Source organism: Oncorhynchus tshawytscha, unplaced genomic scaffold (assembly GCF_018296145.1).
Source record: "Oncorhynchus tshawytscha isolate Ot180627B unplaced genomic scaffold, Otsh_v2.0 Un_contig_501_pilon_pilon, whole genome shotgun sequence".
Lineage (NCBI taxonomy): Eukaryota > Metazoa > Chordata > Actinopteri > Salmoniformes > Salmonidae > Oncorhynchus > Oncorhynchus tshawytscha.
The window spans coordinates 72090-143391 of record NW_024609338.1 but is presented as its reverse complement, the minus strand read 5'-3'; the positions used below and the strand labels follow the sequence as shown (position 1 = coordinate 143391).

The 71302-nt window shown below is 38.2% G+C and overlaps 3 protein-coding genes and 1 long non-coding RNA gene across 4 annotated transcripts; 3 read left to right on the top strand and 1 right to left on the bottom strand.

Moving 5' to 3' along the window:
- Positions 1 to 41075: 41075 nt before the first annotated feature.
- LOC112230433 (gastrula zinc finger protein XlCGF17.1-like) lies at positions 41076 to 43709 on the bottom strand. The gene is made up of 2 exons (XM_024396740.2): positions 43663 to 43709; positions 41076 to 42503 (listed from the first exon to the last, which is right to left on the bottom strand). The coding sequence occupies exons 1-2, from the start codon at positions 43707 to 43709 to the stop codon at positions 41375 to 41377; spliced, it is 1176 nt and encodes a 391-aa protein (XP_024252508.2). The 3' UTR covers positions 41076 to 41374.
- Positions 43710 to 52141: 8432 nt separating this feature from the next.
- Positions 52142 to 54249, top strand: LOC121844627 (coiled-coil domain-containing glutamate-rich protein 1-like). Its single transcript, XM_042314912.1, has 2 exons — positions 52142 to 52816; positions 54188 to 54249. The coding sequence occupies exons 1-2, from the start codon at positions 52399 to 52401 to the stop codon at positions 54190 to 54192; spliced, it is 423 nt and encodes a 140-aa protein (XP_042170846.1). The 5' UTR covers positions 52142 to 52398; the 3' UTR covers positions 54193 to 54249.
- A 5877-nt stretch (positions 54250 to 60126) lies between these two features.
- On the top strand, positions 60127 to 67076 carry LOC121838777 (gastrula zinc finger protein xFG20-1-like). The gene is made up of 2 exons (XM_042314913.1): positions 60127 to 60593; positions 66557 to 67076. The coding sequence occupies exons 1-2, from the start codon at positions 60236 to 60238 to the stop codon at positions 66778 to 66780; spliced, it is 582 nt and encodes a 193-aa protein (XP_042170847.1). The 5' UTR covers positions 60127 to 60235; the 3' UTR covers positions 66781 to 67076.
- Positions 67077 to 70512: 3436 nt separating this feature from the next.
- Positions 70513 to 71136, top strand: LOC121844624. Its single transcript, XR_006082069.1, has 2 exons — positions 70513 to 70594; positions 70707 to 71136. It is a non-coding gene; the product is annotated as an uncharacterized LOC121844624 (long non-coding RNA).
- Positions 71137 to 71302: the final 166 nt, after the last annotated feature.

Here is a 71302-nt window from a genome sequence, read left to right as displayed (position 1 = left end):
CAGTAGATCTCGCTGGTCTGTCATGATATAATAGAGACTGTAGATCTAGCTGGTCTGTCATAATATAGTAGAGACAGTAGATCTAGCTGGTCTGTCATAATATAATAGAGACAGTAGATCTAGCTGGTCTGTCATAATATAATAGGGACAGTAGTTCTAGCTGGTCTGTCATAATATAATAGAGACAGTAGATCTAGCTGGTCTGTCATAATATAATAGAGACAGTAGATCTACCTGGTGCTGGTCCGTCATAATATAATGGAAACAGTAGATCTAGCTGGTCTGTCATAATACAATAGAGACAGTAGATCTAGCTTGTCTGTGATAATATAATATAGACAGTAGATCTAGCTGGTCTGTCATAATATAGTAGAGACAGTAGATCTAGCTCGTCTGTCATAATATAATAGGGACAGTAGATCTCGCTGGTCTGTCATGATATAATAGAGACTGTAGATCTAGCTGGTCTGTCATAATATAATAGAGACAGTAGATCTAGCTGGTCTGTCATAATATAATTGAGACAGTAGATCTAGCTGGTCTATCATAATATAATAGGGACATTAGATCTTGCTGGTCTGTCATAATATAATAGATACAGTAGATCTAGCTGTTCTGTCATAATATAATAGAGACAGTAGATCTAGCTGGTCTGTCATAATATAATTGAGACAGTAGATCTAGCTGGTCTATCATCATATAATAGGGACATTAGGTCTTGCTGGTCTGTCATAATATAATAGATACAGTAGATCTAGCTGTTCTGTCATAATATAATAGAGACAGTAGATCTATCTGGTCTGTCATAATGAAGAAGAGACAGTAGAACTAGCTTGTCTGTCATAATATAATAGAGACAGTAGATCTAGCTGGTCTGTCATAATATAATAGATACAGTAGATCTAGCTGGTCTGTCATAATATAATAAAGACAGTAGATCTAGCTGGTCTGTCATAATATAGTAGAGACAGTAGATCTAGCTGGTCTGTCATAATATAGTAGATAGAGACAGTAGATCTAGCTGGTCTGTCATAATATAATAGGAAACAGTAGATCTAGCTGGTCTGTCATAATATAGTAGAGACAGTAGATCTAGCTGGTCTGTCATAATATAATAGAGTCAGTAGATCTAGCTGGTCTGTCATAATATAATAGAGACAGTAGATCTAGCTGGTCTGTCATAATATAATAGAGACAGTAGATCTAGCTGGTCTGTCATAATATAATATAGACAGTAGATCTAGCTGGTCTGTCATAATATAATAGAGACAGTAGATCTAGCTGGTCTGTCATAATATAATAAAGTAGATCTAGTGATCTAGCTGGTCTGTCATAATATAATAGAGACAGTAGATCTAGCTGGTCTGTCATAATATAATAGAGACAGTAGATCTAGCTGGTCTGTCATAATATAGTAGAGACAGTAGTAGATCTAGCTGGTCTGTCATAATATAATAAGTAGATCTAGCTGGTCTGTCAGATCTAGCTGGTCTGTCATAATATAGTAGAGACAGTAGATCTAGCTGGTATGTCATAATATAATAGGGACAGTAGTTCTAGCTGGTCTTTCATAATATAGTAGAGACAGTAGATCTAGCTGGTCTGTCATAATATAATAGAGACAGTAGATCTACCTGGTCTGTCATAATATATTAAAGACAGTAGATCTAGCTGGTCTGTCATAATATAGTAGAGACAGTATCTCTAGCTGGTCTGTCATAATATAATAGAGACAGTAGATCTACCTGTTCTGTCATAATATAATAGGGACAGTAGATCTAGCTGGTCTGTCATGATATAATAGAGACTGTAGATCTAGCTGGTCTGTCATAATATAATAGAGACAGTAGATCTAGCTGGTCTGTCATAATATAATATAGAAAGTGGATCTAGCTGGTCTGTCATAATATAGTAGAGACAGTAGATCTAGCTAGTCTGTCATAATATAATAGGGACAGTAGATCTAGCTGGTCTGTCATAATATAGAAGAGACAGTAGATCTAGCTGGTCTGTCATAATATAATAGGGACAGTAGTAGATCTCGCTGCTGTCATGATATAATAGAGACTGTAGATCTAGCTGGTCTGTCATAATATAATAGAGACAGTAGATCTAGCTGGTCTGTCATAATATAATAGAGACAGTAGATCTAGCTGGTCTATCATAATATAATAGGGACATTAGGTCTTGCTGGTCTGTCATAATATAATAGATACAGTAGATCTAGCTGTTCTGTCATAATATAATAGAGACAGTAGATCTAGCTGGTCTGTCATAATATAATAGAGACAGTAGATCTAGCTGGTCTGTCATAATATAATAGATACAGTAGATCTAGCTGGTCTGTCATAATATAATAGAGAGTAGATCTAGCTGTCTGTCATAATATAATAGAGAGAGATCTATCTGGTCTGTCATAATGAAGAAGAGACAGTAGATCTAGCTGGTCTGTCATAATATAATGGAAACAGTAGATCTAGCTGGTCTGTCATAATATAGTAGAGACAGTAGATCTAGCTGGTCTGTCATAATATAATAGAGACAGTAGATCTAGCTGGTCTGTCATAATATAATAGAGACAGTAGATCTAGCTGGTCTGTCATAATATAATAGAGACAGTAGATCTAGCTGGTCTGTCATAATATAATAGAGACAGTAGATCTAGCTGGTCTGTCATAATATAATATAGAAAGTAGTAGATCTAGCTGGTCTGTCATAATATAATAGATACAGTAGATCTAGCTGGTCTGTCATAATATAATAGAAGACAGTAGATCTAGCTGGTCTGTCATAATATAATAGAGACAGTAGATCTAGCTGGTCTGTCATAATATAATAGAAACAGTAGATCTAGCTGGTCTGTCATAATATAATAGAGACAGTAGATCTAGCTGGTCTGTCATAATATAATAGCAGTAGATCTAGCTGGTCTGTCATAATATAATAAAGACAGTAGATCTAGCTGGTCTGTCATAATATAGTAGAGACAGTAGATCTAGCTGGTCTGTCATAATATAATAGGGACAGTAGTTCTAGCTGGTCTTTCATAATATAGTAGAGACAGTAGATCTAGCTGGTCTGTCATAATATAATAGAGACAGTAGATCTACCTGGTCTGTCATAATATATTAAAGACAGTAGATCTAGCTGGTCTGTCATAATATAGTAGAGACAGTATCTCTAGCTGGTCTGTCATAATATAATAGAGACAGTAGATCTACCTGTTCTGTCATATTATAATAGGGACAGTAGATCTAGCTGGTCTGTCATGATATAATAGAGACTGTAGATCTAGCTGGTCTGTCATAATATAATAGAGACAGTAGATCTAGCTGGTCTGTCATAATATAATATAGATCTAGCTGGTCTGTCATAATATAATAGAAAGTAGATCTAGCTGGTCTGTCATAATATAATAGTAGAGACAGTAGATCTAGCTGGTCTGTCATAATATAATAGAGACAGTAGATCTAGCTGGTCTGTCATAATATAATAGAGACAGTAGATCTAGCTGGTCTGTCATAATATAATAGGGACAGTAGATCTAGCTGGTCTGTCATAATATAATAGAGACAGTAGATCTAGCTGGTCTGTCATAATATAATAGAGACAGTAGATCTAGCTGGTCTGTCATAATATAATAGAGACAGTAGATCAGTAGATCTAGCTGGTCTATCATAATATAATAGGGACATTAGATCTTGCTGGTCTGTCATAATATAATAGAGACAGTAGATCTAGCTGTTCTGTCATAATATAATAGAGACAGTAGATCTAGCTGGTCTGTCATAATATAATCGAGGACATTAGGTCTTGCTGGTCTGTCATAATATAATAGATACAGTAGATCTAGCTGTTCTGTCATAATATAATAGAGACAGTAGATCTAGCTGGTCTGTCATAATAAGAAGAGACAGTAGATCTAGCTGGTCTGTCATAATATAATAGAGACAGTAGATCTAGCTGGTCTGTCATAATATAATAGAGACAGTAGATCTAGCTGGTCTGTCATAATATAATAGAGACAGTAGATCTAGCTGGTCTGTCATAATATAATAGAGACAGTAGATCTAGCTGGTCTGTCATAATATAATAGAGACAGTAGATCTAGCTGGTCTGTCATAATATAATAGAGACAGTAGGTCTGTCATAATATAATAGAGACTAGATCTAGCTGGTCTGTCATAATATAATAGAGACAGTAGATCTAGCTGGTCTGTCATAATATAATAGAAACAGTAGATCTAGCTGGTCTGTCATAATATAATAGAGACAGTAGATCTAGCTGGTCTGTCATAATATAATAGAGACAGTAGATCTAGCTGGTCTGTCATAATATAATAGAGACAGTAGATCTAGCTGGTCTGTCATAATATAATAGAGACAGTAGATCTAGCTGGTCTGTCATAATATAATAGAGACAGTAGATCTAGCTGGTCTGTCATAATATAGATAGAGACAGTAGATCTAGCTGGTCTGTCATAATATAATAGAGACAGTAGATCTAGCTGGTCTGTCATAATATAATAGAGACAGTAGATCTAGCTGGTCTGTCATAATATAATAGTAGAGCAGTAGATCTAGCTGGTCTGTCATAATATAATAGAGACAGTAGATCTAGCTGGTCTGTCATAATATAATAGAGACAGTAGATCTAGCTGGTCTGTCATAATATAATAGGACAGTAGATCTAGCTGGTCTGTCATAATATAGAAGAGACAGTAGATCTAGCTGGTCTGTCATAATATAATAGAGACAGTAGATCTAGCTGGTCTGTCATAATATAATAGAGACAGTAGATCTAGCTGGTCTGTCATAATATAATAGAGTAGATCTAGTAGATCTAGCTGGTCTGTCATAATATAATAGAGACAGTAGATCTAGCTGGTCTGTCATAATATAATAGAGACAGTAGATCTAGCTGGTCTGTCATAATATAATAGAGACAGTAGATCTAGCTGGTCTGTCATAATATAATAGAGACAGTAGATCTAGCTGGTCTGTCATAATATAATAGAGACAGTAGATCTAGCTGGTCTGTCATAATATAATAGAGACAGTAGATCTAGCTGGTCTGTCATAATATAATAGAGACAGTAGATCTAGCTGGTCTGTCATAATATAATAGAGACAGTAGATCTAGCTGGTCTGTCATAATATAATAGAGACAGTAGATCTAGCTGGTCTGTCATAATATAATAGAGACAGTAGATCTAGCTGGTCTGTCATAATATAATAGAGACAGTAGATCTATCTGGTCTGTCATAATGAAGAAGAGACAGTAGAACTAGCTTGTCTGTCATAATATAATAGAGACAGTAGATCTAGCTGGTCTGTCATAATATAATAGATACAGTAGATCTAGCTGGTCTGTCATAATATAATAAAGACAGTAGATCTAGCTGGTCTGTCATAATATAGTAGAGACTGTAGATCTAGCTGGTCTGTCATAATATAGTAGAGACAGTAGATCTAGCTGGTCTGTCATAATATAATAAGGACAGTAGATCTAGCTGGTCTGTCAAAATGTAGAAGAGACAGTAGATCTAGCTGGTCTGTCATAATATAATGGAAACAGTAGATCTAGCTGGTCTGTCATAATATAATAGAGACAGTAGATCTAGCTGGTCTGTCATAATATAATAGAGACAGTAGATCTAGCTGGTTTGTCATAATATAATAGAGACAGTATATCTAGCTGGTTTTTCATAATATAATATAAACAGTAGATCTAGCTGGTCTGTCATAATATAATAGAGACAGTAGATCTAGCTGGTCTGTAACAATATAATAGAGACAGTAGATCTAGCTGGTCTGTCATAATATAATAGGCACAGTAGATCTAGCTGGTCTGTTATATATAATAGAGACAGTATATCTAGCTGGTTTGTCATAATATAATAGAAACAGTAGATCTAACTAGTCTGTCATAATATAATAGGGACAGTAGATCTAGCTGGTCTGTTATAATATAATAGAGACAGTAGATCTAGCTGGTCTGTCATAATATAATAGAGATCAGTAGATCTAGCTGGTCTGTCATAATATATTAAAGACAGTAGATCTAGCTGGTCTGTCATAATATAGTAGAGACAGTATCTCTAGCTGGTCTGTCATAATATAATAGAGACAGTAGATCTAGCTGGTCTGTCATAATATAATAGAGACAGTAGATCTAGCTGGTCTGTCATAATATAATAGAAACAGTAGATCTAGCTGGTCTGTCATAATATAATAGAGACAGTAGATCTAGCTGGTCTGTCATAATATAATAGAGACAGTAGATCTAGCTGGTCTGTCATAATATAGTAGAGACAGTAGATCTAGCTGGCTGGTCTGTCATAATATAATAGGGACAGTAGATCTAGCTGGTCTGTCATAATATAATAGAGACAGTAGATCTATCTGGTCTGTCATAATATAATAGAGACAGTAGATCTAGCTGGTCTGTCATAATATAATAGAGACAGTAGATCTAGCTGGTCTGTCATAATATAATAGATACAGTAGATCTAGCTGGTCTGTCATAATATAATGGGACAGTAAATCTCGCTGGTCTGTCATAATATAATAGAGACTGTAGATCTAGCTGGTCTGTCATAATATAATAGAGACAGTAGATCTAGCTGGTCTGTCATAATATAATGAGACAGTAGATCTAGCTGGTCTGTCATAATATAATAGAGACAGTAGATCTAGCTGGTCTGTCATAATATAATGGAAACAGTAGATCTAGCTGGTCTGTCATAATATAGTATAGACACAGTAGATCTAGCTGGTCTGTCATAATATAATAGAGACAGTAGATCTAGCTGGTCTGTCATAATATAATAGAGACAGTAGATCTAGCTGGTCTGTCATAATATAATAGAAACAGTAGATCTAGCTGGTCTGTCATAATATAATAGAGACAGTAGATCTAGCTGGTCTGTCATAATATAATAGAGACAGTAGATCTAGCTGGTCTGTCATAATATAATAAGAGACAGTAGATCTAGCTGGTCTGTCATAATATAATGGAAACAGTAGATCTAGCTGGTCTGTCATAATATAATAGAGACAGTAGATCTAGCTGGTCTGTCATAATATAATAGAGACAGTAGATCTAGCTGGTCTGTCATAATATAATAGAGACAGTAGATCTAGCTGGTCTGTCATAATATAATAGAGACAGTAGATCTAGCTGGTCTGTCATAATATAGTAGAGACAGTAGATCTAGCTGGTCTGTCATAATATAATAGAGACAGTAGATCTAGCTGGTCTGTCATAATATAATAGAGACAGTAGATCTAGCTGGTCTGTCATAATATAATAGAGACAGTAGATCTAGCTGGTCTGTCATAATATAATAGAGACAGTAGATCTAGCTGGTCTGTCATAATATAATAGAGACAGTAGATCTAGCTGGTCTGTCATAATATAATAGAGACAGTAGATCTAGCTGGTCTGTCATAATATAATAGAGACAGTAGATCTAGCTGGTCTGTCATAATATAATAGAGACAGTAGATCTAGCTGGTCTGTCATAATATAATAGAGACAGTAGATCTAGCTGGTCTGTCATAATATAATAGAGACAGTAGATCTAGCTGGTCTGTCATAATATAATAGAGACAGTAGATCTAGCTGGTCTGTCATAATATAATAGAGACAGTAGATCTAGCTGGTCTGTCATAATATAATAGAGACAGTAGATCTAGCTGGTCTGTCATAATATAATAGAGACAGTAGATCTAGCTGGTCTGTCATAATATAATAGATAACAGTAGATCTAGCTGGTCTGTCATAATATAATAGAGACAGTAGATCTAGCTGGTCTGTCATAATATAATAGAGACAGTAGATCTAGCTGGTCTGTCATAATATAATAGAGACAGTAGATCTAGCTGGTCTGTCATAATATAATAGAGACAGTAGATCTAGCTGGTCTGTCATAATATAATAGAGACAGTAGATCTAGCTGGTCTGTCATAATATAATAGAGACAGTAGATCTAGCTGGTCTGTCATAATATAATAGAGACAGTAGATCTAGCTGGTCTGTCATAATATAATAGAAACAGTAGATCTAGCTGGTCTGTCATAATATAATAGAGACAGTAGATCTAGCTGGTCTGTCATAATATAATAGAGACAGTAGATCTAGCTGGTCTGTCATAATATAATAGAGACAGTAGATCTAGCTGGTCTGTCATAATATAATAGAAACAGTAGATCTAGCTGGTCTGTCATAATATAATAGAGACAGTAGATCTAGCTGGTCTGTCATAATATAATAGAGACAGTAGATCTAGCTGGTCTGTCATAATATAATAGAGACAGTAGATCTAGCTGGTCTGTCATAATATAATAGAGACAGTAGATCTAGCTGGTCTGTCATAATATAATAGAGACAGTAGATCTAGCTGGTCTGTCATAATATAATAGAGACAGTAGATCTAGCTGGTCTGTCATAATATAATAGAAGACAGTAGATCTAGCTGGTCTGTCATAATATAATAGAGACAGTAGATCTAGCTGGTCTGTCATAATATAATAGAGACAGTAGATCTAGCTGGTCTGTCATAATATAATAGAGACAGTAGATCTAGCTGGTCTGTCATAATATAATAGAGACAGTAGATCTAGCTGGTCTGTCATAATATAATAGAGACAGTAGATCTAGCTGGTCTGTCATAATATAATAGAGACAGTAGATCTAGCTGGTCTGTCATAATATAATAGAGACAGTAGATCTAGCTGGTCTGTCATAATATAATAGAGACAGTAGATCTAGCTGGTCTGTCATAATATAATAGAGACAGTAGATCTAGCTGGTCTGTCATAATATAATAGAGACAGTAGATCTAGCTGGTCTGTCATAATATAATAGAGACAGTAGATCTAGCTGGTCTGTCATAATATAATAGAGACAGTAGATCTAGCTGGTCTGTCATAATATAATAGAGACAGTAGATCTAGCTGGTCTGTCATAATATAATAGAGACAGTAGATCTAGCTGGTCTGTCATAATATAATAGAGACAGTAGATCTAGCTGGTCTGTCATAATATAATAGAGACAGTAGATCTAGCTGGTCTGTCATAATATAGTAGAGACAGTAGATCTAGCTGGCCTGTCATAATATAATAGAGACAGTAGATCTAGCTGGTCTGTCATAATATAATAGAGACAGTAGATCTAGCTGGTCTGTCATAATATAATGGAAACAGTAGATCTAGCTGGTCTGTCATAATATAGTAGAGACAGTAGATCTAGCTGGTCTGTCATAATATAATAGAGACAGTAGATCTAGCTGGTCTGTCATAATATAATAGAGACAGTAGATCTAGCTAGTCTGTCATAATATAATAGAGACAGTAGATCTAGCTGGTCTGTCATAATATAATAGAGACAGTAGATCTAGCTGGTCTGTCATATTATAATAGAGACTGTAGATCTAGCTGGTCTGTCATAATATAATAGAGCCAGTAGATCTAGCTGGTCTGTCATAATTTAATAGATACAGTAGATCTAGCTGGTCTGTCATAATATAATAAAGACAGTAGATCTAGCTGGTCTGTCATAATACAATAGAGACAGTAGCTCTAGCTGGTCTGTCATAATACAATAGAGACAGTAGATCTAGCTGCTCTGTCATAATATAATAGAGACAGTAGATCTAGCTGGTCATTCATAATACAATAGAGACAGTAGATCTAGCTGGTCTGTCATAATATAATAGAGACAGTAGATCTAGCTGGTCTGTCATAATATAGTAGAGACAGTAGATCTAGCTGGTCTGTCATAATATAATAGAGACAGTAGATCTAGCTGGTCTGTCATAATATAATAGAGACAGTAGATCTAGCTGGTCTGTCATAATATAATAAAGACAGTAGATCTAGCTGGTCTGTCATAATATAGTAGAGACAGTAGATCTAGCTGGTCTGTCATAATATAATAGGGACAGTAGATCTAGCTGGTCTGTCATAATATAAAGAGACAGTAGATCTAGCTGGTCTGTCATAATATAATAGGGACAGTAGATCTAGCTGGTCTGTCATAATATAGAAGAGACAGTAGATCTAGCTGGTCTGTCATAATATAATGGAAACAGTAGATCTAGCTGGTCTGTCATAATATAATAGAGTCAGTAGATCTATCTGGTCTGTCATAATATAATAGAGACAGTAGATCTAGCTTGTCTGTGATAATATAATATAGACAGTAGATCTAGCTGGTCTGTCATAATGTAGAAGAGACAGTAGATCTAGCTGGTCTGTCATAATATAATGGAAACAGTAGATCTAGCTGGTCTGTCATATTATAATAGGGACAGTAGATCTCGCTGGTCTGTCATGATATAATAGAGACTGTAGATCTAGCTGGTCTGTCATAATATAATAGAGACAGTAGATCTACCTGGTCTGTCATAATATAATATAGAAAGTAGATCTAGCTGGTCTGTCATAATATAATAGAGACAGTAGATCTAGCTGGTCTATCATAATATAATAGGGACATTAGGTCTTGCTGGTCTGTCATAATATAGAGACAGTAGATCTAGCTGGTCTGTCATAATATAGTAGAGACAGTAGATCTAGCTGGTCTGTCATAATATAATAGAGACAGTAGATCTAGCTGGTCTGTCATAATATAGAAGAGACAGTAGATCTAGCTGGTCTGTCATAATATAATGGAAACAGTAGATCTAGCTGGTCTGTCATAATATAATAGAGTCAGTAGATCTATCTGGTCTGTCATAATATAATAGAGACAGTAGATCTAGCTTGTCTGATAATATAATATAGACAGTAGATCTAGCTGGTCTGTCATAATGTAGAAGAGACAGTAGATCTAGCTGGTCTGTCATAATATAATGGAAACAGTAGATCTAGCTGGTCTGTCATATTATAATAGGGACAGGAGATCTCGCTGGTCTGTCATGATATAATAGAGACTGTAGAACTAGCTGGTCTGTCATAATATAATAGAGACAGTAGATCTACCTGGTCTGTCATAATATAATATAGAAAGTAGATCTAGCTGGTCTGTCATAATATAATAGAGACAGTAGCACTAACTGGTCTATCATAATATAATAGGGACATTAGGTCTTGCTGGTCTGTCATAATATAATAGATACAGTAGATCTAGCTGGTCTGTCATAATATAATAAAGACAGTAGATCTAGCTGGTCTGTCATAATATAATAGAGACAGTAGCTCTAGCTGGTCTGTCATAATATAATGGAAACAGTAGATCTAGCTGGTCTGTCATAATATAGTAGAGACAGTAGATCTAGCTGGTCTGTCATAATATAATAAAGACAGTAGATCTAGCTGGTCTGTCATAATATAGTAGAGACAGTAGATCTAGCTGGTCTGTCATAATATAATAGGGACAGTAGTTCTAGCTGGTCTGTCATAATATAATAGAGACAGTAGATCTAGCTGGTCTGTCATAATATAATAGAGACAGTAGATCTACCTGGTCTGTCATAATATAATAAAGACAGTAGATCTAGCTGGTCTGTCATAATATAGTAGAGACAGTAGATCTAGCTGGTCTGTCATAATATAATAGAGACAGTAGATCTACCTGGTCTGTCATAATATAATAGAGACAGTAGATCTGGCTTGTCTGTCATAATATAATGGAAACAGTAGATCTAGCTGGTCTGTCATAATATAATAGAGACAGTAGATCTAGCTGGTCTGTCATAATATAATAGAGACAGTAGATCTAGCTGGTCTGTCATAATATAGTAGAGACAGTAGATCTAGCTGGTCTGTCATAATATAATAGGAGACAGTAGATCTAGCTGGTCTGTCATAATATAATAGAGACAGTAGATCTAGCTGGTCTGTCATAATATAATAGAGACAGTAGATCTAGCTGGTCTGTCATAATATAATAGAGACAGTAGATCTAGCTGGTCTGTCATAATATAATAGAGACAGTAGATCTAGCTGGTCTGTCATAATATAATAGAGACAGTAGATCTAGCTGGTCTGTCATAATATAATAGAGACAGTAGATCTAGCTGGTCTGTCATAATATAATAGAGACAGTAGATCTAGCTGGTCTGTCATAATATAATAGAGACAGTAGATCTAGCTGGTCTGTCATAATATAATAGAGACAGTAGATCTAGCTGGTCTGTCATAATATAATAGAGACAGTAGATCTAGCTGGTCTGTCATAATATAATAGAGACAGTAGATCTAGCTGGTCTGTCATAATATAGAGACAGTAGATCTAGAGACAGTAGATCTAGCTGGTCTGTCATAATATAATAGGAAACAGTAGATCTAGCTGGTCTGTCATAATATAATAGAGACAGTAGATCTAGCTGGTCTGTCATAATATAATAGAGACAGTAGATCTAGCTGGTCTGTCATAATATAATAGAGACAGTAGATCTAGCTGGTCTGTCATAATATAATAGAGACAGTAGATCTAGCTGGTCTGTCATAATATAGTAGAGACAGTAGATCTAGCTGGTCTGTCATAATATAATAGAGACAGTAGATCTAGCTGGTCTGTCATAATATAATAGAGACAGTAGATCTAGCTGGTCTGTCATAATATAATAGAGACAGTAGATCTAGCTGGTCTGTCATAATATAATAGAGACAGTAGATCTAGCTGGTCTGTCATAATATAATAGAGACAGTAGATCTAGCTGGTCTGTCATAATATAATGGAAACAGTAGATCTAGCTGGTCTGTCATAATATAATAGAGACAGTAGATCTAGCTGGTCTGTCATAATATAATAGAGACAGTAGATCTAGCTGGTCTGTCATAATATAATAGAGACAGTAGATCTAGCTGGTCTGTCATAATATAATAGAGACAGTAGATCTAGCTGGTCTGTCATAATATAATAGAGACAGTAGATCTAGCTGGTCTGTCATAATATAATAAGAGACAGTAGATCTAGCTGGTCTGTCATAATATAATAGAGACAGTAGATCTAGCTGGTCTGTCATAATATAATAGAGACAGTAGATCTAGCTGGTCTGTCATAATATAATAGAGACAGTAGATCTAGCTGGTCTGTCATAATATAATAGAGACAGTAGATCTAGCTGGTCTGTCATAATATAATAGAGACAGTAGATCTAGCTGGTCTGTCATAATATAATAGAGACAGTAGATCTAGCTGGTCTGTCATAATATAATACAGACAGTTGATCTAGCTGGTCTGTCATAATATAATAGAGACAGTAGATCTAGCTGGTCTGTCATAATATAATAGAGACAGTAGATCTAGCTGGTCTGTCATAATATAATAGAGACAGTAGATCTAGCTGGTCTGTCATAATATAATAGGAAAAGTAGATCTAGCTGGTCTGTCATAGTACAATAGAGACAGTAGATCTAGCTGGTCTGTCATAATATAATAGAGACAGTAGATCTAGCTGGTCTGTCATAATATAATAGAGACAGTAGATCTAGCTGGTCTGTCATAATATAATAGAGACAGTAGATCTAGCTGGTCTGTCATAATATAATAGAGACAGTAGATCTAGCTGGTCTGTCATAATATAATAGAGACAGTAGATCTAGCTGGTCTGTCATAATATAATAGAGACAGTAGATCTAGCTGGTCTGTCATAATATAGTAGAGACAGTAGATCTAGCTGGTCTGTCATAATATAATAGAGACAGTAGATCTAGCTGGTCTGTCATAATATAATAGAGACAGTAGATCTAGCTGGTCTGTCATAATATAATAGAGACAGTAGATCTAGCTGGTCTGTCATAATATAATAGAGACAGTAGATCTAGCTGGTCTGTCAGACAGTAGATCTAGCTGGTCTGTCATAATATAATAGAAACAGTAGATCTAGCTGGTCTGTCATAATATAATAGAGACAGTAGATCTAGCTGGTCTGTCATAATATAATAGAGACAGTAGATCTAGCTGGTCTGTCATAATATAATAGAGACAGTAGATCTAGCTGGTCTGTCATAATACAATATAGACAGTAGATCTAGCTGGTCTGTCATAATATAATAGGAACAGTAGATCTAGCTGGTCTGTCATAATATAATAGGAACAGTAGATCTAGCTGGTCTGTCATAATATAATAGAGACAGTAGATCTAGCTGGTCTGTCATAATATAATAGAGACAGTAGATCTAGCTGGTCTGTCATAATATAATAGAGACAGTAGATCTAGCTGGTCTGTCATAATATAATAGAGACAGTAGATCTAGCTGGTCTGTCATAATATAATAGAGACAGTAGATCTAGCTGGTCTGTCATAATATAATAGAGACAGTAGATCTAGCTGGTCTGTCATAATATAATAGAGACAGTAGATCTAGCTGGTCTGTCATAATATAATAGAGACAGTAGATCTAGCTGGTCTGTCATAATATAATAGAGACAGTAGATCTAGCTGGTCTGTCATAATATAATAGAGACAGTAGATCTAGCTGGTCTGTCATAATATAATAGAGACAGTAGATCTAGCTGGTCTGTCATAATATAATAGAGACAGTAGATCTAGCTGGTCTGTCATAATATAATATAGACAGTAGATCTAGCTGGTCTGTCATAATGTAGAAGAGACAGTAGATCTAGCTGGTCTGTCATAATATAATGGAAACAGTAGATCTAGCTGGTCTGTCATATTATAATAGGGACAGTAGATCTCGCTGGTCTGTCATGATATAATAGAGACAGTAGATCTAGCTGGTCTGTCATAATATAATAGAGACAGTAGATCTAGCTGGTCTGTCATAATATAATATAGACAGTAGATCTAGCTGGTCTGTCATAATATAATAGAGACAGTAGATCTAGCTGGTCTGTCATAATATAATAGGGACAGTAGATCTAGCTGGTCTGTCATAATATAATAGAGACAGTAGATCTAGCTGGTCTGTCATAATATAATAGAGACAGTAGATCTAGCTGGTCTGTCATAATATAATAGAGACAGTAGATCTAGCTGGTCTGTCATAATATAATAGAGACAGTAGATCTAGCTGGTCTGTCATAATATAATAGAGACAGTAGATCTAGCTGGTCTGTCATAATATAATAGAGACAGTAGATCTAGCTGGTCTGTCATAATATAATAGAGACAGTAGATCTAGCTGGTCTGTCATAATATAATAGAGACAGTAGATCTAGCTGGTCTGTCATAATATAATAGAGACAGTAGATCTAGCTGGTCTGTCATAATATAATAGAGACAGTAGATCTAGCTGGTCTGTCATAATATAATAGAGACAGTAGATCTAGCTGGTCTGTCATAATATAATAGAGACAGTAGATCTAGCTGGTCTGTCATAATATAATAGAGACAGTAGATCTAGCTGGTCTGTCATAATATAATAGAGACAGTAGATCTAGCTGGTCTGTCATAATATAATAGAGACAGTAGATCTAGCTGGTCTGTCATAATATAATAGAGACAGTAGATCTAGCTGGTCTGTCATAATATAATAGAGACAGTAGATCTAGCTGGTCTGTCATAATATAATAGAGACAGTAGATCTAGCTGGTCTGTCATAATATAATAGAGACAGTAGATCTAGCTGGTCTGTCATAATATAATAGAGACAGTAGATCTAGCTGGTCTGTCATAATATAATAGAGACAGTAGATCTAGCTGGTCTGTCATAATATAATAGAGACAGTAGATCTAGCTGGTCTGTCATAATATAATAGAGACAGTAGATCTAGCTGGTCTGTCATAATATAATAGAGACAGTAGATCTAGCTGGTCTGTCATAATATAATAGAGACAGTAGATCTAGCTGGTCTGTCATAATATAATGGAAACAGTAGATCTAGCTGGTCTGTCATAATATAATAGAGACAGTAGATCTAGCTGGTCTGTCATAATATAATAGAGACAGTAGATCTAGCTGGTCTGTCATAATATAATAGAGACAGTAGATCTAGCTGGTCTGTCATAATATAATAGAGACAGTAGATCTAGCTGGTCTGTCATAATATAATAGAGACAGTAGATCTAGCTGGTCTGTCATAATATAATAGAGACAGTAGATCTAGCTGGTCTGTCATAATATAATAGAGACAGTAGATCTAGCTGGTCTGTCATAATATAATAGAGACAGTAGATCTAGCTGGTCTGTCATAATATAATAGAGACAGTAGATCTAGCTGGTCTGTCATAATATAATAGAGACAGTAGATCTAGCTGGTCTGTCATAATATAATAGAAACAGTAGATCTAGCTGGTCTGTCATAATATAATAGAGACAGTAGATCTAGCTGGTCTGTCATAATATAATAGAGACAGTAGATCTAGCTGGTCTGTCATAATATAATAGAGACAGTAGATCTAGCTGGTCTGTCATAATATAATAGAGACAGTAGATCTAGCTGGTCTGTCATAATATAATAGAGACAGTAGATCTAGCTGGTCTGTCATAATATAATAGAGACAGTAGATCTAGCTGGTCTGTCATAATATAATAGAGACAGTAGATCTAGCTGGTCTGTCATAATATAATAGAGACAGTAGATCTAGCTGGTCTGTCATAATATAATAGAGACAGTAGATCTAGCTGGTCTGTCATAATATAATAGAGACAGTAGATCTAGCTGGTCTGTCATAATATAATAGAGACAGTAGATCTAGCTGGTCTGTCATAATATAATAGAGACAGTAGATCTAGCTGGTCTGTCATAATATAATAGAGACAGTAGATCTAGCTGGTCTGTCATAATATAATAGAGACAGTAGATCTAGCTGGTCTGTCATAATATAATCTAGCTGGTCTGTCATAATATAGTAGAGTAGATCTAGCTGGTCTGTCATAATATAATAGAGACAGTAGATCTAGCTGGTCTGTCATAATATAATAGAGACAGTAGATCTAGCTGGTCTGTCATAATATAATAGAGACAGTAGATCTAGCTGGTCTGTCATAATATAATAGAGACAGTAGATCTAGCTGGTCTGTCATAATATAATAGAGACAGTAGATCTAGCTGGTCTGTCATAATATAATAGAGACAGTAGATCTAGCTGGTCTGTCATAATATAATAGAGACAGTAGATCTAGCTGGTCTGTCATAATATAATAGAGACAGTAGATCTAGCTGGTCTGTCATAATATAATAGAGACAGTAGATCTAGCTGGTCTGTCATAATATAATAGAGACAGTAGATCTAGCTGGTCTGTCATAATATAATAGAAACAGTAGATCTAGCTGGTCTGTCATAATATAATAGAGACAGTAGATCTAGCTGGTCTGTCATAATATAATAGAGACAGTAGATCTAGCTGGTCTGTCATAATATAATAGAGACAGTAGATCTAGCTGGTCTGTCATAATATAATAGAGACAGTAGATCTAGCTGGTCTGTCATAATATAATAGAGACAGTAGATCTAGCTGGTCTGTCATAATATAATAGAGACAGTAGATCTAGCTGGTCTGTCATAATATAATAGAGACAGTAGATCTAGCTGGTCTGTCATAATATAATAGAGACAGTAGATCTAGCTGGTCTGTCATAATATAATAGAGACAGTAGATCTAGCTGGTCTGTCATAATATAATAGAGACAGTAGATCTAGCTGGTCTGTCATAATATAATAGAGACAGTAGATCTAGCTGGTCTGTCATAATATAATAGAGACAGTAGATCTAGCTGGTCTGTCATAATATAATAGAGACAGTAGATCTAGCTGGTCTGTCATAATATAATAGAGAGAGTAGATCTAGCTGGTCTGTCATAATATAATAGAGACAGTAGATCTAGCTGGTCTGTCATAATATAATAGAGACAGTAGATCTAGCTGGTCTGTAATAATATAATAGAGACAGTAGATCTAGTTGGGTTCACATAATACAATAGAAAAGGAGATATAGCTGGTCTAACATAATATAATAGAGACAGTAGATTTAGCTGGTCTGTCATAATATAATAAAGACAGTAGATCTAGCTGGTCGGTCATAATATAATAGAGACAGTAGATCTAGCTGGTCTGTCATAATATAATAGAGACAGTAGATCTAGCTGGTCTGTCATAATATAATAGAGACAGTAGATCTAGCTGGTCTGTCATAATATAATAGAGACAGTAGATCTAGCTGGTCTGTCATAATATAATAGAGACAGTAGATCTAGCTGGTCTGTCATAATATAATAGAGACAGTAGATCTAGCTGGTCTGTCATAATATAATAGAGACAGTAGATCTAGCTGGTCTGTCATAATATAATAGAGACAGTAGATCTAGCTGGTCTGTCATAATATAATAGAGACAGTAGATCTAGCTGGTCTGTCATAATATAATAGAGACAGTAGATCTAGCTGGTCTGTCATAATATAATAGAGACAGTAGATCTAGCTGGTCTGTCATAATATAATAGAGACAGTAGATCTAGCTGGTCTGTCATAATATAATAGAGACAGTAGATCTAGCTGGTCTGTCATAATATAATAGAGACAGTAGATCTAGCTGGTCTGTCATAATATAATAGAGACAGTAGATCTAGCTGGTCTGTCATAATATAATAGAGACAGTAGATCTAGCTGGTCTGTCATAATATAATAGAGACAGTAGATCTAGCTGGTCTGTCATAATATAATAGAGACAGTAGATCTAGCTGGTCTGTCATAATATAATAGAGACAGTAGATCTAGCTGGTCTGTCATAATATAATAGAGACAGTAGATCTAGCTGGTCTGTCATAATATAATAGAGACAGTAGATCTAGCTGGTCTGTCATAATATAATAGAGACAGTAGATCTAGCTGGTCTGTCATAATATAATAGAGACAGTAGATCTAGCTGGTCTGTCATAATATAATAGAGACAGTAGATCTAGCTGGTCTGTCATAATATAATAGAGACAGTAGATCTAGCTGGTCTGTCATAATATAATAGAGACAGTAGATCTAGCTGGTCTGTCATAATATAATAGAGACAGTAGATCTAGCTGGTCTGTCATAATATAATAGAGACAGTAGATCTAGCTGGTCTGTCATAATATAATGGAAACAGTAGATCTAGCTGGTCTGTCATAATATAATAGAGACAGTAGATCTAGCTGGTCTGTCATAATATAATAGAGACAGTAGATCTAGCTGGTCTGTCATAATATAGTAGAGACAGTAGATCTAGCTGGTCTGTCATAATATAATAGAGACAGTAGATCTAGCTGGTCTGTCATAATATAATAGAGACAGTAGATCTAGCTGGTCTGTCATAATATAATAGGGACAGTAGATCTAGCTGGTCTGTCATAATATAATAGAGACAGTAGATCTAGCTGGTCTGTCATAATATAATAGAGACAGTAGATCTAGCTGGTCTGTCATAATATAATAGAGACAGTAGATCTAGCTGGTCTGTCATAATATAATGGAAACAGTAGATCTAGCTGGTCTGTCATAATATAATAGAGACAGTAGATCTAGCTGGTCTGTCATAATATAATAGGGACAGTAGATCTAGCTGGTCTGTCATAATATAATAGAGACAGTAGATCTAGCTGGTCTGTCATAATATAATAGAGACAGTAGATCTAGCTGGTCTGTCATAATATAGCTGGTCTGTCATAATAGACAGTAGATCTAGCTGGTCTGTCATAATATAATAGAGACAGTAGATCTAGCTGGTCTGTCATAATATAATAGAAACAGTAGATCTAGCTGGTCTGTCATAATATAGTAGAGACAGTAGATCTAGCTGGTCTGTCATAATATAATAGAGACAGTAGATCTATCTGGTCTGTCATAATATAATAGAGACAGTAGATCTAGCTGGTCTGTCATAATATAATAGAGACAGTAGATCTAGCTGGTCTGTCATAATATAGAAGAGACAGTAGATCTAGCTGGTCTGTCATAATATAATGGAAACAGTAGATCTAGCTGGTCTGTCATAATATAATAGAGACAGTAGATCTAGCTGGTCTGTCATAATATAATAGAGACAGTAGATCTAGCTGGTCTGTCATAATATAATAGAGACAGTAGATCTAGCTGGTCTGTCATAATATAATAGAGACAGTAGATCTAGCTGGTCTGTCATAATATAATAGAGACAGTAGATCTAGCTGGTCTGTCATAATATAATAGAGACAGTAGATCTAGCTGGGTCTGTCATAATATAATAGAGACAGTAGATCTAGCTGGTCTGTCATAATATAATATAATAGACAGTAGATCTAGCTGGTCTGTCATAATATAATAGAGACAGTAGATCTAGCTGGTCTGTCATAATATAATAGAGACAGTAGATCTAGCTGGTCTGTCATAATATAATAGAGACAGTAGATCTAGCTGGTCTGTCATAATATAATAGAGACAGTAGATCTAGCTGGTCTGTCATAATATAATAGAAACAGTAGATCTAGCTGGTCTGTCATAATATAATAGACAGTAGAGTCATAATATAATCTAGTATAATATAATAGAGACAGTAGATCTAGCTGGTCTGTCATAATATAATAGAGACAGTAGATCTAGCTGGTCTGTCATAATATAATAGAGACAGTAGATCTAGCTGGTCTGTCATAATATAATAGAGACAGTAGATCTAGCTGGTCTGTCATAATATAATAGAGACAGTAGATCTAGCTGGTCTGTCATAATATAATAGAGACAGTAGATCTAGCTGGTCTGTCATAATATAATAGAGACAGTAGATCTAGCTGGTCTGTCATAATATAATAGAGACAGTAGATCTAGCTGGTCTGTCATAATATAATAGAGACAGTAGATCTAGCTGGTCTGTCATAATATAATAGAGACAGTAGATCTAGCTTGTCTGTGATAATATAATATAGACAGTAGATCTAGCTGGTCTGTCATAATGTGGTCTGTCAAATAGACAGTAGATCTAGCTGGTCTGTCATAATATAATGGAAACAGTAGATCTAGCTGGTCTGTCATAATATAATAGGGACAGTAGATCTAGCTGGTCTGTCATATATAATAGAGACTGTAGATCTAGCTGGTCTGTCATAATATAATAGAGACAGTAGATCTAGCTGGTCTGTCATAATATAATAGAGACAGTAGATCTAGCTGGTCTGTCATAATATAATAGAGACAGTAGATCTAGCTGGTCTGTCATAATATAATAGAGACAGTAGGTCTGTCATGCTGGTCTGTCATAATATAATAGAGACAGTAGATCTAGCTGGTCTGTCATAATATAATAAAGACAGTAGATCTAGCTGGTCTGTCATAATATAATAGAGACAGTAGATCTAGCTGGTCTGTCATAATATAATAGAGACAGTAGATCTAGCTGGTCTGTCATAATATAATAAGAGACAGTAGATCTAGCTGGTCTGTCATAATATAATAGAGACAGTAGATCTAGCTGGTCTGTCATAATATAATAGAGACAGTAGATCTAGCTGGTCTGTCATAATATAATAGAGACAGTAGATCTAGCTGGTCTGTCATAATATAATAGAGACAGTAGATCTAGCTGGTCTGTCATAATATAATAGAGACAGTAGATCTAGCTGGTCTGTCATAATATAATAGAGACAGTAGATCTAGCTGGTCTGTCATAATATAATAGAGACAGTAGATCTAGCTGGTCTGTCATAATATAATAGAGACAGTAGATCTAGCTGGTCTGTCATAATATAATAGGGAGACAGTAGATCTAGCTGGTCTGTCATAATATAATAGAGACAGTAGATCTAGCTGGTCTGTCATAATATAATAGAGACAGTAGGTCTGTCATAATATAATAGAGACAGTAGATCTAGCTGGTCTGTCATAATATAATAGAGACAGTAGATCTAGCTGGTCTGTCATAATATAATAGACAGACAGTAGAATATAATAGGGACATCTAGCTGGTCTGTCATAATATAATAGAGACAGTAGATCTAGCTGGTCTGTCATAATATAATAGAGACAGTAGATCTAGCTGGTCTGTCATAATATAATAGAGACAGTAGATCTAGCTGGTCTGTCATAATATAATAGAGACAGTAGATCTAGCTGGTCTGTCATAATATAATAGAGACAGTAGATCTAGCTGGTCTGTCATAATATAATAGAGACAGTAGATCTAGCTGGTCTGTCATAATATAGCTAGAGACAGTAGATCTAGCTGGTCTGTCATAATATAATAGAGACAGTAGATCTAGCTGGTCTGTCATAATATAATAGAGACAGTAGATCTAGCTGGTCTGTCATAATATAATAGAGACAGTAGATCTAGCTGGTCTGTCATAATATAATAGAGACAGTAGATCTAGCTGGTCTGTCATAATATAATATAGTAGAGGTCTGTCATAATATAATAGAGACAGTAGATCTAGCTGGTCTGTCATAATATAATAGGGACAGTAGATCTAGCTGGTCTGTCATAATATAATAGAGACAGTAGATCTAGCTGGTCTGTCATAATATAATAGAGACAGTAGATCTAGCTGGTCTGTCATAATATAATAGAGTAGATCTAGCTGGTCTGTCAGTAGATCTAGCTGGTCTGTCATAATATAATGGAAACAGACAGATCTAGCTGGTCTGTCATAATATAATAGAGACAGTAGATCTAGCTGGTCTGTCATAATATAATAGGGACAGTAGATCTAGCTGGTCTGTCATAATATAATAGGGACAGTAGATCTAGCTGGTCTGTCATAATATAATAGAGACAGTAGATCTAGCTGGTCTGTCATAATATAATAGAGACAGTAGATCTAGCTGGTCTGTCATAATATAGAAGAGACAGTAGATCTAGATCTGGTCTGTCATAATATAATGGAAACAGTAGATCTAGCTGGTCTGTCATAATATAATAGAGACAGTAGATCTAGCTGGTCTGTCATAATATAATAGAGACAGTAGATCTAGCTGGTCTGTCATAATATAGAAGAGACAGTAGATCTAGCTGGTCTGTCATAATATAATGGAAACAGTAGATCTAGCTGGTCTGTCATAATATAATAGGGACAGTAGATCTAGCTGGTCTGTCATAATATAATAGAGACAGTAGATCTAGCTGGTCTGTCATAATATAATAGAGACAGTAGATCTAGCTGGTCTGTCATAATATAATAGGGACAGTAGATCTAGCTGGTCTGTCATAATATAATAGAGACAGTAGATCTAGCTGGTCTGTCATAATATAATATAAGACAGTAGATCTAGCTGGTCTGTCATAATATAATAGAGACAGTAGATCTAGCTGGTCTGTCATAATATAATAGAGACAGTAGATCTAGCTGGTCTGTCATAATATAATAGAGTAGATCTAGCTGGTCTGTCATAATATAATAGAGACAGTAGATCTAGCTGGTCTGTCATAATATAATAGAGACAGTAGATCTAGCTGGTCTGTCATAATATAATAGAGACAGTAGATCTAGCTGGTCTGTCATAATATATAGAGACAGTAGATCTAGCTGGTCTGTCATAATATAATAGAGACAGTAGATCTAGCTGGTCTGTCATAATATAATAGAGACAGTAGATCTAGCTGGTCTGTCATAATATAATAGAGACAGTAGATCTAGCTGGTCTGTCATAATATAATAGAGACAGTAGATCTAGCTGGTCTGTCATAATATAATAGAGACAGTAGATCTAGCTGGTCTGTCATAATATAATAGAGACAGTAGATCTAGCTGGTCTGTCATAATATAATAGAGACAGTAGATCTAGCTGGTCTGTCATAATATAATAGGGACAGTAGATCTAGCTGGTCTGTCATAATATAATAGAGACAGTAGATCTAGCTGGTCTGTCATAATATAATAGAGACAGTAGATCTAGCTGGTCTGTCATAATATAATAGAGACAGTAGATCTAGCTGGTCTGTCATAATATAGACAGTAGATCTAGCTGGTCTGTCATAGATAATAGAAGACAGTAGATCTAGCTGGTCTGTCATAATATAATGGAAACAGTAGATCTAGCTGGTCTGTCATAATATAATAGGGACAGGAGATCTAGCTGGTCTGTCATAATATAATAGAGACAGTAGATCTAGCTGGTCTGTCATAATATAATAGTGCCAGTAGATCTAGCTGGTCTGTCATAATTTAATAGAGACAGTAGCTCTAGCTGGTCTGTCATAATATAATAGAGACAGTAGATCTAGCTGGTCTGTCATAATATAATAGGGACAGTAGATCTAGCTGGTCAGTCATAATATAATAGAGACAGTAGATCTAGCTGGTCTGTCATAACATAATAAAGACAGTAGATCTAGCTGGTCTGTCATAATATAATAGAGACAGTAGATCTAGCAGGTTTGTCATAATATAATAGAGACAGTAGATCTAGCTGGTCTGTCATAATATAATAGAGACAGTAGATCTAGCTGGTCTGTCATAATATAATAGAGACAGTAGATCTAGCTGGTCTGTCATAATATAATAGAGACAGTAGATCTAGCTGGTCTGTCATAATATAATAGAGACAGTAGATCTAGCTGGTCTGTCATAATATAATAGAGACAGTAGATCTAGCTGGTCTGTCATAATATAATATAATATAGACAGTAGATCTAGCTGGTCTGTCATAATATAATAGAGACAGTAGATCTAGCTGGTCTGTCATAATATAATAGAGACAGTAGATCTAGCTGGTCTGTCATAATATAATAGAGACAGTAGATCTAGCTGGTCTGTCATAATATAATAGAGACAGTAGATCTAGCTGGTCTGTCATAATATAATAGAGACAGTAGATCTAGCTGGTCTGTCATAATATAATAGAGACAGTAGATCTAGCTGGTCTGTCATAATATAATAGAGACAGTAGATCTAGCTGGTCTGTCATAATATAATAGAGACAGTAGATCTAGCTGGTCTGTCATAATATAATAGGGAGACAGTAGATCTAGCTGGTCTGTCATAATATAATAGAGACAGTAGATCTAGCTGGTCTGTCATAATATAATAGAGACAGTAGATCTATTCTGGTCTGTCATAATATAATAGAGACAGTAGATCTAGCTGGTCTGTCATAATATAATGGAAACAGTAGATCTAGCTGGTCTGTCATAATATAATAGAGACAGTAGATCTAGCTGGTCTGTCATAATATAGAAGAGACAGTAGATCTAGCTGGTCTGTCATAATATAATGGAAACAGTAGATCTAGCTGGTCTGTCATAATATAATAGGGACAGTAGATCTAGCTGCTCTGTCTGTCATGATATAATAGAGACTGTAGATCTAGCTGGTCTGTCATAATATAATAGACAGTAGATCTAGCTGGTCTGTCATAATATAATAGGGACAGTAGATCTAGCTGGTCTGTCATAATATAATAGATACAGTAGATCTAGCTGGTCTGTCATAATATAATAAAGACAGTAGATCTAGCTGGTCTGTCAGAATATAATAGAGACAGTAGATCTAGCTGGTCTGTCATAATATAATGGAAACAGTAGATCTAGCTGGTCTGTCATAATATAGTAGAGACAGTAGATCTAGCTGGTCTGTCATAATATAATAAAGACAGTAGATCTAGCTGGTCTGTCATAATATAGTAGAGACAGTAGATCTAGCTGGTCTGTCATAATATAATAGGGACAGTAGTTCTAGCTGGTCTGTCATAATATAGTAGAGACAGTAGATCTAGCTGGTCTGTCATAATATAATAGAGACAGTAGATCTAGCTGGTCTGTCATAATATAATAAAGACAGTAGATCTAGCTGGTCTGTCATAATATAATAGAGACAGTAGATCTAGCTGGTCTGTCATAATATAATAGAGACAGTAGATCTAGCTGGTCTGTCATAATATAATAGAGACAGTAGATCTGGCTGGTCTGTCATAATATAATGGAAACAGTAGATCTAGCTGGTCTGTCATAATATAGTAGAGACAGTAGATCTAGCTGGTCTGTCATAATATAATAGAGACAGTAGATCTAGCTGGTCTGTCATAATATAGTAGAGACAGTAGATCTAGCTGGTCTCTCATAATGTAGTAGAGACAGTATATCTAGCTGGTCTGTCATAATATAGTAGAGAGAGTAGATCTAGCTGGTCTGTCATAATATAGTAGAGACAGTAGATGTAGCTGGTCTGTCATAATATAATGGAAACAGTAGATCTAGCTGGTCTGTCATAATATAATAGAGACAGTAGATCTAGCTGGTCTGTCATAATATAATATAGACAGTAGATCTAGCTGGTCTGTCATAATATAGAAGAGAAAGTAGATCTAGCTGGTCTGTCATAATATAATGGAAACAGTAGATCTAGCTGGTCTGTCACAATATAATAGATACAGTAGATCTAGCTGGTCTGTCATAATATAATAGAGACAGTAGATCTAGCTGGTCTGTCATAATATATTAGAAACAGTAGATCTAGCTGGTCTGTCATTATATAATAGATACAGTAGATCTATCTGGTCTGTCATAATATAATAGAGACAGTAGATCTAGCTTGTCTGTGATAATATAATAGAGACAGTAGATCTAGCTGGTCTGTCATAATATAATAGGGACAGTAGATCTAGCTGGTCTGTCATAATGTAGAAGAGACAGTAGATTTAGCTGGTCTGTCATAATATAATGGAAACAGCAGATCTAGCTGGTCTGTCATAATGTAGAAGAGACAGTAGATCTAGCTGGTCTGTCATAATATAATAGAGACAGTAGATCTAGCTGGTCTGTCATAATATAATAGAGACAGTAGATCTAGCTGGTCTGTCATAATATAATAGAGACAGTAGATCTAGCTGGTCTGTCATAATATAATAGTAGATCTAGCTGGTAGATCTAGCTGGTCTGTCATAATATAATAGAGACAGTAGATCTAGCTGGTCTGTCATAATATAATAGAGACAGTAGATCTAGCTGGTCTGTCATAATATAATAGAGACAGTAGATCTAGCTGGTCTGTCATAATATAATAGAGTAGATCTAGGTCTGTCATCTAGCTGGTCTGTCATAATATAATAGAGACAGTAGATCTAGCTGGTCTGTCATAATATAGTAGAGACAGTAGATCTAGCTGGTCTGTCATAATATAATAGGGACAGTAGATCTAGCTGGTCTGTCATAATATAATAGAGACAGTAGATCTAGCTGGTCTGTCATAATATAATAGAGACAGTAGATCTAGCTGGTCTGTCATAATATAATAGAGACAGTAGATCTAGCTGGTCTGTCATAATATAATAGAGACAGTAGATCTAGCTGGTCTGTCATAATATAATAGAGACAGTAGATCTAGCTGGTCTGTCATAATATAATAGAGACAGTAGATCTAGCTGGTCTGTCATAATATAATAGAGACAGTAGATCTAGCTGGTCTGTCATAATATAATAGAGACAGTAGATCTAGCTGGTCTGTCATAATATAATAGAGACAGTAGATCTAGCTGGTCTGTCATAATATAGTAGAGACAGTAGATCTAGCTGGTCTGTCATAATATAATAGGGACAGTAGATCTAGCTGGTCTGTCATAATATAATAGAGACAGTAGATCTAGCTAGTCTGTCATAATATAATAGCTAGATCTAGCTGGTCTGTCATAATATAATAGAGACAGTAGATCTAGCTGGTCTGTCATAATATAATAGAGACAGTAGATCTAGCTGGTCTGTCATAATATAATAGAGACAGTAGATCTAGCTGGTCTGTCATATATATAATAGAGACAGTAGATCTAGCTGGTCTGTCATAATATAATAGAGACAGTAGATCTAGCTGGTCTGTCATAATATAATAGAGACAGTAGATCTAGCTGGTCTGTCATAATATAATAGAGACAGTAGATCTAGCTGGTCTGTCATAATATAATAGAGACAGTAGATCTAGCTGGTCTGTCATAATATAATAGAGACAGTAGATCTAGCTGGTCTGTCATAATATAATAGAGACAGTAGATCTAGCTGGTCTGTCATAATATAATATAGACAGTAGATCTAGCTGGTCTGTCATAATATAATAGAGACAGTAGATCTAGCTGGTCTGTCATAATATAATAGAAACAGTAGATCTAGCTGGTCTGTCATAATATAGTAGAGACAGTAGATCTAGCTGGTCTGTCATAATATAATAGAGACAGTAGATCTAGCTGGTCTGTCATAATATAATAGAGACAGTAGATCTAGCTGGTCTGTCATAATATAATAGAGACAGTAGATCTAGCTGGTCTGTCATAATATAAAGAGACAGTAGATCTAGCTGGTCTGTCATAATATAGTCTAGCTGGTCTGTCATAATATAATAGATCTAGCTGTAGATCTAGCTGGTCTGTCATAATATAATAGGGACAGTAGATCTAGCTGGTCTGTCATAATATAATAGAGACAGTAGATCTAGCTGGTCTGTCATAATATAATAGAGACAGTAGATCTAGCTGGTCTGTCATAATATAATAGAGACAGTAGATCTAGCTGGTCTGTCATAATATAATAGAGACAGTAGATCTAGCTGGTCTGTCATAATATAATAGAGACAGTAGATCTAGCTGGTCTGTCATAATATAATAGAGATCTAGCTGACAGTAGATCTAGCTGGTCTGTCATAATATAATAGAGACAGTAGATCTAGCTGGTCTGTCATAATATAATAGAGACAGTAGATCTAGCTGGTCTGTCATAATATAATAGAGACAGTAGATCTAGCTGGTCTGTCATAATATAATAGAGACAGTAGATCTAGCTGGTCTGTCATAATATAATAGAGACAGTAGATCTAGCTGGTCTGTCATAATATAATAGAGACAGTAGATCTAGCTGGTCTGTCATAATATAATGGAAACAGTAGATCTAGCTGGTCTGTCATAATATAATAGAGGACAGTAGATCTAGCTGGTCTGTCATAATATAATAGAGACAGTAGATCTAGCTGGTCTGTCATAATATAATAGAGACAGTAGATCTAGCTGGTCTGTCATAATATAATAGAGACAGTAGATCTAGCTGGTCTGTCATAATATAATAGAGACAGTAGATCTAGCTGGTCTGTCATAATATAATAGAGACAGTAGATCTAGCTGGTCTGTCATAATATAATAGAGAGACAGTAGATCTAGCTGGTCTGTCATAATATAATAGAGACAGTAGATCTAGCTGGTCTGTCATAATATAATGGAAACAGTAGATCTAGCTGGTCTGTCATAATATAATAGAGTCAGTAGATCTATCTGGTCTGTCATAATATAATAGAGACAGTAGATAGATCTAGCTTGTCTGTGATAATATAATATAGACAGTAGATCTAGCTGGTCTGTCATAATGTAGAAGAGACAGTAGATCTAGCTGGTCTGTCATAATATAATGGAAACAGTAGATCTAGCTGGTCTGTCATATTATAATAGGGACAGGAGATCTCTGCTGGTCTGTCATAATATAATAGAGACTGTAGATCTAGCTGGTCTGTCATAATATAATAGAGACAGTAGATCTACTGGTCTGTCATAATATAATATAGAAAGTAGATCTAGCTGGTCTGTCATAATATAATAGAGACAGTAGCTCTAGCTGGTCTGTCATAATATAATAGGGACATTAGATCTAGCTGGTCTGTCATAATATAATAGATACAGTAGATCTAGCTGGTCTGTCATAATATAATAAAGACAGTAGATCTAGCTGGTCTGTCATAATATAATAGAGACAGTAGCTCTAGCTGGTCTGTCATAATATAATGGAAACAGTAGATCTAGCTGGTCTGTCATAATATAGTAGAGACAGTAGATCTAGCTGGTCTGTCATAATATAATAAAGACAATAGATCGAGCTGGTCTGTCATAATATAGTAGAGACAGTAGATCTAGCTGGTCTGTCATAATATAATAGGGACAGTAGATCTAGCTGGTCTGTCATAATATAATAGAGACAGTAGATCTAGCTGGTCTGTCATAATATAATAGAGACAGTAGATCTAGCTGGTCTGTCATAATATATTAAAGACAGTAGATCTAGCTGGTCTGTCATAATATAATAGAGACAGTAGATCTAGCTGGTCTGTCATAATATAATAGAGACAGTAGATCTAGCTGGTCTGTCATAATATAATAGAGACAGTAGATCTAGCTGGTCTGTCATAATATAATAGATCTAGCTGGTCTGTCATAATATAATAGAGACAGTAGATCTAGCTGGTCTGTCATAATATAATAGAGACAGTAGATCTAGCTGGTCTGTCATAATATAATAGAGACAGTAGATCTAGCTGGTCTGTCATAATATAATGGAAACAGTAGATCTAGCTGGTCTGTCATAATATAATAGAGACAGTAGATCTAGCTGGTCTGTCATAATATAATAGAGACAGTAGATCTAGCTGGTCTGTCATAATATAATATAGACAGTAGATCTAGCTGGTCTGTCATAATATAATAGAGACAGTAGATCTAGCTGGTCTGTCATAATATAATGGAAACAGTAGATCTAGCTGGTCTGTCATAATATAATAGGGACAGTAGATCTAGCTGGTCTGTCATAATATAATAGAGACAGTAGATCTAGCTGGTCTGTCATAATATAATAGAGACAGTAGATCTAGCTGGTCTGTCATAATATAATATAGACAGTAGATCTAGCTGGTCTGTCATAATATAATAGAGACAGTAGATCTAGCTGGTCTGTCATAATATAATAGAGACAGTAGATCTAGCTGGTCTGTCATAATATAATAGAGACAGTAGATCTAGCTGGTCTGTCATAATATAATAGAGACAGTAGATCTAGCTGGTCTGTCATAATATAATAGAGACAGTAGATCTAGCTGGTCTGTCATAATATAATAGAAGACAGTAGATCTAGCTGGTCTGTCATAATATAATAGAGACAGTAGATCTAGCTGGTCTGTCATAATATAATAGAGACAGTAGATCTAGCTGGTCTGTCATAATATAATAGAGACAGTAGATCTAGCTGGTCTGTCATAATATAATAGAGACAGTAGATCTAGCTGGTCTGTCATAATATAATAGAGACAGTAGATCTAGCTGGTCTGTCATAATATAATAGACAGACAGTAGATCTAGCTGGTCTGTCATAATATAATAGAGACAGTAGATCTAGCTGGTCTGTCATAATATAATAGAGACAGTAGATCTAGCTGGTCTGTCATAATATAATAGAGACAGTAGATCTAGCTGGTCTGTCATAATATAATAGAGACAGTAGATCTAGCTGGTCTGTCATAATATAATGGAAACAGTAGATCTAGCTGGTCTGTCATAATATAGATAGAGACAGTAGATCTAGCTCTAGCTGGTCTGTCATAATATAATAGAGACAGTAGATCTATCTGGTCTGTCATAATATAATAGAGACAGTAGATCTAGCTTGTCTGTGATAATATAATATAGACAGTAGATCTAGCTGGTCTGTCATAATATAGAAGAGACAGTAGATCTAGCTGGTCTGTCATAATATAATAGGGAGACAGTAGATCTAGCTGGTCTGTCATAATATAATAGGTAGACAGTAGATATAATAGAGACGCTGGTCTGTCATGATATAATAGAGACAGTAGATCTAGCTGGTCTGTCATAATATAATAGAGACAGTAGATCTAGCTGGTCTGTCATAATATAATAGGGACAGTAGATCTAGCTGGTCTGTCATAATATAATAGATACAGTAGATCTAGCTGGTCTGTCATAATATAATAAAGACAGTAGATCTAGCTGGTCTGTCATAATATAATAGAGACAGTAGATCTAGCTGGTCTGTCATAATATAATAGAGACAGTAGATCTAGCTGACAGTAGATCTAGCTGGTCTGTCATAATATAATAGAGACAGTAGATCTAGCTGGTCTGTCATAATATAATAGAGACAGTAGATCTAGCTGGTCTGTCATAATATAGTAGAGACAGTAGATCTAGCTGGTCTGTCATAATATAGTAGAGACAGTAGATCTAGCTGGTCTGTCATAATATAATAGAGACAGTAGATCTAGCTGGTCTGTCATAATATAGTAGAGACAGTAGATCTAGCTGGTCTGTCATAATATAGTAGAGACAGTAGATCTAGCTGGTCTGTCATAATATAGTAGATACAGTAGATCTAGCTGGTCTGTCATAATATAATAGAGACAGTAGATCTAGCTGGTCTGTCATAATATAATAGAGACAGTAGATCTAGCTGGTCTGTCATAATATAATAGAGACAGTAGATCTAGCTGGTCTGTCATAATATAGTAGAGACAGTAGATCTAGCTGGTCTGTCATAATATAATAGAGATCTAGCTGGTCTGTCATAAGTAGATCTAGCTGGTCTGTCATAATATAATAGATACAGTAGATCTAGCTGGTCTGTCATAATATAATAGGGACAGTAGATCTAGCTGGTCTGTCATAATATAAAGAGATAGTAGATCTAGCTGGTCTGTCATAATATAGTAGAGATGGTAGATCTAGCTGGTCTGTCATAATATAATAAAGAGACAGTAGATCTAGCTGGTCTGTCATAATATAGTAGAGACAGTAGATCTAGCTGGTCTGTCATAATATAATAGGGACAGTAGATCTAGCTGGTCTGTCATAATATAATAGAGACAGTAGATCTAGCTGGTCTGTCATAATATAGTAGAGACAGTAGATCTAGCTGGTCTGTCATAATATAATAGAGACAGTAGATCTAGCTGGTCTGTCATAATATAATAGGGACAGTAGATCTATCTGGTCTGTCATAATATAATAGAGACAGTAGATCTAGCTGGTCTGTCATAATATAATAGAGACAGTAAATCTAGCTGGTCTGTCATAATATAATAGAGACAGTAGATCTAGCTGGTCTGTCATAATATAGTAGAGACTGTAGATCTAGCTGGTCTGTCATAATATAGTAGAGACTGTAGATCTAGCTGGTCTGTCATAATATAATAGAGACAGTAGATCTAGCTGGTCTATCATAATATAATAGAGACAGTAGATCTAGCTGGTCTGTCATAATATAATAGAGACAGTAGATCTAGCTGGTCTGTCATAATGTAATAGAGACAGTAGATCTAGCTGGTCTGTCATAATATAATAGAGACAGTAGATCTAGCTGGTCTGTCATAATATAGTAGATACAGTAGATCTAGCTGGTCTGTCATAATATAATAGGGACAGTAGATCTATCTGGTCTGTCATAATATAGTAGATACAGTAGATCTAGCTGGTCTGTCATAATATAATAGGGACAGTAGATCTAGCTGGTCTGTCATAATATAATAGATAGACAGTAGATCTATTGCTGGTCTGTCATAATATAATAGAGACAGTAGATCTAGCTGGTCTGTCATAATATAATAGAGACAGTAGATCTAGCTGGTCTGTCATAAAATAGAAGAGACAGTAGATCTAGCTGGTCTGTCATAATATAGTAGAGACAGTAGATCTAGCTGGTCTGTCATAATATAATAAAGACAGTAAATCTAGCTTGTCTGTCATAATATAGTACAGACAGTAGATCTAGCTGGTCTGTTCTAATACAATAGAGACAGTAGATCTAGCTTGTCTGTCATAATATAGTAGAGACAGTAGATCTAGCTGGTCTGTCATAATATAATAGAGACAGTAGATCTAGCTGGTCTGTTCATAATATAATAGAGACAGTAGATCTAGCTGGTCTGTCATAATATAGTAGAGACAGTAGATCTAGTTGGTCTGTCATAATATAATAGATACAGTAGATCTAGCTGGTCTGTCATAATATAATAGAGACAGTAGATCTAGCTGGTCTGTCATAGTATAATAGTGATAGTAGATCTATCTGGTCTGTCATAATATAGAAGAGATAGTAGATCTAGATCTAGCTGGTCTGTCAAATATAATAGAGACAGTAGATCTAGCTGGTCTGTCATAATATAATAGGGACAGTAGATCTATCTGGTCTGTCATAATATAATAGAGACAGTAGATCTAGCTGGTCTGTCATAATATAATAGGGACAGTAGATCTAGCTGGTCTGTCATAATATAATAGAGACAGTAGATCTAGCTGGTCTGTCATAATATAGTAGAGACAGTAGATCTAGCTGGTCTGTCATAATATAATAGATACAGTAGATCTAGCTGGTCTGTCATAATATAATAGATACAGTAGATCTAGCTGGTCTGTCATAATATAATAGGGATAGTAGATCTAGCTGGTCTGTCATAATATAGAAGAGATAGTAGATCTAGCTGGTCTGTCAAAATATATTAGAGACAGTAGATCTAGCTGGTCTGTCATAATATAGTAGAGACAGTAGATCTAGCTGGTCTGTCATAATATAGAGACAGAGACAGTAGATCTAGCTGGTCTGTCATAATATAATAGAGACAGTAGATCTAGCTGGTCTGTCATAATGTAATAGAGATAGTAGATCTAGCTGGTCTGTCATAAAATAGAAGAGACAGTAGATCTAGCTGGTCTGTCATAATATAGTAGAGAAGTAGATCTAGCTGGTCTGTCATAATATAATAAAGACAGTAAATCTAGCTGGTCTGTCAGAATGTAGTACAGACAGTAGATCTAGCTGGTCTGTCATAATATAGTAGAGACTGTAGATCTAGCTGGTCTGTCATTTATAGTAGAGACTGTAGATCTGGCTGGTCTGTCATAATATATTAGAGACAGTAGATCTAGCTGCTCTGTCATTAATATAGTAGAGACAGTAGATCTAGCTGGTCTGTCATAATATATTAGAGACAGTAGATCTAGCTTGCTCTGTCATTAATATAGTAGAGACAGTAGATCTAGCTGGTCTGTCATAATTTAATAGATACAGTAGATCTACCTGGTCTGTCAAAATATAGTAGAGACAGTAGATCTAGTTGCTCTGTCATTAATATAGTAGATACTGTAGATCCAGCTGGTCTGTCATTATATAATAGGGACAGTAGATCTATCTGTTCTGTCATAATATAGTAGATACTGTAGATCTAGCTGGTCTGTCATAATATAATAGGGACAGTAGATCTATCTGGTCTGTCATAATATAATAGATAGAGTAGATATTGCTGGTCTGTCATAATATAATAGAGACAGTAGATCTAGCTGGTCTGTCATAATGTAATAGAGATAGTAGATCTAGCTGGTCTGTCATAAAATAGAAGAGACAGCAGATCTAGCTGCTCTTTCATAATATAGTAGAGAAGGTAGATCTAGCTGGTCTCGTCATAATATAATAAAGACAGTAAATCTAGCTTGTCTGTCAGAATGTAGTACAGACAGTAGATCTAGCTGGTCTGTTCTAATACAATAGAGACAGTAGATCTAGCTTGTCTGTCATAATATAGTAGAGACAGTAGATCCAGCTGGTCTGTCATACAATAATAGAGACAGTAGATCTAGCTGGTCTGTTCTAATACAATAGAGACAGTAGATCTAGCTGGTCTGTCATAATATAGTAGAGACAGTAGATCTAGTTGGTCTGTCATAATATAATAGATACAGTAGATATAGCTGGTCTGTCATAATATAATAGATACCGTAGATATAGCTGGTCTGTCATAGTATAATAGTGATAGTAGATCTATCTGGTCTGTCATAATATAGAAGAGATAGTAGATCTAGCTGGTCTGTTCAAATACAATAGAGACAGTAGATCTAGCTGGTCTGTCATAATATAATAGGGACAGTAGATCTATCTGGTCTGTCATAATATAATAGAGACAGTAGATCTAGCTGGTCTGTCATAATATAATAGGGACAGTAGATCTAGCTGATCTGTCATAATATAATAGAGACAGTAGATCTAGCTGGTCTGTCATAATATAGTCGAGACAGTAGATCTAGTTGGTCTGTCATAATATAATAGATACAGTAGATATAGCTAGTCTGTCATAATATAATAGATACCGTAGATATAGCTGGTCTGTCATAGTATAATAGGGATAGTAGATCTATCTGGTCTGTCATAATATAGAAGAGATAGTAGATCTAGCTGGTCTGTCAAAATATATTAGAGACAGTAGATCTAGCTGGTCTGTCAAAATATAGTAGAGACAGTAGATCTAGTTGCTCTGTCATAATATAGTAGAGACAGTAGATCTAGCTGGTCTGTCATAATATATTAGAGACAGTAGATCTAGCTGGTCTGTCATAATGTAATAGAGATAGTAGATCTAGCTGGTCTGTCATAAAATAGAAGAGACAGCAGATCTAGCTGGTCTTTCATAATATAGTAGAGAAGGTAGATCTAGCTGGTCTGTCATAATATAATAAAGACAGTAAATCTAGCTCGTCTGTCAGAATGTAGTACAGACAGTAGATCTAGCTGGTCTGTCATAATATAGTAGAGACTGTAGATCTAGCTGGTCTGTCATTTTATAGTAGAGACTGTAGATCTGGCTGGTCTGTCATAATATATTAGAGACAGTAGATCTAGTTGCTCTGTCATTAATATAGTAGAGACAGTAGATCTAGCTGGTCTGTCATAATATAATAGATACAGTAGATCTAGCTGGTCTGTCATAATATAGTAGAGACAGTAGATCTAGTTGCTCTGTCATTAATATAGTAGAGACAGTAGATCTAGCTGGTCTGTCATAATATAGTAGATACTGTAGATCCAGCTGGTCTGTCATTATATAATAGGGACAGTAGATCTATCTGTTCTGTCATAATATAGTAGATACTGTAGATCTAGCTGGTCTGTCATAATATAATAGGGACAGTAGATCTAGCTGATCTGTCATAATATAATAGAGACAGTAGATCTAGCTGGTCTGTCATAATATAGTAGAGACAGTAGATCTAGTTGGTCTGTCATAATATAATAGATACAGTAGATATAGCTGGTCTGTCATAATATAATAGATACCGTAGAGTATAGCTGGTCTGTCATAGTATAATAGGGATAGTAGATCTATCTGGTCTGTCATAATATAGAAGAGATAGTAGATCTAGCTGGTCTGTCAAAATATATTAGAGACAGTAGATCTAGCTGGTCTGTCAAAATATAGTAGAGACAGTAGATCTAGTTGCTCTGTCATAATATAGTAGAGACAGTAGATATAGCTGGTCTGTCATAATATAGTAGATAATGTAGATCTAGCTGGTCTGTCATAATATATTAGACACAGTAGATCTAGCTGGTCTGTCATAATATAATAGGAACAGTAGATCTATCTGGTCTGTCATAATATAATAGAGACAGTAGATCTAGCTGGTCTGTCATAATGTAATAGAGATAGTAGATCTAGCTGGTCTGTCATAAAATAGAAGAGACAGCAGATCTAGCTGGTCTTTCATAATATAGTAGAGAAGGTAGATATAGCTGGTCTCGCATAATATAATAAAGACAGTAAATCTAGCTGGTCTGTCAGAATGTAGTACAGACAGTAGATCTAGCTGGTCTGTTCTAATACAATAGAGACAGTAGATCTAGCTGGTCTGTCATAATATAATAGAGACAGTAGATCCAGCTGGTCTGTCATGATATAAAAGAGACAGTAGATCTAGCTGGTCTGTCATAATATAGTAGAGACAGTAGATCTAGTTGGTCTGTCATAATATAATAGATACAGTAGATATAGCTGGTCTGTCATAATATAATAGATACCGTAGATATAGCTGGTCTGTCATAGTATAATAGGGATAGTAGATCTATCTGGTCTGTCATAATATAGAAGAGATAGTAGATCTAGCTGCTCTTTCATAATATAGTAGAGAAGGTAGATATAGCTGGTCTGTGACACTATAGAAAGCACGGTAGATCTAGCTGGTCTGTCATAATTTAGGAGAGACAGTATATCTGACTGGTCTGTCATAATATAGTAGGGACAGTAGATCTAACTGGTCTGTCATAATATAATAGGGACAGTAGATCTATCTGGTCTGTCATAATATCATAGATAGAGTAGATATTGCTGGTCTGTCATAATATAATAGAGACAGTAGATCTAGCTGGTCTGTCATAAAATAGTAGAGACAGTAGATCTAGCTGGTCTGTCAAAATATAGTAGAGACAGTAGATCTAGCTGGTCTGTCATGATATAATAGGGACAGTAGATCTATCTGGTCTGTCATAATATCATAGATAGAGTAGATATTGCTGGTCTGTCATAATATAATAGAGACAGTAGATCTAGCTGGTCTGTGATACTATAGAAAGCATGGTAGATCTAGCTGGTCTGTCATAATTTAGTAGAGACAGTATATCTAACTGGTCTGTCATAATATAGTAGAGACAGTAGATCTAGCTGGTCTGTCAAAATATAGTAGAGACAGTAGATCTAGTTGCTCTGTCATAATATAGTAGAGACAGTAGATCTAGCTGGTCTGTCATAATATAGTAGATACTGTAGATCTAGCTGGTCTGTCATAATATATTAGAGACAGTAGATCTAGCTGGTCTGTCATAATATAATAGGGACAGTAGATCTATCATGTCTGTCATAATATAATAGATAGAATAGATATTGCTGGTCTGTCATAATATAATAGAGACAGTAGATCTAGCTGGTCTGTCATCATATAGTAGAGACATTAGATCTAGCTGGTCTGGCATAATATAATAGATAGAGTAGATCTAGCTGGTCTGTTCTAATACAATAGAGACAGTAGATCTAGCTGGTCTGTCATAATATAGTAGAGACATTAGATCTAGTTGGTCTGTCATAATATAATAGATACAGTAGATCTAGCTGGTCTGTTCTAATACGGCTCTAGGTCGCCTGCAAACACTGATAGGTGTCTGAGTCGACTGACTCTCAGATAATCTTTACTGAAGACTCATCTCTTCAGTGGGTCATATGATTGAGTGTAGTCTGGCCCAGGAGTGGGAAGGTGAACGGAAAGGCTCTGGAGCAACGAACCGCCCTTGCTGTCTGCCTGGCCGGTTCCCCTCTTTCCACTGGGATTCTCTGCCTCTAACCCTATTACAGGGGCTGGGTCACTGGCTTACTGGGGCTCTCTCATGCCGTCCCTGGAGGGGGTGCGTCACCTGAGTGGGTTGATTCACTGTTGTGGTCATCCTGTCTGGGTTGGCGCCCCCCTTGGGTTGTGCCGTGGCGGAGATCTTTGTGGGCTATACTCAGCCCTGTCTCAGGATGGTAAGTTGGTGGTTGAAGATATCCCTCTAGTGGTGTGGGGGCTGTGCTTTGGCAAAGTGGGTGGGGTTATATCCTTCCTGTTTGGCCCTGTCCGGGGTGACCTCGGATGGGGCCACAGTGTCTCCTGACCCCTCCTGTCTCAGCCTCCAGTATTTATGCTGCAGTAGTTTATGTGTTGGGGGCTGGGGTCAGTTTGTTATATCTGGAGTACTTCTCCTGTCCTATTCAGTGTCCTGTGTGAATCTAAGTGTGCGTTCTCTAATTTCTCCTTCTCTCTTTCTTTCTCTCTCTCGGAGGACCTGAGCCCTAGGACCTGAGCTCCAGGACTACCTGACATGATGACTCCTTGCTGTCCCCAGTCCACCTGGCCATGCTGCTGTTCCAGTTTCAACTGACCTGAGCCCTAGGACCATGCCCCAGGACTACCTGACATGATGACTCCTTGCTGTCCCCAGTCCACCTGGCCATGCTGCTGCTCCAGTTTCAACTTCCACCTGACTGTGCTGCTGCTCCAGTTTCAACTGTTCTGCCTTATTATTATTCGACCATGCTGGTCATTTATGAACATTTGAACATCTTGGCCATGTTCTGTTATAATCTCCACCCGGCACAGCCAGAAGAGGACTGGCCACCCCACATAGCCTGGTTCCTCTCTAGGTTTCTTCCTAGGTTTTGGCCTTTCTAGGGAGTTTTTCCTAGCCACCGTGCTTCTACACCTGCATTGCTTGCTGTTTGGGGTTTTAGGCTGGGTTTCTGTACAGCACTTTGAGATATCAGCTGATGAGATATAAATAAATTTGATTTGAGATCTAGGCAGTCTGTCATAATATAGTAGAGGCAGTAGATCTAGCTGTAAATAAATTTAGATCTGGCTGGTCTGTCGTATTTGATTTAATCTTCCACTGGTCTGTGACAGAACCCTGTCACCTCTGCCCTCCCCACTGTGATCAATTCAGTGTCAGGACGGCTCTAGGTCGCCTGCAACCGACCAATGATAGGTGTCTGAGTCGACTGACTCTCAGATAATCTTCCACTGCCTCGGCCCTGTTTACACCTCCAAGGTGCTCCCCTCACACAGGAAAACATACTCAGAGGCTTTTCTAAAAACTACACTTAACGTGTTTCGATCACCTCTTTTTTATTTAAACTAGGTTTGAGATGTGGTATCCACTCGCCTCGCTGCCTCTCAGATCAAAGGTGCTCCATCTGCTCCATTCCCAAAGTGTGGTCTCCCTGAGATCCCAAGTTAGAGGGATCCCTGGTGTACCATTTACCCAGGTCGTCAGGAGCGGTCACCAAGTGAAGATTAACATCCCCAAATGTGGTTAATTTCTTTAATATCAAATGAGGAAACAAACTTATCACACAAGTCAGTTATTCTTAAACTAAATATTTATTCATGTTTAATAAGGGAGCAGGTCAATACAACGCACACATAAAAGTGAATCAATTGAGTGCTCTACGATAATGATGGCTGGTCGATGAATCACCCCAGACTACTCGTTGAGAGCCCCGAGACAAAAGTACAAAGGTCTTTTATAGCTAAGATACACCCCTTTCAACCTACATGACGACTAACAGATGTATAGAACGGGTCACAAGGTTAAGATTTGTATTAAAGATACTTATAATTCACAGCAGACAGTATCTGCTGTAAAAACAGTACTCTGTGTAGAAACCAGGGTCTGGCCTTGGGGTCATCTCTCCCTGGTAACATATAGAACAGAAACATTAACTCATGCTCTGGAATGCGGTCTCTTTAGGTTTTATCACACAAAAGACATTGGAAATCTCCTGTCAGTGTTTTCTCCCAGAGGCCCATCCTCAGTAGAACACACAGACACTATAGTTATAAGAACCCTCTATTCTGTTGCATAACACAACCATTTGATACAATAAAAGTATTATAACAGTTTTGCTCTCAGTGTCCACTGAAAGTTGACTAGTAACAACAACTGGGACCTAAAAGACACCCACCATGAGACCCACTAAATCTGCCCAAGAAGAGGCAAACAAAAGAAAAACCCACACCAAACTTAAAAACAGGAAGCAAACCAAAAAGTTGTTGACTCTCCACATCTATCAAGACAACTGGAGCACTGGGCCAGACACTTAAATAGAACCTGGACCAGCTCAGGTGAAACACCTTCCCACTAACGAGATGGACAAGCCAGCACAGGTGTAACACATACTGACTAACGAGGTGACACCAATCAATCTCTTCCATTTCAGAGCCTGGATTTTTCCCCTGAGGCTAATATCCAAATTATGTTGAAATCAATTGATAAGGGGGCAAACGTTTAGGCTTCTACATTGTGACACTATTAAAATAATCCTAAAACAATGTTAAAACATTCTACATTGTGACATTAATTCGTTGAAATCATGAAACAACTACTTCATGTATGTATTTTCAATATTTGATCAGAGATCATTTATCAGATTATCTCTGGTCACAGCTATGAGCTTTCTCTCCTGTGTGTGTTCTCTGGTGAAGAGTCAGAGAGCCAGATGAAGCAAATCTCTTCCCACATTGACCACAGCTATAAGGTTTCTCTCCTGTGTGTTTTCTCTGGTGCACTGTCAGCTCTCCAGATTGACCAAAACCCTTCCCACATTGATTACAGCTATACGGTTTCTCTCCTGTGTGTGTTCTCTGGTGTTGAGTCAGGTGGACAGATCGAATAAAACCCTTCCCACATTGACTACAGCTATAAGGTTTCTCTCCTGTGTGGATTCTCTGGTGTTGAGTCAGAGAGCCACATGTAGTAAAACACTTCCCACATTGACCACAGCTATAAGGTTTCTCTCCTGTGTGTATTCTCTGGTGTTCAGTCAGAGAGCTAGATGAAGAAAAACTCTTCCTACATTGACCACAGCTAAAAGGTTTCTCTCCTGTGTGTGTTCTATGGTGTACAGTCAGAGTGCTAGATGTAGTGAAACTCTTCCCACATTCACCACAGATATAAGGTTTCTCTCCTGTGTGTATTCTCTGGTGTCGAATCAGATGGCCAGATGTAGTAAAACTCTTCCCACATTGACCACAGCTATAAGGTTTCTCTCCTGTGTGTGTTCTCTGGTGCACTGTCAGCTCTCCAGATCCACCAAAACTCTTCCCACATTCACCACAGCTATAAGGTTTATTTCCTGTGTGTGTTCTCTGGTGTTCAGTCAGAGTGCTGGATGTAGTAAAACTCTTCCTACATTGACCACAGCTAAAAGGTTTCTCTCCTGTGTGTGTTCTCTGGTGTACAGTCAGAGTGCTAGAGGCAGAAAAACTCTTCTCACATTGACCACAGCTATAAGGTTTCTCTCCTGTGTGTGTTCTCTGATGAATTTTAATGCCTGATGAGGTGAATCTCTTCCCACAGTCAGAGCAGCAGTGAGTTCTCCTCCCTGTGGATCTCTGCAAGTGTTTCTTGAGGTGTTCTGATCTGGAGAGACTATTCTCTGCCTCTTCAGCATCACACGGTTGTTGAGGCTCCCCAGAGGATCCACGATAGTCAAGTATATCTCCTGTGTGAACAACAAAGTCAGACTGATGATTAAAGGCCCACAACTGCGGTAATCCACTGTAAAAGGTGATGCCAACAGCATAGCCATGATGTTATACAACAATTGACGTCTGTAATGAATGTTAAAACTATTTGACAATTGTCTTAAAACGAGCAAGAATAGTCATATTTTGTCTTGTTTTCACATTAGCAGTAACATCCATGATTGTAGGCTAAGATTGTAGCACGAGGGCAATGTGACTGCAGAAACTCCTCCCTGCTAATGAGGAAACCGATAGTTATGGATGTACTATATCTGCCTGGAGCAAAAATGGTGAGCAAAGATTTGAGTTTTTCACAATGTATTCTGAATGTGAATGGGGGAAAACTCAGGGCAGTAACCTCCATTTCCAGGTTGCTAATGGGTAATTTTCACACTGCTTTGGATTATAATTGTAAGGCTTGATTGAATGTCCTGTTTAATACAATGTTTGCTCCAGTATTATGAATTATGTGTAATTATTGAAGAACCGCGTTAATGACAGTATCCATTTGGGTGTCAAGAAAGTTCAGATTTAATTTTTTATTTCGTCTTTATTTAACCAGGTAGGCCAGTTGAGAACAAGTTCTCATTTACAACTGCGACCTGGCCAAGATAAAGCAAAGCAGTGTGACAAAAAAACAACAGAGTTACACGTGGAATAAACAAACATACAGTCAATAACACAATAGAAAACTCTATATACAGTGTGTGCAAATTGAGTAAGGAGGTAAGTCAATAAATAGGCCATAGTAGCGAAGTAATTACAATTTAACAAATTAACACTCAAGTGATAGATGTGCAAATGATGTGCAAGTAGAAATACTGTTGTGCAAAAGAGCAAAAAAAGTCAATAAAAACAATATGGAGATGAGGTAGGCAGTTGGATGGGCTATTTACAGATGGGCTGTGTACAGCTGCAGCGATGTGTACAGCTGCAGCGATTGGTAAGCTGCTCAGATAGCTGATGCTTACAGTTAGTGAGGGAGATATAAGTCTCCAACTTCAGCGATTTTTGCAATTCGTTCCAGTCTTTGGCAGCAGAGAACTGGAAGGAAAGGCCGCCAAAGAGGTGTTGGCTTTGGGGATGACCAGTGAGATATACCTCCTGGAGCACGTACTATGGGTGGGTGTTGCTATGGTGACCAGTGAGCTGAGTTAAGGAGGAGCTTTCCCTAGCAAAGACTTATAGATGACCTGGAGCCAATGGGTTTGGTGACGATTATGTAGCGAGAGCCAGCCATTGTAAGTCAGAACCGTCCAGAGTAGTGATGCTAGTCAGGCGGGCGCGGACAGCGATCGGTTAAAGAGCATTCATTTAGTTTTACTTGTGTTTAAGAGCAGTTGGAGGCCACAGAAGGAGTGTTATATGGCATTGAAGCTTGTTTGGAGGTTTGTTAACTCTTGGATCTACCCATCCCGGATCCGGGAGAATTGTCATCAACTGACACTAAGTAGCATAACGCAACGGACAAAAAATCTTACTAGAAAATATTCATATTCATGAAATCACAAGTGTAATATATTCAAACACAGCTTAGCCTTTTGTTAATCATCCTGTCATCTCAGATTTGGAAAATATATGCTTTACAGCCAGCAAGACAAGCATTTGTGTAAGTTTATCGATAGCCTAGCATAGCATTATGCCTAGTTAGCAGCAGGCAATCTGGTCACGAAAATCAGAAAAGCAATCAAATTAAATGGTTTACCTTTGATGAGCTTCGGATGTTTTCACTCACGAGACTCCCAGTTAGATAGCAAATGTTCTTTTTTTCCAAAAATATTATTTTTGTAGCCGAAATAACTCTGTTAGTTCTTCACGTTTGTCTGAGAAATCGCCTGGAAATTGCGGTCACGACAACCCCGAAAAATATTCCAAATTAGCTCCATAATAGCAACAGGAACATGGCAAACGTTGTTTATAATCAATCCTCAAGTTGTTTTTCAAATATCTATTTCATAATATATCAACCGGGACAGGTGGCTTCTTAGTAGGAAAGAGAGAAACAATGGCCGCATTTGTCTTTTATGCACAAAACACTCTGAGAGCCTCCAGCTGACCACTGAAACATTATAAACATCAATTTGTTAGGGATGTTGGATCCAACATGGAGCACGGCATAACTGTCTTTACCAGAGTAATGAATGACAAGTGGGATTATTCACAAAATTATCTATTGATCAGGTTTTGAAATGTCATGACAAAGACATTTTATTTTCCATGTTTCACCTGAAATAAGAAATTATTTATAGTTCTAGGTCTATGTTGTTGTTAGGTGAAGTTATGGGTCCTACAGTAGGTCTATGTTTTTGTTAGGTGAAGTTATGGGTCCTACAGTAGGTCTATGTTGTTGTTAGGTGAAGTGATGGACCAATTTGTTAAACACTTAGTGTAAAACCCTCGTTGTAAGGCTGATGGAAAACTAGCCAAAGAGTACTTTACTGGTTGAAGTTTTTTTTAGTTTTTTTTTCTTAAATATAAAGTAGTTCATTTTTGACAGTAACACAAACATTATATTAATCAGGACATTCAAAAGAGCCTTACAGCAGTGTGAAATGTAACCTGGAAATGGAGGCTATTTTTGCTGTCAGCCTCCATAACTAGTGGTTTCCTCATTAGCAGGGAGGTGTTTCTGCAATCAAATTGTGCGCATCGCCCTCCTGCCGCAATTTTACAAACACAGGAAGGGGCCTATATTGGAGACCAAAAGTCATCTGGCACACTGCTTAGAGTTACAACAACTTGAAAACTTATTTCTTGCCTACAATCATCTATGTTACTACTAATGGGAAAACAAGACAAAATATGACTCATATAATGTCTTAAGACAAATGTCAAATAATTCACATTCATTGTACAGACATCATTGTTTGTACAACATATCACCTTTTGGCATCAAATAACCAGTGTATTTCTGCTGTTGTGGGCCTTTAACCGTCTGTCTGACATTGTGTTCATTCACCTATCGTGGATCCTCTGGGGGACCTCAACAACCTCATGATGCTGACGAGGCAGAGAAGAGTCTCTCCACATCAAAACACCTCAAGAAACACCAGCAGAGACCCACAGGGAAGAAATCTCATTGCTGCTCTGACTGTGGGAAAGGTTGCAAATCTTCATCAGAACTTAAAATACACCAGAGAACACACACAGGAGAGAAACCTTATAGCTGTGATCAATGTGGGAGGAGTTTTACTACATCTAGCAGTCTGACAATACACCAGAGAACACACACAGGAGAGAAACCTTATAGCTGTGGTCAATGTGGGAGGAGTTTTACTACATCTAGCGGTCTGACATTACACCAGAGAAAACACACAGGAGAGAAACCTTATAGTGTGATCAATGTGGGAGGAGTTTTGTTAAATCTAGCCATTTGACTCAACACCAGAGAACACACACAGGAGAGAAACCTTATAGCTGTGATCAATGTGGAAGAGTTTTACTACATCTAGCCAGCTGACTTTTTTACACCAGAGAACACACACAGGAGAGAAACCTTATAGATGTGATCAATGTGACTTCACACCAGAGAACACACACAGGAGAGAAACCTTTTAGCTGTGATCAATGTGACAAGAGATACTCTGATAAAAGATCTCTGATCAAACATCAGAAAATACATACATGAAGAAGTTGTTTCCTGATATCACTGAAATAATGTCACAATGTAAAATGTTTTAACATTGTAGTTGGAGTATTTCAATGATGTCACAATGTGGAGTGTTTTAATGATGTCACAATGTAGAATGTTTTAACATTGTAGTAGGAGTGTTTTAATGATGTCACAATGTAGAATGTTTTAACATTGTAGTAGGAGTGTTTTTTAATGATGTCACAATGTAGAATGTTTTAACATTGTAGTAGGAGTGTTTTAATGATGTTCTACCTTATCGTTTACCCTGTTCAATTGATTGCAGCATGATATGGATATTAACCTCAGGGGGAAATCCAGGCTCTGAATTGAAAGAGTATTATTAAACAAAAAGTGACTAACAAAAAAAAAAAAGAGCTGTGTTACACTTACTGTGTTGGTGACCCACTTTAATCAAAATGCAGCACTTCAAAATGTAGTGAGCTGTTTTCTTCAAGTGGAAAAAAAATGCATGTAATATGATAATTGTTGCAGATGTTTGTGTATATACACACATGAAAACACTATAATTGGTCTATAATCAATTTTTTTAACAATCTGACATCACTCCAGTATTTCTTGACAACATTTAAATTCTAATTGTCTTTATTCCCGTACTGGGCAGTCAAATGTTTGCGTTTAGTCAGTGAGTTGCCATGGATCACAATTTATTTTGACTGCACAGTTTTCCTGTATTGGAGATTTAGTTTTGTTTGGGCTCGTTCCAAGGGGACGAGAGTTCTAGAAGCTAGTGAGTTTTAGGATTCTATAGAAAGAAAAATGAGAAAAGATATGATTGTTTTTTCTTGTTTTTAATTGTTGATAGCCAGTCGACACCATGTTTATATTGGAGAAGGTGAAGCATTGTAGTTGATTATTATGTAAAATGGGAGGTGGTCTCTGGTGGTGAGCAAACTTGTCCAACACAAATATAGGATAGTGGTGGTGGAATGACAGATTTGTTATTGTTTGAACTGTAGATTGCTGGGTTGTGTGGGTTTTTTAAACGGCAACAAAATGGCTGCCCAGAGGCTTGGTTTGGTGAACTGCTGAGGGATTGGGGAAGGAGAAGTGTTTCCACTCTCACATTCTTAGAGAAGGCTATTGTAGCAACCGTAACCCAACACCCAGCGACCTCGTCAAGAAGTTCAGAAATCTTGGCGTAACAGTTCTAAGGTGTTGGCTTGACAGTTGCTGGACCCAGGTTTGAGTTCAGCCCAGGGCTACCCCCTGAATTCACTACACTATGAATACAAGGACTGGCCATCCATGAGGTCAAAATTATTGTTTTAAACAGATTTTGAGGCTACATAATATGTTCTATAATTGCCAGTGTAGATTTCCTGTGAGGGCAAATTATTAGAGCTGTTGATAAGTCATTGTCAGCCATTTTTTTTCATGCCCTTACATTAAAGGCAAGACACCTAGATTCAATTACATTCATGAATTGGTTTGAAACCTTTGTTTTGGTGCCTTGACGGATTTGTAAAATATGGTTTGTCAATGAATCACTTTTTAAAAATTATTTAAATGTAACCTTTATTTAACTAGGCAAATCAGTTAAGAACAAAATCTTATTTACAATGACTGCGTTCCCTGGACGACGCTGGGCCAATTGTGCGCCGCCCTATGGGACTCCCAATCACGGCCGGTTATGATACAGCCTGGATTTGATCCACGGTCAACCAAGAGTCATCTGTAATTTCTATCAATCGCCCCACTTGTTTTTATAAAATCTATATGTACTGAACATATGATGCTTTAAACGCTGTTTGATTAAATAAATAAGACACACTAGTGACTAGAGGGAGGCAGTCGTCAATATAATCTGACTAGGAGGGAGCCGGTCATCTACACAACCTGACTAGGAAGGAGCCGGTCATCGACACAACCTGACTAGGAGGGAGCCGGTCATCGACACAACCTGACTAGGAGGGAGCCGGTTGTCGACACAACCTGACTAGACACACAACCTGACTAGGAGGGAGCCGGTCGATGACTAGGAGGGAGCGACACAACCTGACTAGGAGGGAGCGGGACACAACCTGACGTCGACACAACCTGACTAGGAGGGAGCCGGTCGTCGACACAACCTGACTAGGAGGGAGCCGGTCGTCGACACAACCTGACTAGGAGGGAGCCGGTCGTCGACACAACCTGACTAGGAGGGAGCCGGTCGTCGACACAATTTTTATTTATTTATTTTTATTTTACTCGGCAAGTCAGTTAAGAACACATTCTTATTTTCAATGATGGCTTAGGAACAGTGGGTTAACTGCCTTGTTCAGGGGCAGAACGAACGATTTGTACCTTGTCAGCTCGGGGAACCGATCTTGCAACCTAAGGGTTTAGTATCCTGTTACCCTCTTCCTGTCAAACCAGAAGATGTAAGCATTGCAGAGGAGGATTGTCCAAAGTGGGGTATATATGTGGGGCATGCTGTCCGGTCCTCTGGCAGTCTCTATGGGGGTGCCACAGGGTTCAATTCTCGGGCCAACTCTTTTCTCTGTATATATCAATGATGTTGCTCTTGCTGCGGGCGATTCCCTGATCCACCTCTACGCAGACGACACCATTCTATATACTTCTAGCCCGTCCTTGGACACTGTGCTATCTAACCTCCAAACGAGCTTCAATGCCATACAACACTCCTTCCGTGGCCTCCAACTGCTCTTAAACGCTAGTAAAACCAAATGCATGCTTTTCAACCGTTCGTTGCCTGCACCCGCACGCCTGACTAGCATCACCACCCTGGATGGTTCCGACCTTGAATATGTGGACATCTATAAGTACCTAGGTGTCTGGCTAGACTGTAAACTCTCCTTCCAGACTCATATCAAACATTTCCAATCTAAAATCAAATCTAGAGTCGGCTTTCTATTCTGCAACAAAGCTTCCTTCACTCACGCCGCCAAACTTACCCTAGTAAAACTGACTATCCTACCGATCCTCGACTTCGGCGATGTCATCTACAAAATTGCTTCCAACACTCTACTCAGCAAACTGGATGCAGTTTATCACAGTGCCATCCGTTTTGTCACTAAAGCACCTTATACCACCCACCACTGCGACCTGTATGCTCTAGTCGGCTGGCCCTCGCTACATATTCGTCGCCAGACCCACTGGCTCCAGGTCATCTACAAGTCAAATCAAATCAAATCAAATTTATTTATATAGCCCTTCGTACATCAGCTGATATCTCAAAGTGCTGTACAGAAACCCAGCCTAAAACCCCAAACAGCAAGCAATGCAGGTGTAGAAGCACGGTGGCTAGGAAAAACTCCCTAGAAAGGCCAAAACCTAGGAAGAAACCTAGAGAGGAACCAGGCTATGTGGGGTGGCCAGTCCTCTTCTGGCTGTGCCGGGTGGAGATTATAACAGAACATGGCCAAGATGTTCAAATGTTCATAAATGACCAGCATGGTCGTATAATAATAAGGCAGAACAGTTGAAACTGGAGCAGCAGCACGGTCAGATGGACTGGGGACAGCAAGGAGTCATCATGTCAGGTAATCCTGGGGCTCAGGTCCTCCGAGAGAGAGAAAGAAAGAGAGAAGGAGAGAATTAGAGAAAGCACACTTAGATTCACACAGGACACCGAATAGGACAGTAGAAGTACTCCAGATATAACAAACTGACCCTAGCCCCCCGACACATAAACTACTGCAGCATAAATACTGGAGGCTGAGACAGGAGGGGTCAGGAGACACTGTCGACCCATCTGAGGACTAACCCCGGACAGGGCCAAACAGGAAGGATATAACCCCACCCACTTTGCCAAAGCACAGCCCCCACACCACTAGAGGGATAACTTCAACCACCAACTTACCATCCTGAGACAAGGCCGAGTATAGCCCACAAAGATCTCCGCCATGGCACAACCCAAGGGGGGGCGCCAACCCAGACAGGATGACCACATCAGTGAATCAACCCACTCAGGTGACGCACCCCTTCCAGGGACGGCATGAGAGAGCCCCAGTAAGCCAGTGACTCAGCCCCTGTAATAGGGTTAGAGGCAGAGAATCCCAAGTCCATGCTAGGTAAAGCTCCGCCTTATCTCAGTTCACTGGTCACGATGGCAACACCCACCCGTAACACGCGCTCCAGCAGGTGTATCTCACTGATCATCCCTAAAGCCAACACCTCATTTGGCCGCCTTTCGTTCCAGTTCTCTGCTGCCTGTGACTGGAACGAATTGCAAAAATCGCTGAAGTTGGAGACTTTTATCTCCCTCACCAACTTCAAACATCTGCTATCTGAGCAGCTAACCGATCGCTGCCGCTGTACATAGTCTATCGGTAAATAGCCCACCCATTTTTAGCTACCTCATCCCCATACTGTTTTTATTTATTTTATTTTCTGCTCTTTTACACACCAATATCTCTACCTGTACATGACCATCTGATCATTTATCACTCCAGTGTTAATCTGCAAAATTGTAATTATTCGCCTACCTCCTCATGCCTTTTGCACACAATGTATATAGACTCTCCTTTTTCTACTGTATTATTGACTTGTTAATTGTTTACTCCATGTGTAACTCTGTGTTGTCTGTTCACACTGCTATGCTTTATCTTGGCCAGGTCGCAGTTGCAAATGAGAACTTGTTCTCAACTAGCCTACCTGGTTAAATAAAGGTGAAATAAAAAAATAAAAGGAGGTGAAGCTTGAGTTAGATATCGACCTAGTGTGACCATCCTGGTCCCTCAAGTCAGTGAGTCAACACAGGAAGGAGCAATGAATGGATAGTTCATTTATTTCCAAAGCTGCAATGATGGGACACACACAGTATGGATGAATGATCAGTAGTGACGGGATATAAATACCACTCCCACAGCAATTCTACATTAATCTGCCCTGTAATATACGAACAAAACTATTGAAATGTCTATCAAAGTCATTGTGATCGTATAGTGGATTTAACAATTCCTACTAATTCCTAATTTACTATAATAAAAATAAATACATTATTTCCATGTGTCTCATATTCACTACATCAGAATATCGCGTCATCCATTTTAGTATCAAAATATATCAAATTGATATGGAAAATTACTCAATGTCCCCCTCAGGTGGCGAAGAAGTATAATACACCTAAACTAACAAAACCGGGCTGATAAACTGGCTGGTGTTCATGAGTTTGTAAAACATATACTTTATACTTTTGTCATAAATGACCTGCATTGATGAGACACACAGTGTGGATGAATGATCAGTAGTCGACAGGGTAAAAAATAGCACTCCAAAAGAAGATGCATTTTCCAGTTAGATACCAACTTGAAAGAGGGATCTTTACCATAAAATCCACATGGAAAACAGACATTTGGCAAATAACATAAAGAGAGGCTGACTTGACGCCAAACAAACAACAGTAATTACTAAAACATAAATTGCTAATGTATGATTTAAAACGTGGATTTTATGATGTAATGTCAATTTTATACATTTCTAACCCAGGACCACTCAATTTTCAAGTTCTCCATAAATCTGCTGTGGATTACCCAGAATCCCACACCTTTATCACACGAGCGGCGCAGCGGTCTAAGGCACTGCATCTCGCTGGAGGCGTCACTACAGATCCTGGTTCAAATCCAGGCTGTATCATAACAGGCCGTGATTGGGAGTCCCTTAGGGCAGCGCACAATTGGCCCAGCATCGTCTCTGGGTTAGGGTTTGGCAGGGGCAGGCCGTCAATGTAAATAAGAATTTGTTCTTAATTAACTGATTTGCCTAGTTAAATAAAGGATAAATATATTTAAGAAATACTGCATTGTGGGTAGTTTGGAAGAGTTCACAAAATAAGTTAATAAATATGTAATAACGCAAAAACATAACTGTTTGTTCTTATAGGTAACCATAAAGTGACGACAACTAGCTTACTAAGTCTTTAACCACACTGTATTGTTACACTGGTGAGTAAAAACTCATGCTTCGTACACTTTAACTTGTTGTCTGAAGATAAAATCTACATTTTACTCAACTGCGTTACCCACTCCAGTCAGCAGATGGCGGTCTGGGAATTTAAGGCGATGCTGTTGGTGTGACGTATAATCTAGTGGACGGAACGCTTCTTTCAACAGCAGCAACAGTTAGTCAGACACCTCGGTAGCTTGCTAGACAAAATAGCCGAAACAATACATTACTTTAGAGGCTTTAGTGTATATTAGCCACTGTGTTTTAAACCCACTTCTATCGTCTAGTTAGTTATCCGATTTAATTTCATATTTACGGTGTTGTTATTATTCAGCTAGCGGGCTGGTTAAGTTAGCATTAGCCTAGCTAGCTAACATCCCCGACCATGCGGTCACCAAGTTACTCTCCTTCTAATGAAGAGAAGGATATCACAGTAAATCAAGAAGTAGGGAGTGGGGCCGTTACTGTGAAAGAAGAGGAGGACGCGTTCAGAGTGAAAGACGAGGAAGATATCACAGTAAAACAAGAAGGGAGTGGGGCCGTTACTGTGAAAGAAGAGGAGGACGCGTTCAGAGTGAAAGAGGAGGATGATGTCACAGTAAAAGGAGAGGAAGATGCAGTTTATGGCGTGAAAGAGGAGGGGGAGGAGATTACTTTTACATCGAAAAAGGAGGAGGAGGAAGAAGAGGAGGAACCTGGATATCTGGGCCCGGTTTCCCAAACGCATCTTAAGGCATCCAATGGTTCTAACGATGAATTTAGCCATAAGATGGTTTTGAGAAACCGTTCCCTGATTAACACTAGTAAGTACTGTCTTAACAACAGAGGCACAAACTCTGCAGTTGAACTGATGTTTGGTGTTAAGGCGGAAATCTGCAATTGCTACATCCATATTGTGACTTTTAAATTATTTATTTACAGCCATTGATTCTTGAAGAATATAACACATGCCTCATGAGCTGAGTTCAACTGTTGTACCCCATCAGAACCCCAAATAAGCTTTTTTTACTATAATGTTTAGAAACAATGTAAATCAACACTGTATAGCAGTTAAGAACAAATTCTTATTTTCAATAACGGACTAGGAACAGTGGGTTAATTGACAGATTTGTACCATGTCAGCTCGGGGATATGAACTTGCAACCTTCCGGTTACTAGTCCAACGCTCTAACCACTAGGCTACCCTGCCGCCTCAACATGGTTAAAACTATAATGTAGGTCTGTCTGTAGTTACATTTCTCCAACCCCATAATCTTTTATTACCAAAATAGTGGTGGAATGACAGATTTGTTATTGTTTGAACTGCAGATTGCTGGGTTTTGTGTCTTTTTTAAACAGCAACTAAATGGCTGCCCAGAGACTTGGTTAACCGATGGGGGAAGGAGAAGTGTAACCACTCTCAAATTCATAGAGAACGATATTGAAGAAACCTTAACCCAACACCTAGCGACCTCGTCAAGAAGTTCAGACATCTTGGCGTAACAGTTATAAGGTGTTGATTTGACAGTCGCTGGACCCAGGTTTGAGTTCAGCTCAGGGCTACCCCCTGAATTCAATACACTATGAATACAAGGACTGGCCATCCACAAGGACATAATGATAATTTAACCAGTTTTCTAGGCTATATAGTATATTCTAGAATTCATCCATGATGTCATAATGATAGTTTAACCAGGTTTCTAGGATATATAGTATATTCTAGAATTCATCCATGATGTCATAATGATGACAAAAGTGGGGCAAAAAAGTATTTAGTCAGCCACCAATTGTGCAAGTTCGGCCACTTAAAAAGATGAGAGGCCTGTAATTTTCATCATAGGTACACTTCAACTATGACAGACAAAATGAGAAAAAAAAATCCAGAAAATCACATTGTAGGATTTTTTATGAATTTATTTGCAAATTATGGTGAAACGCCACTAGCGCGCACCACCGCTAACTAGCTAGCCATTTCACATCGGCTACACTCGCTCTCAACATCAGACGAAATGTTTATAAAAGTACAATAAAAGTTCGTAGAAACATGTCAAACGATGTTTAAAATCAATCCTCATGTTGTTCTTGTCATAAATATTCAATAATATTTCAACCACACAAAAGCTTCGCGCTGGGCTCATGGCTGAAAATGTCCGCTGTCCACTCATTGAAAGTGCTGTATCTCCCTCATTTTTCAGAGTAAAAGCCTGAAACAATGTCTAAAGAATGACCACATGTAGAAGAAGCCATAGAGATCGTGACCTGGGTCCTAAGTCTTTGTATGGTGGATAGGCTTTCAGTGGAAAAACAGCCTTTCATATCAGTTCTGTTATACTCAGACATTATTTTAACAGTTTTGGAAACTTTATATTTTCTATCCAAATCTACTAATTATATGCATATCCTAGCTTCCCGGCCTGAGTAGCAGGCAGTTTAATTATATGCATAAAATCTCAATAGCTTCCCTAGTGAACTGAAGCAGGCTGTTTAATTTAAATACGCTTTTCATCAAAATTCCGAATGCTGTCCCCTACCCTAGTGAAGTTCAAGCATTCTGTTTAATTAAATAATTAAGACACACAAATTACTCGACATCATATCATCTCTAACCGGAGGAGCCGCTCGCTCAACACACACACCTGACCGGAGGAGCTGCTCGTCAACACAACCTGACCGGAGGGAGCCGCACACAACCTGACCGGAGGGAGCCACAACCTCCGGAGGGAGCCGCTTTTACAACCTGACCGGAGGGAGCCGCTCGTCAACACAACCTGACCGGAGGGAGCCGCTCGTCAACACAACCTGACCGGAGGGAGCCGCTCGTCAACACAACCTGACCGGAGGGAGCCCCTCGTCAACATAACATTAAATTCAATTAAATATACCTTCCGGCAACCCGCCTCACTCAATGTGATACGGATCTGCTTTTTTTTTGGCCCTTATAGCTAGAACCTCCATCAGAAGCTATCCAGCTAATTAGCTACTAGCTATTTAGTCATTGTTAGCCACTGCTAGCAGCCTTTACCTTTTTAGCTCAAACACCAGACGCTTTTAGCCTGGATAATACCTGCCAGTCTGCACAGCGCAATATCAACCCTGAGCATATCGGACTGTTTTTCTCCACTACATCACTGTATTCCTGCCGTAAGCTCTGGACCATTACACCAGATAATCGCAGCTGGCTAGCTGCCACCGAGTGGCCCAGCCCCGAAGCTAGCCTTGATCCAGGCCCATCTCCCGGCCTGCTCGGTGGACCCTATGATCACTCGGCTACATAACTGATGCCTCCCAGACTCTTCACTAAGACGACTAGAAGCCACTACATCACCGGATTCCTGCCGTAAGCTCTAGACCTTTGCACCGGATTGGCTATAGTGGCCAACGCCCTTGTCCTGAAGCTAGCACCAGTTAGCCTCGAGCCAGGTGCATCTCCCAGCTAGCAAACAAAATTACTCCAGCTACAGTACCTCTTTTGCCAATTGGCCTGTACCCTTTGTCGACACGGAGCCCCGCCGGTCCATCACAACTGGTCTGCCGACGCAATTCCTTCTGATGTGCCCTCAACCTTGGCTACATAGCTGATGCCTGCGGGACTGTTCATTAATCACGGTACTCCATTTAGTTTATCTGTCTCGAACTCTGGCCCTGTGTGTAGTTAACTGACCCTCTCTGCCCATTCATCGCCATTTTACCTGTTGTTGTTCTCTTACCCATTGTTGTCTTAGCTAGCTCTCCCAATCAACACCTGTGATTGCTTTATGCCTCGCTTTATGTCTCTCATGTCAATATGCCTTGTATACTGTTGTTTAGGGTAGTTATCATTGTTTTGTTTTACTTTATCACCTTTTACAGTGGATTACCGCTGTTGTGGGCCTTTAATCATTTGTCTGACTTTGTTGTTCACACAGGAGAGAGACGGGACTACCGTGGATCCTCTGGGGAGCCTCAACAATTTCATGATGCTGACAAGGCAGAGAAGAGTCTCTCCAGATCAGAACCCCCCAAGAAACACCTGCAGAGATCCACAGGGAAGAGAACTCACTGCTGCTCTGACTGTGGGAAAAGATTCACCTCATCGGGCATTACAATTCATCAGCGAACACACACAGGGGAGAAATCTTATAGCTGTGCTCAATGTGGGAAGAGTTTTACTACATCTGGCTCTCTGACTTTACACCAGAGAACACACACAGGAGAGAAACCTTATAGCTGTACTCAATGTGGGAAGAGTTTTACTCAGCTCAGCAGCCTAATAACACACCAGAGAATACACACAGGAGAGAAACCTTATAGCTGTACTCAATGTGGGAAGAGTTTTACTAATCCATCCGGCCTGATATCACACCAGAGAACACACACAGGAGAGAAACCTTATAGCTGTACTCAATGTGGGAAGAGGTTTACTCAACAATGCAACCTGATATCACACCAGAGAACACACACAGGAGAGAAATCTTATAGCTGTGATGAATGTGGGAAGAGTTTTGCCCAATCTGGAGCGCTGACAGTGCACCAGAGAATACACACAGGAGAGAAACCTTAGCTGTGATCTGTGGTCAATGTGGGAAGAGTTTTGGTCAATCTGGAGATCTGAGAGTGCACCAGAGAACACACACAGGAGAGAAACCTTATAGCTGTGGTCAATGTGGGAAGAGTTTTGGTCAATCTGGAGATCTGAGAGTGCACCAAAGAACACACACAGGAGAGAGACCTTATAGCTGTGATCAATGTGGGAAGAGTTTTGCCCAATCTGGAGCGCTGACAGTGCACCAGAGAATACACACAGGAGAGAGACCTTATAGCTGTAGTCAATGTGGGAACAGTTTTGCTGCATCAAGAACTCTGACTCAACACCAGAGAATACACACAAGAGAGAAATCTTTTGTCTGTGAATAATGTGGGAAGATTTTTGGTCAATCTGGCCATCTGGTATCACACCAGAGAGCACACACAGGAGAGAAATCTTATAGCTGTGATCAGTGTGCCAAGAGATACTTTAATAAAAGATCTCTGATCAAACATCAGAAAATACATACATGAATTAGTTATTTCATGATATCAATGAAAAATGTCACAATGTAGAATGTTTTAACATTGTAGTAGGAGTATTTTAATGACGTCACAATGTAGAACCCTAAACATTTGTCCCCTGTTCTATTGATTTCAACATAATATGGATATTAGCCTCAGGGGAAAATCCAGGCTCTGAAATGGAAGAGTATTATTTAACAAAAAGTGATTAACAAAAAATTGTTTTGTTACACTTACCACGTTCGTGATCCACTTGAATCAAAATGCAACACTTCAAAATGTATCAAGCTGTTTTCTGCAAGTTGTCCTCTAACCAGGGATGTACACATTACTCCCAGATTCAGTGTGGTTTTTGAGCTGTTAGCTTTAACAGGACGTGCAACCCCATCTCTCTCCTCTCACAAATGATTTTAGCATGATATTAATGAGTTACAACAAATAAGTGTTGTTGTGTTCCTTTGTTTAGTGACTCCTAAATTTAAATGCATCACTCCAAAATGTAGCTGACTGTCTTCTGCAGGTTGTCCTCTAACCAGTGAGGTAAAAGATATCTCCCATTTCCATGTGTTTTTTTAGTTGTGTTAGTTTCAACAGCACGTACAACCTAATTTCCCCTCTAATCGATATCAGTGATTTATTGCTTCTTGTCAAAACAACACCGTTTTTGGTGCTTGTGCTGTTTATAAGGAGCTTGTTTTAAAAAATACAGTGATTTATTGCTTCTTGTCAAAACAACAGCGTTTTTGGTGCTTGTGCAGTTTATAAGGAGCTTGTTTTAAAAAATACAAGAAATATTGGCAGATGTTTGTCTATATTGTTGATGTTTGCCGTTTTCAATTTATCCCACTGCCCTGCAACACAGTTAAATTTTAGTCATATTATATAAAACATTTATCGATATGGAGCTTGTTCAGTTAAAAAAATAGACTTATGTCAAATATTTCAAACTGCATTATGTTCAGATCTACAGATGTTTGACAGTCTATGCAGTCAGCCACTGATTTTTGATGTTTAATGGTTTTCAAAATTAATCCAAAGAACAAACTGTTTCTGCATATTGGTTATTGATTTGGAGAGCTCAGTTTGTTATACTGTGTTTTGTCCATTTCGGGCCCCCTGTGAAATAAATCACATTTAGTCACCTAGGACAAAATGTCATTGAAATGAGACGTTGAAAAGTAACCTGGCTATGTAACCAGTTTCAACTATTTCAAATTTACATTTCATGTAACATTTAGTAATCATAATTATTTATGCAACCAACTGACAATTTTTGGGTATGAATGAGTGGGGAAAAGTACATTCTACACAAATGACCATAATAGCAAAGAACAAATGTGTGTGCCTGAGGGGAAATTAACTTTCATACAGCCAAAAGGGGTGGGAAATTACACCAATATCAGTGGTCAATTTGCACTAATGTAAATAAACATGGATGATGGAACATATTCCCTTTTGCTGATGTGATGAACCACTAAGGGGACATAAATATTTACCATCTAAACCATGTGTGTCCTCTCACCTCTCTGGCTGTAGAAGTGTTCTTCCTAACCAGTCCCTCAACAGCTCTCTGACTGAGCTCCACCCTCACTGGGTCTTCAGAGGAGAGGAAGGCTGAGGAGGGTTGGAAGGATGAATGGATCAGTCACTCAATAAAGTGTAGAGCTGCTGTCTGACAAAATCACAATTTTAGTAGTTCATTAAAATAAATAAGGCTTTATGACTGCTGAATACCAACTATCAATCACTTAGATTGTGTAATTTCAGGTAGCGATACATCCTTGGGACGTCCCTAGCCCATTGAAGTTTACATTTAAAATGGTTAAGTTATGGATTAAGGTTAGGGTTTAGGGTAGGGATGTCCCAAGAATCCCAGATAGCATTGACCATTGTGCATTTGTAACCGATGTGAAATGGCTAGCTAGTTAGCGGGGTGTGCGCTAATAGCGATGTTTCGTGGGAGGCAGTTGTATATGTGTGCAGATTCCCTGGTTCGAGCCCAGGTAGGGGCGAGGAGAGGGACGGAAGCTATACTGTTACACATTCTTCAGTCTCTTTTACGTAGCAGGTGAAAAAGAAACACAGACAAGACAAGTAGGCGCTCAGGTCATTATGGTCATTGTAGTTTAAAAAAATAGCATCTAATTATGTGTAACTGTATGTGGGGTTGTTAGAGAAGAATGTGATTGTCAGCCCTAACAATCCATTCTAGCATCTCATCAGGTTCTGAAAAAGTCTTCATTGATGACGTGTTCTTTCTATTCCAGGGCACAGCAGAGGAACTTCATCAATTCCACAACTTCATCAATACAAGCAGTGAACATCTGAAATTCACCCTCACCTATAATGCGCATGAAACAGGTTACCAGATGGTTGGACTATACTTTTCTCATCAATCATCTTAAATACCATACTTAATAAACTGGAAATCAACCAATCCTTACCTATGATGTTAACTACAACAGAAATAACTTAAAATGTATAACTTTAAATTAAACCAATCGTTTGCACTCATGACTTGAGTGATTAAAGTAAACCAACGTTTTGGAAATACATAATGCCATCTAACCAATCAAAGAATGTTAGCTACATGCAGTTATCTTAGACAGCCAGCTAACGTTTGCTATTTAGCCAACTAGCTATTAGCCTAAAACAGCATAACAAACCAGCACGGTTATGGTCGGTGAGACCAACTACCGGAGACCAGTTAGAACCCAACGAACAGTAAGCCAAGGTGGAAAAAGTTACAAAACTCCCGTAGTCTAATTCACAGAAAACATGCTGAAAAGTAGTGATGGGGAAACAAAGCTTCCTGAAGCATTGGCTCTTTCCAGATAATTGTAAAAACTCAAGGCTTTGAGCGACACAGAATTTAGAAAAGCCACATTTTGAAAGATGACCTCACACACCGTAACACCGTAGCCTTCAGGTCTGCTACTAAACCACTGGCCTTCATCGAGAGCATCAAGTCCATGCTGAATTGTGGGTAAACGGTGACTGGCTGACTGATTTATAAATAATAATGAGTAGTTATTTAAGATGCAAGGTGATTTGTAAATGAGTCAGCAGCCACCTGCACTGTCGGCTGCAATGTCGAACGAGCCCAATACCAAACCAATCAGGTGTTCGACGAAATTATTCTTCAGACGTCATTGATCACGTGCTGCTGATAAAGTGAGACTGCTTTGAATTATACCCCTTAGCGACTTCAGTACATGCCTCAGAGCTCCAGTCTCAAACTTAACCACGTTCCTGATGAAGAAGAGGAGGTCTGCTGGATGGAGAAGGAAGCTCTCGTGAAAGAGGAGGAGGCTGTTACAATACAAAAACAAGTAGAGGTTGAGGCGGTTACCGTGAAAGAAGAGAAAGACGTCACAGTTAAAGAAGTGGGAGACTCGTTCAGAGTTAATAAAGAGGGGGACGACGACGTTCCAGTGAACGAAGAGGAGGGGGAGGTGACTGTCACATCGGAAAATGAAGAAGAGGAGGAAACTGGATATCTCGGCCCGGTTTCCCAAGCGCATCTTAAGGCGTCCGATGGTTCTAACGATGAAGGGGCCCTGATTAACACTAGTAAGTGCTGTCTTAAAAACAGAAGCACAAACTCTGCAGTTGTTGAACTGATGTGTGGTGTTAAAGGGGACATTTGCAATTGCTACATCCATATTTTACATCCATATTTTGACTCTTAAATAATTTATTTATTTATAGGCATTGATTCTTGAAGAATATAACGAATGCCTTATGAGCTTAGTTCAACTGTTTACCCCATCAGAACCCCAAATAAGCTTTTTTTACTCCAATGTTTAGAAACAATGTAAACCAACACTGTATAGCCTCAACATGGTTAAAACTATAATGTTGATATCATGGATGGTCAGTCCTTGCATCCATAGGTCTGTCTATGAATTTGAGAGTAGTTACATTTCTCCAGCCCCATCCATCCTATTTCCAAAATAGTGGTGTAATTACAGCTTTGTTATTGGTTGAACTGCAGATTGGTTGATTGAATGTTGTGTTGCTTTTTTAAAGGGGCAACCTAGTTTTTAAACAAACAAAATGGCTGCCCAGTGACCTGAGCTGTGTTAGAATACTCATACTAACCGTACTATTTGTGATGTTAATTGAGTATATAGTATGCTTATTTGTCATAGTATGATGTAGTTAGTATGCCAAAAGTTCCCGGATGTCGTACTAAATTCGCCAAAATATGACATATACATGAACTGCTTTAAATAATTATGACAAATGTTGAGCAATGTAATCAAGTAATGACTTTTCAAATAAGTTACGTTACACGTTATGTTAGCTACACTATCCTTACAAAACGCATAGCATATCTTTACAGCAGTATGTATCGGTATGTTAACTAGCTACCTAACGTTAGTTGGCTACTTATACATCAAACTTGCCAGTATAGTAACTATATTCTAACTAACTACCCAATGTTTGTTGAATTGATTAGAGAGCAGAATAACTGATGGATTTAATAACAGTCAACACACGTTGAATATGGCCGGTGTCAGTGGTTTCTGGTGGGGTAATACGGTAGAAACATTTGAGGCATTTCTCCTCTCTACTCCTTCAGCTATTTTCACTGCCTCCAAGTAGAACACCTGCTGGATGGACCTGATCATCCTAGCTACTACGAACTCCTTCATCCGTACAGGGCACTCCGGGAACTCGGGAACGTGATTCCCATCACAATTACAACATGATTCATCTGACTATGACATTCATTCCTTCGACAAAAACTTGCCACATGTCCAACCTTTTTATTACAATTGTAACACTGCAGCGGCTTCTGTATATCAAACTGACCCAGGTTTTACATCAGATGGGAGAACCACTTCACCAAACCACAGTAAAACCTTCCGTCTATCATTAATTTTAATTTATCACGTGCGCTATAAACACCTGAAATGTTTAACCTAAACCACACAAAGCTTTCTCCTTTTGCGCTGTTGACACACAATCGGCATCATACCACTCATGGTCACTCCTTCAACCGATTCCACTTTACCCAATTCATCCTTCACCATCTTTGAGACTGTTAACAGGTCACCCACAAAAACATCCTTGCTGATGATTCCCACTCCAACCCTAAACTGCTGTTCATTACCAACTTTAACCCTTTTCACTCCACTCTTCTTCACCATCGTCCACTCAGTCTCACCAACTGTACTCATGCCAGGAGAATCCCTCAATGCTTCCTCCATTGCTCCTCCAGTCATCCCCTGGACTCCCTCACTCTGTGCTGTGAAAGATGTGAGTTTGTGTTCTCAAAGTAGCATCTATATTGTTCTCATTCCAGCACATCTGGTGTTTCACCAACTTGTTAACCCTTTCGTCTGCACTACTTGCTGTCATTTCCCTTCCCGATTGTCCTCGCTTGGATGTCTCCACCATGCTCCTACTCTGTCAGTAATTCCTCCCTGGTTTATTAATTGGTAGTCATGTCAAACAACAATATATTAAAGGTGCTGCACATTCTATTCCAAATCTAGAATTAGAATCATCTTTATTTTTCCATGATTTCAACAGTTCACCAGTCAACTAAGCCTATAATGTGGACACCAAGGATGTGGATACCAAGGAACATGAACCTCTCAACCTGCTCCACTACAACCCTTCATGAGAATGGGGGCGTGCTCAGTGTTTAGTTCCAGGGTCCTTCACTTAGTGATGCGCTTTGAAGGACTATGCTGTGTGGACGCTGAGCTGTAGTTGATGAACAGCATTCTCACAAAGGTGTTCCTTTTGTCCAGGTGGGACAGTCGTGCGTGTTATGAGTCGGTAGTCATTTAGGCAGGTTGCCTTAGTCCCTGTGCCCAAGAACACTATGGTGATCTGAAACATGTTGGTATTACAGACTCAGACAGGGGATGAAAATGTCAGTGAAGACCCTTGCCAGTTGGTCAGCGCATGCTTGGAGTACACGTCCTGGTAATCCGTCTGGCCCTGTGGCCTTGTGAATGTTAACCTGTTTAAAGGTCTTACTCACATCGGCTGCGGAGAGCGTGATCACAAAGTCGTCTGAAACAGCTGATGCTCTCATGCATGTTTCAGTGTTACTTACCTCGACGCGAGCATAGAAGTTGTTTAGCTCGTCTTGTAGGCTTGTGTCACTGGGCAGCTATCGGCTGTGCTTCCCTTTGTAGTTTGATGCAAGCCTGCCACATCCGACGAGGGTTGGAGCCGATGTTCAAGGGGTATAGCAATCTCCCCAGGGTAGCAGTAATACTTTGAGATTTGTCCACAAAGGGATACCCCTCCCATAGGTGGCTCATTATTGGGATTCATTGCTGATTCCTACCTGTAGCTCACTATGAAGTGTCTATTGATACAGGTAAAGGGCCCTGTTGGAGATTTCTGGTTGGTAGCTGAGTCGAGGGAACAAGCAGAGTTGGACACGGCCATGTTATTATCCCACACAGTCTCTGTGGTTCATATGAACCCCGTTCCTGGGAATTAGATTTGATTAGAAATCGTCCCAGTCTGTTACCACAGAAGGGGCCCATTTTGTCCCATTTCCAGCTAGGTTAAGCGGAGCTTTGTCATTTCCAGAGTCAGTTTATTTTGGTAGTTTATTTTGTCCATATGTAGCTTGTTTTTGGTCACAGAATGGCTGAATAAGTGCAACATGTTACCTGGAGCTAACTATGCAGAGCATAGCACATGTGGAATGACTTCAGCTTCCCTCCAGGCCTGAGGACACACGCTCTCCAGTAGGCTTAATAAAGATACGGAAAATAGGAGCGGCAATATCGTCCGCTATTATCCTCAGTAAGTTTCCATCTAGATTGTCAGACCCCCTGGTGGCTTGTCATTGTTGATAGACAACAATCATTTTTTCACCTCTTCCACACTGACTTTACGGAATTCTAAATTACAGTGCTTGTCTTTCATAATTTGGTCAGATATACTTGGAAGTGTATTGTCAACGTTTGTTGCTGGTATGACATGCCTACGTTTGCTAATCTTGCCAATGAAATAATCAAAAAATAAAAGTAGTGGGCTTTGATGATGAATGAGCCATCTGATTCAGTTAATTCTTTCCCATCATTGTATGTAAGGTTCTCAAAAGCTTTTTTACTATCATTCTTTGTCATTTATCTTTGTTTCATTGTCTTTTTCTTTTTATTCAGTTTGTCACATGATTTCTCAATTTGCAGGACGTTTGCCAATCGGTTGTACAGCCAGACTTATTTGCCATTCCTTTTGCCTCATCCTTCTCAACCATGCCATTTTTCAATTCCTCATCATTCCACTGGGATTTAACAGCTTTTACAGTCATTTTCTTAATGGGTTCATGCTTATTAGTAACTGGAATAAGCAATTTCGTAAGTGCAATTTATCTAACCATTTCTACTGATCTGGTGCCAGTTATGATTTTCACATTTTACTGGAACAGTTTAATTTTTAATCGTATCTCAAAATCATTGTCTGTGATTAATATACATTCTATATAAATAGAAATGAAAATTATATAAATCTAAATAATGTTTACTGCCATTGCCAACTATGTAAAAATAGCCTACATAAAGCCAACAAATAAAAACATCTAGAAAATATCCAGATAAAAATAAATCACATTGGCTGCGCATGGGCTGTCTACATAGACCTTTAAACAGTGTATCAACTATCACCTAGGTCTGTCCGAAATGTGATAGCAACATTGTATAAAATAGTTTGGGACAGACACAGCTGTAAGCTATTTGTGAAAGGGATAAGAAGTAATCAGGTATTGTATGACATTTCCACTGGATCAGAGCATTACATGTTTCCCTTTCATGTCGAGTGGTTATCAAGAGTGAGAGCTGGAAATATTTTACTCTAATCAAATAGGTGCATCGCTCTCTGCATCACTCTCTGCCCTCTGTTCGCTAAAACGCAATTTGGTTGCAGAAACTCCTCCATGCTAATGCGGAAACCGCTAGTTATAGTGTCGCGATACGAAACCTTCAGCCCCGCGCTCTCGTGGGTCTCCTCGTCATCTCTCAGAGTTTAAATCGGTCAGAGTTCTTTCAGAATTTAGTTAGTAGCGACTCCCCTCTACTGGCTGAGAGGTTGACTTGAAGTCATTGGTTTACTAAATTTAGAGATTCAAGTGTGGACTGGATGAGAGGACCCGCTGGTGATTCCCTGCCCCACTGGAATATCGAAGAGTCTGTGCCACACAACTAGGGCGAGGTACTGAGCTCAATCGAGAGGTTAAGTTTCAAAGACTTTCTCTGGATATAATTTGCATCAGTATACAAGCACCAAGGCCGCAGGCGACAGGGTCAATTCAGATAACCATAGGTATTAACAAGGGATCAACTAAAGGACTAGAGTGACTCTCAGTCCCGCTGAACTACTGCAGCGTCCGTGGCACGCAACAAGGCCGAGGTACTGAGCTCAACCGAGAGTTTCCTCAATATAATTTGCATCAGTATACACGCACCTGGTCAGTAGGCGACAGAACAGCTGTTCAATAGTTAAACGGTATATCGGAGAGTCGCTTCTCAGATCCAACAAGTTAGAATCTTTAAGTAATTTGAGTCAGGTGGCAATTACCCGAAGTCAAATGGTTGTCTAAATGAATTCAGAATTCAAGAAGTCAGCGCCAAAGTAATGGCAAATGTCTCTTTATATACCTTTTGATTCTCTGCACCCGATCCGCTGCTCCTCCCATTCCCCCAGAGCAGAGAGGGTGATGACATATCTTACAACAGGAAATACTTTTCTTACAGTGCGCATATGGGCCTCTGTTTATGACAGTGCCCTTACTCTATCAGCAATGAGTCTATCAGCTGTTCCCATTCAGAGGTGTCACTTGAGGCAGAGGGTGATTCCTCCTGACACCAACAGTTGGTTGGCTTGAGTCGTCCTCTGGTGGCTTTGCCCAATCCGGTATTTCAGTAGGCGAGGTCATCTCTGTCTCTACCCTTGGTGGGCAAGACAGGGGAAGAGGGCCAGGAGGTAGATCCCTTTTGGCGTTTCACTACAACTTCATCCATAACTAGTAGTTTCCTCATTACCAGATATACTACATCCATAACTAGTGGTTTCCTCATTACCAGATATACTACATCCATAACTAGTGGTTTCCTCATTAGCAGATATACTACATCCATAACTAGTGGTTTCCTCATTACCAGATATACTACATCCATAACTAGCCGTTTCCTCATTAGCAGGGAGGAGTTTCTGCAACCAAATTGTGTGTGCGCCGCCCTTGTGCTGCAACTTTATTAAACACAGAAAGGGGCCAAAATTGGAGACTAAAAGTCGTCTGGCACACTGCTTAGAGTTTCAGCAACTTTAATAACTTGTTTCTATCCTCCAATCATCGATGTTACTACTAATGTGAAAACAATACAAAATTGATGCTCACATGACTGTTTTAAGACATTTGTCAAATAATTTAACAGATGTCAATTGTTGTACAACTTCATGGGTACGCTCTGGGCATCACCTTTTAACTCAAATAAACAGTGGATTTCTGCTGTTTTGAGCCTTTTACCATCTGTCTGACTTTGTTGTTCACACAGGAGAACAACATCATGATGCTGACAAGGCAGAGAAGAGTCTCTCCAGATCAGAACACCTCAATGAACACCTGCAGAGACCCACAGGGAAGAAATCTCAACACTGCTGTGAATGTGGGAAGAGTTACTCAAGATCAGATTCACTTAAACTACATAAAGAATACACCAGCGAGTACACACAGGAGAGAAACCTCACCACTGTTTTGACTGTGGGAAGAGTTACTTAAAATCAGATTCACTTAAACTACACCTGAGAATACACACTGGAGAGAATCTTCACTTCTGCTCTGACTGTGGGAAGAGATTCACCTCTTCAGTAGACCTTAAAATACATCAGAGAATTCACACTGGAGAGAAACCTTTTGGCTGTGATCAATGTGGGAAGAGTTTTACTAAGCCAAGCAACTTGAAATCACACCAGCGAATACACACTGGAGAGAAACCTTATGGCTGTGATCAATGTGGGAAGAGTTTTACTCAGTCAAGCGGCCTGATATCACACCAGATAACACACGCAGGAGAGAAACCATATAGCTGTACTCAATGTGGGAAGAGTTTTGCTATCTGAAGATACACCAGAGAATACACACAGGAGAGAAACCTTATAGCTGTAATCAATGTGGGAAGAGTTTTACTCAGTCAAGCAGCCTGAAATCACACCAAAGAATACACAGGAGAGAAATCCCATAGCTGTAATCAATGTGGGAAGAGTTTTACTCAGTCAAACAGCCTGATATCACACCAGCGGACACACACATGAGAGAAACCTTATGGCTATGATCAATGTGACAAGAGATACTCTGATAAAATATATCTAGTCAAACATCAGGAAATACATGGAGTTGTTTCATGATATCAATGAAATATTGTCACAATGTAGAATGTTGTAACATTGTAGTAGGAGTATTCTAATGATGTCACAATGTAGAATGTTGTAACATTGTAGTAGGAGTATTTGAATGAATTTCACAATGTAGAACCCTAAACGTTTGCCCCCTGTTCAATTTGATAAATTGATTTCAGTATGATATGGATATTAGCCTCTGGGGAAGAATCCAGGCTCTGAATTGAATGAGTTCTATTTATGTGATTTAACAAAAAGATCAGGTGTGATGTTAATGTTTGTATGTTTTGTATTGTTTATAAAATAAATATTTTCAGGTCTTTTTTCATAACTTAATTTCAATGTACTTGCAGCTTATACACCTATAATCAATATTATTAACAATCTAACATCACTCCAGTATGTATTGACAACATTCAAGCGCTAATTGTCTTTATTCCACTACTGAAGAAGCATGACTCAAATCACCAAACAATGGAGTAAAACAAGTGTATAATTTGTATTGGATGTTGTATCCAATTGTTAATATTTGAATCAATGACATTTCCTTAAAAGGCTCAGTCTTTCAGTTCAGTTTCTGTTTGTTGTGTACTAAATATTTCAGTTAGTTTTTTTCCTGTGAAGCCATTGTGTTGCATCCATGTCTGAAATGTGCTGTATAAATAAAGCTGGATCTGATTTCAACAAATGAACCCAAAGACTGACCAATCAACAGACTCTTGGTCCCCCTTAGTATGAAAAACAGTATCAATGGATCAATCCACTTTTCCAGCCTGCTGAAGGCGTGGTGGAGTGGTAAACACCACCCCCGGCTCTACCAGGGGCTTCAGGTGGTCTCCCACAGCTCTGCTTATGTCATGTTCTGTGGCCTTGCCGTTCCATTTCTTGACTGCCCCTGCAACACAGAAAGAAATATATTTAGTAATATTATATAAAACACTCAAAGTCATGGATATGGAGCATCTATGGCCTCGGTTACACCTGGCACCTAAATGTGATTTCTGTCATCCGATCACTAAGCTCCATTAGGTTCAGATCTGACAGGATGGGCCTTCGACGCAGTCAGGCCACCAAATATGCATAAGCAATGTAAAGAGATGTGGGGAAAAGTAAATTCTACATAAATTACCTTCATAATATCAAAGAACAAATGTTTGGGTCTGAGGGAAAATTAACTTTCATACAGCCAAAAGGGGTGAGAAATTACACCAATATCAGTGGACAATTTGTACTAATGTAAATAAACATGGATGATGGAACATATTACCTTTTGCTTACGTGATGAACCATTAAGGGGACATAAATATTTACCATCTTTGACCTCTCACCTCTCTGGCTGTAGAAGTGTTCTTCCTAACCAGTCCCTCAACAGCTCTCTGACTGAGCTCCACCCTCACTGGGTCTTCAGAGGAGAGGAAGGCTGAGGAGGGATGGAAGGATGAATGGATCAGTCAGTCAATAAAGTGTAGAGCTGCTGTCTGACAAAATCACTATTTTAGTAGTTCATTAAAGGAAATAAGGCTTTATGACTGCTGAATACCAACTATTAATCACTTAGATCATGTATTTTCAGGTAGAGATAGATCCTTGGGACGTCACTAGCCCGTTGAAGTTGACATTTACAATGGTTACGGTAGGATTTAGGGTAGGGATGTCCCAAGGATCCCAGATAGCATTGACCATTGTGCATTCTTCTGTCTCTTTTACATAGCAGGTGATGGGTTCTGACTTCTGAACTTGAAAAAATGAAATATCCATATAATGTGAAATTGAATGAAACAATAATGTATGTTGATGCTAATATGATGTACAATATTCCATGATGTTTCTATATGATAACAATAGCCTAATATATTTAATATGCCATACACTATTTTTTTAACAGTTTCACTAATTAATTTTAATTAATTAATTAAACATGATTGTATTGGAACAGCAGTTCACCGTCTCACCTCCCTGTTCAGCAGCAGCACTGCCCAGTTCAACATCAGTTCACCGTCTCACCTCTTACTGTATTGGAGCAGCAGCAGCTGACTGCCCAGTTCAACATCAGTTCACCGTCTCACCTCTTATACTGTATTGGAGCAGCAGCAGCTGACTGCCCAGTTCAACATCAGTTCACCGTCTCACCTCATACTGTATTGGAGCAGCAGCCGCTGACTGCCCAGTTCAACATCAGTTCACCGTCTCACCTCATACTGTATTGGAGCAGCAGCAGCTGACTGCCCAGTTCAACATCAGTTCACCGTCTCAGCAGCACTGCCCAGTTCAACGTCAGTTCGTTGATGCTAATCATCATGTTTTGAATCTGAGATCTTACAACTCCAAAAATGAAGGGTTCAGTTCTCAGATAACGTAAGTTTCCAATGAAAAACAGCCCCAAATGGTTCTTCAAAGAACTTGTTAGAAGGTGGTTCAATTAGAGGAACCTCCGTTGTGATAATGAACTAGCAAACGTTAAACTAACTAAGTAAGGATGGTGACCTGTCCAGACGAGATGTACAACAACTGAATCGTTAATGGAGGTCTTTCTTTTATATAGCCTGCTACAGCCAGCAATACTATTAACTCACAAATGGGTTACATGTACAAGACAATGATGGTTTTGGAATATCTTCCGTAACGTTACTATAGTTAATACTATCCCATTTTGGAAACGTTACATGTACAATACTATCCCATTTTGGAAACGTTACATGGACAATACTATCCCATTTTGGAAATGTTACATGTACAATACTATCCCATTTTGGAAACGTTACATGGACAATACTATCCCATTTTGGAAACGTTACATGTACAATACTATCCCATTTTGGAAATGTTACATGGACAATACTATCCCATTTTGGAAACGTTACATGTCCGCGTTAATTATCTTAATTATCTTTTCAGAACTTCTCAGAAATTAATCAAGTCCATGGAATGGATATAGACAAAAAGAGAATTCAATGACTAGCAGAGGTAGAGAGGCGAGGCAGGGGTGAGGACATCATCCTGCTATTTTGACAGTCCCTGAAGGACAATACAGAAGAGGGATTTGCTCTTATTCCTTCCCTTTCTCTAATGTATTTTGTAATAAAATTAGCAAGTGTAGTAAGATCAATGCTTTACTAGGACTGGAGACCACAGCAGCGATCCTGCTCTTGCCCTACCTCTTCAATGAGGACCCGAGTGGCCTTTATGTCCGTGACATGGTATGCTTATGCACCAATCATCTGTTTCTTCATAAACATAAGTGTGCATGCTTAAATAAAACTACAGCTGATCATTTGTTATGTTCATCTTTTCTTACTTTTGTTGACACAGATTTCACCGCTCTTCACTCCTTTACTGCACATCGGCGGAAATCCATTTCACCATGAGAGTGAAATCCCGCTGGCCTTTGATGGGGAGAACATCCACGCCCTCGAGGACGTCTCCATGGGACTTGGGGCTCTGCTTGGGCTGTATTTTTTAATTTTCCCTTAAATTTCCCAAAATGTCAGAGAAACACTTATGTTGTTAAGTTACTGTGTTCTGGGGATAGGAGAAGTTGGGTGAAGTTACCAGGGCCGGTCATAAAGATGGCAAACTTCCTAACATAACTAAGTGAATATGATATACACACTAAAGCTGAAAAATCTGTATTTAGCATCAAGTCTACAATGTTGTTAGTTTACCTATGATTCATTTTTAATGTATGTTGTTTTTATTGTACATCATTATTTTAGTTTTTTTTAAATGTCATGAAAAGCACTATATGAGGTAAATGTATTATTTATTATGGTCTGACATGTCTGCAGAAATGTTGCAATTTTGTAATGTGTTTTGTTTGGTAAATTGTTTTGTAAATATTAATTCACATTTGTGGTGCCACTAAATAAACAATTATTTAAGTCAATATTGTCAATATTAAAATATGT

Coding starts and splice junctions, on each gene's coding strand:
- LOC121844627 (XM_042314912.1), top strand. CDS start 52,399: ATGCGGTCACCAAGTTACTCTCCTTCTAATGAAGAGAAGGATATCACA.
- LOC112230433 (XM_024396740.2), bottom strand. CDS start 43,709: ATGGCTGGCTCTCGCTACATAATCGTCACCAAACCCATTGGCTCCAG. Junction 42,504..43,662: donor ACCAAACCCATTGGCTCCAG/GTCATCTATAAG, acceptor CACCTTTTACAG/TGGATTACCGCAGTTGTGGG.
- LOC121838777 (XM_042314913.1), top strand. CDS start 60,236: ATGCCTCAGAGCTCCAGTCTCAAACTTAACCACGTTCCTGATGAAGAA. Junction 60,594..66,556: donor AGGGGCCCTGATTAACACTA/GTAAGTGCTGTC, acceptor TTGTTCACACAG/GAGAACAACATCATGATGCT.